Source organism: Xyrauchen texanus, chromosome 22 (genome assembly GCF_025860055.1).
Source record: "Xyrauchen texanus isolate HMW12.3.18 chromosome 22, RBS_HiC_50CHRs, whole genome shotgun sequence".
NCBI lineage: Eukaryota > Metazoa > Chordata > Actinopteri > Cypriniformes > Catostomidae > Xyrauchen > Xyrauchen texanus.
In genome coordinates, this window is record NC_068297.1 from 3,369,426 (window position 1) to 3,441,514 (window position 72,089).

General features: G+C 38.4%; 4 protein-coding genes across 4 annotated transcripts; 1 reads left to right on the forward strand and 3 right to left on the reverse strand.

Moving 5' to 3' along the window:
• The first annotated feature begins 2,167 nt into the window (after positions 1-2,167).
• On the forward strand, positions 2,168-15,146 carry LOC127662477 (adhesion G protein-coupled receptor F5-like). The gene is made up of 18 exons (XM_052153665.1): positions 2,168-2,304; positions 2,535-2,602; positions 3,000-3,012; positions 3,127-3,255; positions 3,485-3,640; positions 4,090-4,202; positions 4,971-5,029; positions 5,127-5,239; positions 5,690-5,911; positions 7,268-7,501; positions 7,609-7,755; positions 9,299-9,480; positions 9,578-9,763; positions 11,620-12,936; positions 13,055-13,096; positions 14,376-14,411; positions 14,517-14,608; positions 14,704-15,146. The coding sequence occupies exons 2-17, from the start codon at positions 2,552-2,554 to the stop codon at positions 14,580-14,582; spliced, it is 3,066 nt and encodes a 1,021-aa protein (XP_052009625.1). The 5' UTR covers positions 2,168-2,304; positions 2,535-2,551; the 3' UTR covers positions 14,583-14,608; positions 14,704-15,146.
• Positions 15,147-15,189: 43 nt separating this feature from the next.
• LOC127662489 (ankyrin repeat domain-containing protein 66) lies at positions 15,190-21,148 on the reverse strand. Its single transcript, XM_052153679.1, has 3 exons — positions 20,851-21,148; positions 15,516-15,744; positions 15,190-15,337 (listed from the first exon to the last, which is right to left on the reverse strand). The coding sequence occupies exons 1-3, from the start codon at positions 20,987-20,989 to the stop codon at positions 15,214-15,216; spliced, it is 492 nt and encodes a 163-aa protein (XP_052009639.1). The 5' UTR covers positions 20,990-21,148; the 3' UTR covers positions 15,190-15,213.
• A 1,387-nt stretch (positions 21,149-22,535) lies between these two features.
• Positions 22,536-28,247, reverse strand: LOC127662470 (tudor domain-containing 6-like). Its single transcript, XM_052153647.1, has 3 exons — positions 22,859-28,247; positions 22,692-22,758; positions 22,536-22,584 (listed from the first exon to the last, which is right to left on the reverse strand). Exons 1-3 carry the CDS (start codon positions 28,245-28,247, stop codon positions 22,536-22,538), a joined length of 5,505 nt encoding a protein of 1,834 aa, XP_052009607.1.
• An 11,547-nt stretch (positions 28,248-39,794) lies between these two features.
• On the reverse strand, positions 39,795-51,833 carry LOC127662488 (visinin-like protein 1). The gene is made up of 4 exons (XM_052153677.1): positions 51,583-51,833; positions 47,821-47,987; positions 44,396-44,611; positions 39,795-41,500 (listed from the first exon to the last, which is right to left on the reverse strand). Exons 2-4 carry the CDS (start codon positions 47,980-47,982, stop codon positions 41,303-41,305), a joined length of 576 nt encoding a protein of 191 aa, XP_052009637.1. The 5' UTR covers positions 47,983-47,987; positions 51,583-51,833; the 3' UTR covers positions 39,795-41,302.
• Positions 51,834-72,089: the final 20,256 nt, after the last annotated feature.

Below are 72,089 nucleotides of genomic sequence, written 5' to 3' on the forward strand. Positions count from 1 at the left end.
CTCGGCATGGAGTTGGACTCAGTCTCAATGTTAGCATGCCTCACAAGCGAGTGTGCAGTCGGTGATGACTTGCCTGAACTTATCCAGGTGGAGAACAGGTGTCCCACTGAAATACTTTCAGAGGCTCCTGGGGCATATGGCATACTCAGCGGTGGCCACGCCACTTGAGTTGATACATATGAGACCGCTACAGCACTGGCTTCAGACTCGAGTCCCGAGGTTTGTATGGCACAGTGGCACAAGTCACCCTCGTGGCGCCGCATTGGCACACCCAGACTTGGTTCTCGTACCTCACGCTCCTCGCGACAGCACCTCCCTGGTATGTTCCCCTGAGGAAGGATCTTCTTTCTCAGGGACGGGGCACCATCTGGCACCCACGCCAAGACCTCTGGAATCTCCATGTCTGGTCCCTGGATGGGATGCGGAAGACTTAAGTGGTCTACCCCTCGCAGTGGTAAACATGATCGATCGGGCCAGGGCTCCTTCTACAATGCAGCTGTATATTGTATAAGGTGTTTGTTGCTGCTTTATAGGTGCACCACGATGCAGTAGACGGTAAGTTTTTAGGGAAACACGACTTGATCATCAAGTTCCTGAGAGGCACGAGGAGGTTGAATCCTCCTAGGCCATACCTCTTCCCTCATGGGACCTCTCCTTGGTCCTCTCGGCCTTTGGAGAGCCCCGTTCATATATATATATATATATATATATTTACAGGTGCATGTAAAAAAAAGTTAGATCGTGGAAAAGTAAATTTAATTCAAAAAGTGGAACTTTTCTAGATTCATTACACATAAAAGTGAAATAATTCAAGCCTTTTTCTGCTGTAATCTTGATGATTATAGCTTCCAGCTCCAGTATCTCAAAATATTAGAATAAAGAATTTATAATACAGAAATGTCGACCTTCTGAAAAGTATGTTCATTTATTCACTAAATACTTGGTCAGGGCTCCTTTTGCACTAATTACTGCATCAATGCGGTGTGGCATGGAGCCTATCAGCCTGTGGCAATGCTGAGGTGTTATGGAAGCCCGGGTTGCTTTGATAGCGGCCTTCAGGTCGTCTGTATTGTTGGGTTGGGTGTCTCTCATTTTCCTCTTGACAATACTCCATAGATTCTCTATTGGGTTCAGGTGAGGCGAGTTGGCTGGGCAATCAAGCACAGTAATACCATGGTCAGCAAACCAGTTACTAGTAGTTTTGGCACTGTGGGCAGGTGCCAAGTCCTACTGGAAAAGGATATCAGAATCTCCATAAAGCTTGTCAGCAGATGGAAGCATGAAGTGCTCTAAAATCTCCTGGTAGACGGCTGCATTGACTCTCGACTTGAGAAAACACAGTGGACCAACAGCAGCAGATGACATGGCACCCCAAATCATCACTGACTGGAAACTTCACACTTGGATTCTGTGCCTCTCCACTCTTCCTCCAGACTCTGGGACCTTGACTTCCAAATTAAATGCAAAATGTACTTTCATCTGAAAAGAGGACTTTGGACCACTAAGCAATAATTATTTGCAGTAGTTTGTGCAAAAAAAGTGCCCCAACCAAGTATTTAGTGCATAAATTAACATACTTTTCAGAAGGTCGAAATTTCTGTATTATACATTTATTTCTTTATTCTAATATTTTGAGATACTGGATTTTTGATTTCCATGAGCTGTATGCCGTAATCATCAAGATTACAACAAAAAAAAGGCTTGAAATATTTCACTTTATGTGTAATGAATCTAGAATATATAAGTTCCAATTTTTGACTTAAATGACAGAAACAACTTTTTCGCGATATTCTACGTTTTTGAGATGCACCTGTATGTATATATATATATATATATATAGGTCCCTGAATTAGCTAAGGGTCTAAAAATGTTGAAAAACTTTTGCTCCACATGTGATAAGTCATCTTTCCTTTGTTTTATTATTTTGGATGAATTAACTAAAGAAATATTGTTAAATGTAAACCTTTTGGGAAAAAACGTCTTTACTGATGTATACTGTGTATTTCTCTAAATATGGGATCCATTTTGCTACAGTGAAAGCTTTTGTTTCTAACACAATTTGAATTATGTCAGTATGAGACTTTGGAGTTGATTAACATGTGACCTGTATAATGCAAATCAGGAAAGTTATTGTGGAAATTCTTTGACTAGGATATCATTCTGGACCTATCGACTGACTGTGCAGCCTCTCCATATTTTCTTTACATTACATTCATAACTTTAATTCAGTGATCACTCAATTCAAATATCAAACACATTGCATACATGGGACAATAATACTATAAGGAATTGTAAAGCGTAGAGGTAAGTTTACTTCTAAACTTCTGATGAGTTCTAAAGTTCTTGCAAATCTGTGTTGTATGTATATGGAAAGTTTAACAGATCAACAAACATTAATGTGTTAGCCCGGTTAGGAATGACGAACTGTGAATGTAAATAAATATTGTTGTGGTCAATGTGTTATTGTCCAGTGTATGTAACTGCAAAGAGGGCATATTGTTTCACATGAATAACTGCACTATCTCCATGCACAGAAATTAACGGAAACAAAATGAAATGGTCTAAAGGCATTATTCTTCTTTTTCTGGGATTGCTTATTAAGGTTGGTTGATATTTCACTAAATATTTAAATAGTTGTTCCATTGTAAAGAGTGGCAACAAAAAGTATTTGGGCACTTTTGGAAATTCTCAGAACTAACTATTTGTCTTAATTTTGATCAGTTTAGGTTCTAAATGTTTTTATTATTTGAAAAAAATTTTTTTTTTTGTTAAATACTTTGCTTGAAAATTGTGTTTGTGCTATATATAATTTAAATAAATGGCATTAGTTCGATATTTTGTTATATAATACAATGGCATTCATACTGTACATTTTTATTTGTGTCCAGATACTTTGTGGGGTCACAAAGTAATTAGGCTAATATGCACAAGATTTATATAAAGTAAACTATAGAACATCTAACAGTGACTGGATGACTTTGTGTGCCATTGTTTGATAGGTTTCTGTGGCAGGTAGTATATATTTCTTCTTCAACATCTACAATAATCGTTTGCATGAATAACAAAATGCCATTTGTTGTTTATACTTTAAATCAGATTGAATAATCTCACAATTTTTTATACCAGAAAAATCAACACAGGTTTACTTGTTTGAGCTTGAAGCAGACTCATCAATATATGAGAACATAAAAAAACATCTTGAAGGCTTCAATAGTTCTGGAAACGCGAGTTTATCAACTGTCACCATTACAACAAGTAAAAAAAAAATGTGTTTTGTAAAAAATATTTTTTTTTATCATGCAAATTAAATAAATGTGTCTAAGGAAAACATCTCATACACCATCTAAATTAAAATATAATATAAAAAATTATAAATGATGTTTAAATCTATACATCTTGACAAGCACTGCATTCATTTACATTGTTAAAGCATAATAGCTTGTTTTGTGAGAACAGATAAAATCTCTAATGTACTTATTTATAGATTGTATTGAAAGTAGTGATGGAAAGAAAAAGAATTGCGCTTGCCAGGATGGATACACATGGTCTTCGGACATTTGCAAAAACTACAAGTGCTGCAACAACGATAATTGCATTCTTAATAATGTAGATGCCGCTGTGTGTCTGTCTGACAAAAGAGGTAGAGTATTGTTTGCAGTGTTGGGTGCAATACCATTTGTAAATCAAGTAGTTACATTAGTCTAATTACTGTACTTTTTTAGGTAAAAAGTAATGTACCAGATTTCTTTATTTTTGTAGTCAGATTACACTTACTGACATTCAGTTATGTAAAAAATATATCACTTGAGTTACACATATTAGCCTACTAAAATAATATTATTTTCTGTACATGGAATGCATTTAAACGCAAATCTATTTGATTTCCTGTGACAAAGTGTCAATGTGAGTGCAAGAAAAGTGTCAGTAGGGGGTTTAAAAAGTAAAGTAATAAGTAATGTGAGAACTACCCCATGAAGTAACAATAATGTAATGTAATGCCAATTTTAGAGAAGTAATTAGTAGTGGATTACTTTTGTTTAGTTTAGTGCACATGATTGCCCCCTAAACCCACACCTTTGTTTTCTCCAGTAAGCATCAATGGATCAACCATTATGACAAGATATTCCTACCAAGAATTTTTTGAAATTAACAACGACAAAACTGAATTGTACCAAAATAAAATCAAGAGCATATCTGATGAGGTATGTATTAATGAAAATCAACCAAATCACTTCATTTGCAAATGCACTCTTCTCCTGGGTATGATTACTCAAGCACATGACTTCAGAAATATTGTCTATGTTTGGAATAACATACTAAAATACTATTCTTACCTGCAGTAAACACTATTGTAGCAACCCATCCCTACACACACACACACACACACACACTTCATTACACCATGCAAACATCACTCGCAATAACATATTACTGTTTTGATGGGGAGAGGGGTGCCTTAGAGATGAGAAAGTAAGAGCGGGGCGTAGGACATTGAGAGTGGGGTAGAGATGCCGTACCTGTTTTTTTGTGTTCCGGGCCGGCACTCCTTCCAACCCATGTTATTGTTTGATGCTTGCATTCAGAATAAACTTTCATAAAAGCAAGTTAATCCTATCGTCTGCCTCTTGCCTGAACGCACACATCAGTAATATATAGTAGATGCTACAGTATGTGTAGTAGGCTGCACTTTGGAGATGTTGAATGCAGAATTACTGGCTCAGTTTCCATTCACATTCATTGGATATTTGTTCTATACCATGAAATGGGATGGTTTCTAAGGCAGGCTGTTATTCTGTCCAACGTGTTCTTTTTTTGTTCCATGGACGAAATTAAGCCAGGTTGGTTTAGAACCACATGAGAGTGAGTCCTGTACATTGTAACTAGTATTCCTTTCAGAACACAGCCATTTGCACTGTTTGTTTGTTTGTTTGTTTGTACATGCCTCACAAGTGTTTTCCAATGTCTTCTAGCTCATAACTAGTTTCAGCAGGTTGCCATGTTTTTACTCGCTGGTTATCACGGGTGTCAGGTAATAACGACCATAAAAACTACAAACTGGCAACTAATATTTCTGGGGTTTGCATACATACTGAGATGTTTTTTTTCTTCTTCTTTTTTATTGACAGGAAGGGCAGTGTGATTGTAGACTATGTGGTGCAATTGCTTGGTCCACTTGATAATATCACTCAGCTTCAGATTATAGCCGACACCCTCAATGGATCTACCATTGTAACACAAGGTAACTTTTACTCTATGGCATGCTCATCCATAAAAATGTGGTTTACATGATATAACATGCAAATAACAGCAAGGAAAATCCCCCTATGAAGATAGTTCAAAGACATTATGCATCCTGCATATTTGTACGAGTAACGTATTGATTAGACATTACATAAAGTGGCTTTGGAAGTCAATATATCATTTTGTTTTATTTACGTACTTGTCATTAAACATCACTAGCTTACAGACCTCAGCAATCCATATAGCAATCATGTTCTGGTGGAGGTACAGTTGACTTAAGGGCCAGTGTGATCGTTTCAAATAAAGGCAAAAAATGGAAAATACAGAAAATATTGTACTAAATGAATGTGTTAAACGGCCCTATTTTATTCACAGCTGCATTTCATGTAAAGTGTAGTAGAAGTTGTATAGAATCGCACACTTACAGCCTTTTTCTTGTTATTCACAGGACTCGTAACTCTCCGTGTAATTCAGGATCAACCCATTGCTTTTAACTCAATTGCAACTATAAATTGTGAGACTCAACAGGACCTGGGATCTGTAAAGTGGCTCTTGACAGATGCACAGAATAAAACAAAAGAAATTACAAATGGAACAGAGGCTTCCTTGACTAAGGCAAATTATTTGACTGACAGTCTAAATCTAATAAACATTTCAGGAATTTGGAAAGGTACTGAAGAGTATTTTCCACCTATCCTTAAAATGATATAGAAAATGAAATTTCTTTCATTATTTACTCACCCTCATGCCATCCCAGAGGTGTATGAATTTCTTTCTTCAGCAGAAAACAAATTAAGAATTTTTAAATGTATCTCAGCTCTGTAGGTCCTTACAATGCAAGTGAATAGGTGCCAAAATGTATATGCTCCATAAAGTACATAAAGGCAGCATAAACGTCATCCATATGGCTCCAGTATTTTAATCCATACCCAAAAGTGATATGACAGGTGTGTGTGAGAAACAGATGAATATTTAAGTCATTTTTGCTAGAAATTCTTCTCCCTTCCCATTAGTTGGCGATATTCATGATGAATGTGAACCACCATAAACACTAGAAGAAGAATGTGAAATAGCAGATTAGTAGTAAAAAAGGACTTAAATATTGATCTGTTTCTTACCCACACCTATCATATCTCTTTTGAATATATCAGTTTAACCACTGGAATCTGATGGATTGTGTTTATGCTGACTTAAGTGATTTTTGGAACTTCAAAATGTTGGCACCCATTCACTTGCATTGTATGAAACAAAAGAGTTGAGATATTCTTCTAAAAATCTTTAGTTGTGTTCTGCAGAAGAAAGAAAGTCATACACAACTGGGATGACATCAGGATGAGTAAATGATGAGAGAATTTTCATTTTTGGGAGTACTGTCCCTTTAAATATTTAATTAAATAAAAAAAATCTGGGGTTCAGTACAAGTTAAGCTCAGTTGCTAACATTTCTGGCATCATTTTGATTACCACTAAAATTAATTTCGACTCGTCCCTCCATTTCTTTAAAAAAAACAAAAATCGAGATTACAGTTTGACATTTACAATGGTTGTGAATGTTGCCATTTTATTTGGAGGGTTTAAAAGCAGAATGTAAAGCTTATAATTTTATAAAAGCACTTCCATTAATTCTTCAAAATCTGGACACTAAAACTCATGTGTTATTTGAGCTGTAAAGTTGTTTAAATCGTAATTTTTTACAGACGTTTTAGGATTTGTTGACGTTACGTCGTCATGGCAACGGAGCTGTAAAATTACACAGAAAATGTCCGTAAGTGATTTTATCACATTAAAATCATGTTATCATGCATATTGTTTATATCTTGTGGCTAAACTTTTGAAACGGTGAGTATTTTAACAAACAAAAAAAAACAACTAATTTATTTAAAGAAAGGGCGAGTCGTAATTAATTTTTGTGGTAATCAATATTATGCTTCAAAATGGTGTCGATTGATCTTAACCTGTATTGAACCTGTAATATTCATTTAATTCAATATAATATATTATTAATTCTATCTGTCTGCTGATTGCAGGAACATTTCAATGTCAATATACAACAAACTCCATCCTACACACAGCAATTGGCCAGTTGGACATAGCACTATTGCCAGAAATACGTGGCATAAGTTATCCCCAATTTCCTGATTGTAGAAATACGAATGAAAAGACTAAGGTTATAATTGAGTGTGCAATCCCTATCAGCACAGAAAATTACAACGTTACATGGGAAATAGATGAACTCATAGCTGCATCGATGCAACCAGAAGGTAAGCATATCTCATACCATTATTTTGTACACAACATAATTTAATCTGTGTAACTGATGGACAAATGGATATATGGCAAACAATTGTCACGTTTTTGCTGTCTCAAGAGATCAAAGGCAGCTTTATCTCTCACACACTGGAAGCAATGGTAGATTGTCGAAAAGAAAAAGTGACGGTCTCATGTACATTCACGAACAACAGAGTCCAGACCAACCTATCCAGAGAAAAGACTGTGGAAGTCTTCATCATTACAAGTAAGTTTTGAATTAATATTTGATTTTATTTCATTTAACATCTGCAATCTCTAATTTATATTATGGATTTTATATCTCTCTGAAAGTAAAAGTATGTCACTGCCTTAAAAATGTCACTGACTCACCAGCAAAATCAACTAAGAGCCCCAAAAAATGTGTAGTTGTCATTATTTTCTCATTCTTATGTCATTCCAAACCTGTAAGACTTTTTATCTTCCGTGGAACACAAAAGGTGTATTCATGAAGAATCCTCCTTGGCACCCTTGAGAGAAGTTGCAATGCCTGATTTGTGAATGAATCATTCTTTTGTGTTGAATCTTTTCAGTGAATCATTTGATCCAGTTCACAAAACCTGTCTGAATGATTGGTTCATCCCAATGAACTCAGTGAACCAGTCACAGTGGTTACTTGCTTAGTGGATGTAAATAATGACTTAAATTTCTATATGAATATTATATAGTGCACAAGTCGTATGAGCCTCTACTTTAACCGCTTCGCAAGTGAGTTCTTACAAACAGCAAAATGCCGATCACACTGATTTGATTGAACATGCAAAGAGGTTAATAATGTTTTTTTACTGTCAGTTTTGAGCTTGCCGTTCTCAGTTCTCATTCACATTTATTAAAGGAATATTCTGATGTCAATACAAGTTAAGCTCAATGTAAGGGGGTTACGATGGGCAAGGAGGACGAGAACCGGCTTGTCAATATAAATAATAATTTAATGAAAACTTAAACCAAAACACACAAACATAAACACACAATTACATGCCCGTAATTGTCTCTCTCTCGAACCGTCGTCACCGGCCGCCTTTATCCCTCGCGCGCCCCATCAGGCCGATTGGGGACCGGGCGTGCGACATTCTAGCCCAGACATTATTTTTTTTGTGGTAATCAACATTATGCCACAAATGCTGTCGATTGAGCTTAACTTGTTTACCATGCAAGAAAGTAAGTCATACAGGTGTGGAAATACATGAGAATCATTTTCATTTTTGGTTACCTGTTGCTACATCTAAAAGCGTACCACATGACAACAATATCAACACATGCATAGTCTGCACTTATATAGCACCTTTTTAAGCTTAGTGGTATTCATAGCACTTTACACTGTGACTCATTCACACATTCACACACCAATGACGGCAGAGCTGCCATGCAAGGCGCTAGCCTGCCATTGGGAGCAACTTGGGGTTCAGTGTCTTGCCCAAGGACACTTCGGCACGTGGACTGGGACTCAAAATGCCAACTTTACAATTAGTGGACAACCCGCTCTACCAACTGAGCCACAGCCACCCCATACTATTAGAATGGAGTCCAATCAGACAAAGCATGAAAGTGAACTGGACAGATTTATAAAGTTAAAATGAGAAGGTTTTTTTGCTTTAATCATGTAAACTCATTTTAACTTTGAGGGGAAATATCATTGATAGTGGCAAGTAGCTGCAATGCATTACTATTATTTCAGTTCTCCAAACGGATACATGTTTAAATGTAAAATGTGCATTTGTATTTTGGTAAATTTATTTCACTCTTTCATACAGAAACCTCAAAAGTCTGTGAAGCTGACAATGACTGGCCAGTCGCAAAACAAAATTACACAGCCATTAAGTATTGTGAAGGCTTTAGTGTTGGTGAAAGACAGAGAGAATGCAAAGAGACGTGGAAAGATGAAATTTCTAAATGTGTGAATCAGGACTTGCATTCTATTCAGACTAATGTAAAGGTATTATTCTTTTGCATTAATTTACCTATTTCTCACTGCTGGCCAGATGAACTTACAGTAGTACTAACCTCCTGCTCTCTCACTTAAATAATAACAGGAATTAGAAAAAGGAATTGGGATACTTGAGAATGAAGCACACAAAATTTTCAACAATTTACACAAAACAACCACCACTAACGATTTCACCTCCTTTGCCAATATTAATGCATCTGTTAATATTTTTGACGTCATGAATAAGGTATCTCAACAACAGCAACATCAATGGAACGACTCTGTCATGTCTGTAAGTATGTTTGTCTCTCTAGTACTGTATCTCTAAAACTTTAAAGGGATAGCGCACACAAAAATGAACATTTTAATTTACTCACCCTCATGTCATCCCAGATGTGTTTGAGTTTCTTTATTCAGCAGAACACAAAGGAAGATTTTTAGAAGAATATTTCAGCTCTGTTGGTCCATACAATGCAAGTGATTGGACACTAAATCTTTGAAGCTCCAAAAAGCCTATAAAGGTAGTATAAAAGCAATCTATACGATTCCAGTGGTTTATTCCATGTGCTCTGAAGCAATCCAATCGATTTTGGGTGAGAATAGACCAAAATATATTTCCTTTTTCACTATAATTCTTGACAGCAGTCTCCTTGGCGATCATGACTTCAAAATCGTTTAGGAAGTGTAATCAAGCTTAAAATCATGAACGTGCCAAGAAACTGGAATGGCAAGATGTAGTCAAGTCAAGTCATTTTTATTGGTATAGCGATTTTTCACAACACACATTGCATGAAACAGCTTTACAGAAAATGAAGCTGTAACTCATCATAGTGCGGTTTGATAAAAAAATGACAACTTATAAACGCTGTTATACTGTATCTGTTTAAAGCTTTTTTTTATTATCGTATTGCACTTTACACAATAGATGTCGTTTCAAAGCAGTTGTACAGGAAATGATGCTATAACAGAAAATAAAGGCAATAATGTCATCATTGTGCTATTTGATAAAAAGCATGATGGTTGATTGTGCCTTTACTAAATAATATTTGTATTTAGACCCTCAGTGAGCCAGCCAAAGGTGACTTTTGGCAAGGAGCAAAAACCTTGTAAGATATTAATATGATGATTTGTTTTTCAGCACAGAGCGTCAAAAGTATGCCAAAAGTGTTATTTATACATTATATGCTTGATTTAGTTGCTCTCTGCAATGCAGGCAACATGTCAAATACATTGTATGTACTTAAATTTAACAGGTTCACATACTTTGAATTTGTTTAATGATACAATCATTTATTAAATACTTTTGAATTCACAAATTGCAATGCTCACAATGCTTTAGTTTATTTATTAAATGTATGATTAACGTTTTGGCTTTGTACTCGCAAACACACCAAAGCAGAACTATAAATGCAAACCAACATTTTGGTCACTTCACGGAGCCTACGGTGTAGGTTTGATGCAGAAGCATAAATCAGCCTTTACACGTTGATCTGTTTTCACACAAACATGACTGAATTGCTTCATAAGACATTGATTTGATAACTTGAGTCGTATGGATTACTTTTACGCTGCCTTTTATGTGGTTTTTGGAGCTTCAACATTTTTATCACCATTCACTTGTATTGTATGGACCTACAGAGCTGAGATATTCTTCTAAAATTCTTCATTTGTGTTCTGCTGAAGACAGAAAGTCATACACATCTGGGATGGCATGAGGGTGAGTAAATGATGAGGGAATTTCCATTGTTGGGTGAACTATCCCTATAGTCTAGTGTAGGCTACTTTGCTGAACAGATTATTCGTCAAAATTTAAGTGTCTAATCTTTGTCAAGTATAACAAAAGTACAAAAATCAAACATGAAAATGTATTAAAATGCAAAATGACTAACAAGGCATACAGTAGACTGAATAGTAACAACAACATTTTATGAATTACATGGAATGAACACTGGACCAGATTTTGTAATAGTATTAAGAGTTTGATTGGATGCACAGCCTTTGACATCAATAACAAAAGATATGGAAAAGCATTTTGAAAAAGTTGATTAGCCTAATTATTTTGCAAGATTACATTTTTAGATTTTAGTTGCATTTTACTGTATGTGACCCAGTGTTTTTAATCATTTGATCATTGTTTTTACATTTCAGGATATTGTCAAGTCTGCAAGCAATCTTTTGAATGAAACAAAACCCTGGCAAGATCCTAACTATGATACAAACTTATCCATAAATTATCTACTGTCTTTTGAGAACACGATGCTTAACTCAAACCTGTCTGAATCTTTCTGTGCAAAACACATACAATTAACGTACTATAATACTAGCAACCCCGATTGCAAAATCTCCAACGCCAACGCCAACGTCACATCAAATCATACCATTATAGCAGCCGAATTCAGTAACCTGGCTCAAATCTTACCAATACCCTTTGAGAATAAAAGCAATTCATCAGATGCGCCCATCTTGTCAGTTACCATTGTAAATAACTCCAATAATATAGATGGGTTTGAGGCTAATCTCATGTTCAGTTATGCAGATCGAAGACTTCCAAACCATAAAATGTTTTGTGTTTTCTGGGATGCAACTCAGAACAATTGGTCTGAATCTGGGTGTTCATGGGGTGGTACAAGAAATCCAAATCTCTGCACATGTAATCATAACACTTCATTTACCATGCTGATGTCCAAATCTCCAGAGTCCCTTCCATATATGGACGAACTGACATATGTTGGCTTGGGAATTTCAATCGTTTCACTTGTTCTGTGTTTACTGATCGAGGTTTTGGTATGGAATACGGTTGTAAAATCGAACGTCTCCAATTTTCGGCATATAGCATTAGTCAACATTTCCATATGCTTGCTGCTCGCATATATTGGATTTTTGGCATCTGTCAAACCAACGGCAATCCTCTCAAATTGGTGTGTGATCCTCACATTTGTCAAACATTTTTGTTTCCTGTCCGTCTTTTTCTGGATGCTGTGCTTGAGTTTTGTGCTGCTTCACCAAATAATCTTTGTCTTTGAACAGCTACGGAAAAAGGTCTATTTGGTATTGTCTATCACTGTTGGTTATGTATGCCCATTGCTGTGTGCAGCAGCAACCTATATAAGCTTTGGGAATGGTAAGGAAGGTGAATACTATTTAAAGGAGACATGCTGGCTAACATACAAGGGTCCGTTCAAGGGATCCATGTTTGCCTTTGTGATTCCGGTTGGAACAATTGTGTTCATAAACATGTTCACTCTTTTTGTGGTGATCACCAAGTTAGTAACACCAACTGTATCAGATGCAAAGGCTATGGATGAAAAGGACGTTGCGAAAAGCATTATCAAGACAATAGTCTTCCTCTGCCCTGTCCTTGGGATCACATGGATATTTGGACTGTTTGTGCTCATGGTTGACCTAACAGATTATCCCTTAGCCTACATTGTGAATTATGCATTTACAGTGCTCAATTCACTACAGGTGAGTCAAGTGTCAATCCTACTGGTTTAATACAATATATACTGTATCTGTGTATTTACTTATTTTCAGTACATTCATGTATGTGCATTAAAAAGTCTCTTATCTTATTTCTTTGCAGGGCTTTTTCATATTGCTTACAAACTGTATTGGAGAGAAAAAGGTAATAATGTCCACTAAAATATATTTGGTCATATACCTAGTTATATTGACAATACTTAACAATAAGGTTGTATTCGTTAGCATTAGTTACCTACATTAGTTAACATGAACTAACAAGAAACAATACTCATACAGCATTTATTAATGTCAGTGAATAGAACCTTATAGTAAAGTATTACCATTATTGACTACAAGTACTGGGAATGTAGTCTGAAAATATGAATATGCTGCTTTCATTTGCATTGTTGTTGATGGGGTATTGAGAGTATTATTCAACTAGGGCTGGACGATATGGCCAAAATATATATCACAATATATTTCTTAATTTCGGTCGATAGAATATAATTACGATAATGATATGAACAATAATAAAAGCCTCAGAAAAACTGCCAAGAATGCCCACAATGGATGTCTGTACCTACAAACTTCTGAAAAATGTATTTGTCTGTAAGTCTATGAAACCTCCTCCAATAAAACTATATAATATTTAAGAAATAAATACTGTACAATTAATTATTGTTCACCTTTTATTTGCACTTAGCCTTCATACAAACAAGAAATGTCAAATAAACATAAAACTCTCACCTTTGTCAATATTAATATTTTTAACTTGAAACTATAACATAGGCTGATTATCTTTATAGATCGAAACAAAGGTTCTTCAGCTAGGATAACAATATTAAACCTACCCCATCTGCCCCCCTAAAAATATTATTAAAAACCACGCTGTGTATTGTAAACAATATAATGTTATATGCTTAATATAACTGTAAGTAGTAAAACAATACAAACGGGCCAAAAAAATTGTTTTTAGTTCAGAAATATTTTGAGTCCCCCCTCCCTCGAACCACAGTGGTTTGGTCCACTTCCCGCTTTCCACCTTTACGTCACCTACACGCGCAAGTCCGGTGGCGTTCGTATTGCTTCGTTGAACGCCAGCAAGTAGGCAGTGGCAAGGCTATTTTATTCACTTTAAGCATCGGATGGAGTGATTATTTTCACTTAAATACTCATGATGCTGAGTCATTAATAATTTAGTCATGACAAAAAATTATGATAACTAGTGCATTTTTTTCACGAGTCCGCTACGTTAGCGATTATAACTGATATTAGCCTAATATTGTAGATCTACCGTTTTATTGATTTTTTTTTATCGAGATACATATTGATATTGAATTATTGTCCAGCCCTATATTCACCCAATTTCTTATATCAAGATTGCAGTTTAAAAATATTAAGCTACTTGTCTGAGTTTAACACACAATTTTCATTTTTGACAGATTCGTGATGCACTTCTAAAGCGTTTCAAAGGCCAGGTTAGTATATAGAATCTCTACATTACAATTTATTACAATTTATTTTTAATTCAAAAAGTAGATATAATAAAATAGTGCTAATTTACTCATTAATTTGCTTTTTAGAAATCTGTGCATTCCAAAAGTGAAAGTTCAACAAAAGCAGGGTCCTCAGTATTGAAGGAATATTGATTGGACATTGGATTTTTAATTTTAAAGTAAGTAGCACTTTTGCGCTCCTGGGAATATTTTTATTAAGCACCTACTTATTTTGTTCTGATTATGTTATTTATTTATTTTTATCCCAAATCAGCATATGAAAGATTTAGCTGATGAATGCTGATGTACTGTGCCAAAGAAGAAGAGATGGAGCATGAGGAAAATTTGATTTTGCAAGTGTCTATGCCATATATGTGTAGTAGGCAGATTATTCTAGCTATTAACGAATGACATTTTGAATTTTTAACATTGAAAATCTATTTGTGATATTTTTGTTGAAACAGCAACACTTTTAATATATTACTTAATGTATCTACACATTTTTTTTTTTAATTAGTTTTGCTTTCTGAAAATGGAATTTAATGCTTGCATGTAAATTATATATGAATATAAATTGCCTACTTGGTATTACTAAAAACTGCTCTTAATTTGTAAGAGACAGCCTTAATTAAGTTTAAATATGTTGTTTTATGTAAACTAAAAATGTTTGGACTGTACATTACTGTATGATTTCTCTTCCAAAAAAATAGTGTCCATTATGTTATAATTTTGCTTTCATGCAATTGTTTTTTTGTTGTTGTTGTGGTATAATAAAATCTTCTCTTTAATTGCATTTTCCCTGCATTTTGTCCTCTTTTATTTCCTGTTCCCATTCTTCATCAGTATCATCAAAGGGTAGCCCATTTAATTTTACCATTTGACGGTAGTTTCTGCTCTCTTCCTCTGCCCTGAAAGTACAAAGAACACCACATTATTGAACATAATATAACCAGAGTTATTACTAAATACTATCATAACATAAAATACAACTATATTAGATTAAAACATACGTTTTCATTTTCAGTCCAGTACATTGATTATACAGAATACTTCACAAAACATCACAAAATACAAAAATAAACTTACTTTTCAAGAAAATGAACACACTCTTCATGTCCATAGATCTCAGCAATTCTCACAGGTTTATCACCGGAAGAGTCCTCCTTATCTATAGGGGCATGGAGAGAATGTAGCAGTCGCAGTACTGCTAGTCGTCCAGACTCCGCTGCAAAGTGTGCCGGCGTCCATCCATTATCCGTCCTCAAACATGCCCTCGCTCCGTTTTCAATCAGCATCCTAACCACCTCTGTTTGGCCTTAGACAAGATCAAACCGTCAGGCTTAGCGTTACACATGCAACATCCACGTCACATTTCACCCCAAAGTAAGGAAATACAAATTTCAAGTCGGAAATATTGAACATTTTTAAATTAAGCCTATTTTACAGTAGAGCAAAGACAAAGGTTTTGCATTATGATAATATAGGTGAAGATTATTATTTTTTTATATAATTTTCTGGTTAATTTCTCATTACCGCAAAGCATCCAGATTCAAAATTAGAAATATTAAATATAATACAAGCATTATATATATATATATATATATATATATATATATACACCCCTCACATTTGTGTAAATATTTGATTGTATCTTTTCATGTGACAACACTGAAGAAATGACACTTTGCTACAATGTAAAGTAGTGAGTGTACAGCTTGTATAACAGTGTAAATTTGCTGTCCCCTCAAAATAACTCAACACACAGCCATTAATGTCTAAACCGCTGGCAACAAAAGTGAGTACACCCCTAAGTGAAAATGTCCAAATTGGGCCCAAAGTGTCAATATTTGTAGTTCACCAGAGCTTCACAGGTTGCCACTGGAGTCCTCTTCCACTCCTCCATGACGACATCACAGAGCTGGTGGATGTTAGAGACCTTGTAGCTCCTCCACCTTCCGTTTGAGATCTTCCGTTTGAGGATACCCCACAGATGCTCAATAGGGTTTAGGTCTGGAGACATGCTTGGCAAGTCCATCACCTTCACCCTCAGCTTCTTTAGTAAGGTAGTGGTCATCTTGGAGGTGTGTTTGGGGTCGTTATCATGCTGGAATACTGCCCTGCGGCCCAGTCTCCGAAGGGAGGGGATCATGCTCTGCTTCAGACCATACGCCACAGTCAAGAATGGTGGTGGGAGGGTCATGGTCTGGGGCTGCATGAGTGCTGCCGGCACTGGGGAGCTACAGTTCATTGAGTGAACCATGAATGCCAACATGTACTGTCCACAGACACACTTGTCTTTGTACTCCTCACCTGGTTTCCGCCACACACGCTTGACATCATCTGAACCAAAAAAGTTTATCGTGGTCTCATCAGACCAGTTCCAGTAATCCATGTCCTTAGTCTGCTTGTCTTCAGCAAACTCTTTGTGGGATTTCTTTTGCATCATCTTTAGAAGAGGCTTCCTTCTGGGACGACAGCCATGTAGACCAATTTGATGCTGTGTGGTGTATGGTCTGAGCACTGACAGGCTGACCCCCGCAACCTCTGCAGCAATGCTGGCAGCACTCATACGTCTAATTCCCAAAGAAACCTCTGGATATGACGCTGAGCACGTGCACTCAACTTCTTTGGTCGACCATGGCGAGGCCTGTTCTGAGTGGAACCTGTCCTGTTAAACCGCTGTATGGTCTTGGCCACCGTGCTGCAGCTCAGTGTCAGGGTCTTGGCAATCTTCTTATAGCCTAGGCCATCTTTATGTAGAGCAACAATTATTTTTTCAGATCCTCAGAGAGTTCTTTGCCATGAGGTGCCATGTTGAACTTCCAGTGACCAGTATGAGGGAGTCTGAGAGTGATGACACCAAATTTAATTTGGACATTTTCACTTAAGAGTGTACTCACTTTTGTTGCCAGCGGTTTAGACATTAATGGCTGTGTGTTGAGTTATTTTGAGGGGACAGAAAATTTACACTGTTATACAAGCTGTACACTCACTACTTTACATTGTAGCAAAGTGTCATTTCTTCAGTGTTGTCACATGAAAAGATATAATCAAATATTTACAAAAATGTGAGGGGTGTACTCACTTTTGTGAGATATATATATATATATATATATATATACACACACATACACCGATCAGCCACAACATTAAAACCACCTTCCTAATATTGTGTAGGTCCCTCTTGTGCTGCCAAAACAGCCTCAATCCGCATCTCAGAATAGCATTCTGATGATATTCTTCTTACTACAATTGTACAGAGCGGTTATCCGAGTTACTGTAGACTTTGTCAGTTCGAACCAGTCTGGCCATTCTCTGTTGACGTCTCTCGTCAACAATGGGTTTACGTCCGCAGAACTGCAGCAGTTACAGAAATACTCAAACCAGCCCATCTGACACCAACAATCATGCCATAGTCATCACTAAAATCACTGAGATCAAATTTTTTCTCCATTCTGATGGTTGATGTAAACATTAACTGAAGCTCCTGACCCATATCTGCATGATTTGATGCTCTGCTGCCACAAGATTGGCTGATTAGATAATCACATGGATGATTGTTGGTGCCAGATGGGCTGGTTTGAGTATTTATGTAACCACTGATCTCCTGGGATTTTCACAATTAACACAATAGTCTCTAGAATTTACTGAATGGTGCCAAAAAAAAAAAAAACATCCAGTGAGTGGCAGTTCTGTGGATGGAAATGTCTTGAAATGTTGATGAAAGAGGTCAACAGAGAATGGCCAGACTGGTTCGAACTGCCAAAGTCTACAGTAACTCAGATAACCGCTCTGTATAATTTGTGGTGAGGAATTAGCATCTCTGCTATTCTGAGATGCAGGTTGCCACTGCTGTGCGGCACGAGGAGGACCTACACAATATTAGGGAGGTGGTTTTAATGTTGTGGCTGATTGGTGTTTGTGTGTATATATATATATATATATATATATATATATACAGTGAGGAAAATAAGTATTTGAACACCCTGCTATTTTGCAAGTTCTCCCACTTAGAAATCATGGAGGGGTCTGAAATTGTCATCGTAGGTGCATGTCCACTGTGAGAGACATAATCCAGAAATCACAATGTATGATTTTTTAAACTATTTATTTGTATGATACAGCTGCAAATAAGTATTTGAACACCTGTCTATCAGCTAGAATTCTGACCCTCAAAGACCTGTTAGTCTGCCTTTAAAATGTCCACCTCCACTCCATTTATTATCCTAAATTAGATGCACCTGTTTGAGGTCGTTAGCTGCATAAAGACACCTGTCCACCCCATACAATCAGTAAGAATCCAACTACTAACATGGCCAAGACCAAAGAGCTGTCCAAAGACACTAGAGACAAAATTGTACACCTCCACAAGGCTGGAAAGGGCTACAGGGAAATTGCCAAGCAGCTTGGTGAAAAAAGGTCCACTGTTGGAGCAATCATTAGAAAATGGAAGAAGCTAAACATGACTGTCAATCTCCCTCGGACTGGGGCTCCATGCAAGATCTCACCTCGTGGGGTCTCAATGATCCTAAGAAAGGTGAGAAATCAGCCCAGAACTACACGGGAGGAGCTGGTCAATGACCTGAAAAGAGCTGGACCACCGTTTCCAAGGTTACTGTTGGTAATACACTAAGACGTCATGGTTTGAAATCATGCATGGCACGGAAGGTTCCCCTGCTTAAACCAGCACATGTCAAGGCCCGTCTTAAGTTTGCCAATGACCATTTGGATGATCCAGAGGAGTCATGGGAGAAAGTCATGTGGTCAGATGAGACCAAAATAGAACTTTTTGGTCATAATTCCACTAACCGTGTTTGGAGGAAGAAGAATGATGAGTACCATCCCAAGAACACCATCCCTACTGTGAAGCATGGGGGTGGTAGCATCATGCTTTGGGGGTGTTTTTCTGCACATGGGACAGGGCTGACTGCACTGTATTAAGGAGAGGATGACCGGGGCCATGTATTGCAAGATTTTGGGGAACAACCTCCTTCCCTCAGTTAGAGCATTGAAGATGGGTCGAGGCTGGGTCTTCCAACATGACAATGACCCGAAGCACACAGCCAGGATAACCAAGGAGTGGCTCTGTAAGAAGCATATCAAGGTTCTGGCGTGGCCTAGCCAGTCTCCAGACCTAAACCCAATAGAGAATCTTTGGAGGGAGCTCAAACTCCGTGTTTCTCAGTGACAGCCCAGAAACCTGACTGATCTAGAGAAGATTTGTGTGGAGGAGTGGGCCAAAATCCCTCCTGCAGTGTGTGCAAACCTGGTGAAAAACTACAGGAAACGTTTGACCTCTGTAATTGCAAACAAAGGCTACTGTACCAAATATTAACATTGATTTTCTCAGGTGTTCAAATACTTATTTGCAGCTGTATCATACAAATAAATAGTTAAAAAATCATACATTGTGATTTCTGGATTTTTTTTTGATTATGTCTCTCACAGTGGACATGCACCTACGATGACAATTTCAGACCCCTCCATGATTTCTAAATGGGAGAACTTGCAAAATAGCAGGGTGTTCAAATACTTATTTTCCTCACTGTATATATATATATATTAAAAGGAGGACGCGAGAACCGGCTTGACAATATAAATAATATTTTAATTATAAACTTAACCAAAAAGACTAACACACACACACACACACACACACACACACACACACAGATGTTGGACAGCTGTCCATAAATCTCTCTTTCAGTCACACCACCATCTTCAGTCGGCCTTTATATCTCTCGAGGGCTAACAAGCCACCATGCAACAATAATGTATGCTCCAACATTTCCCAATATTTATTCAGCATTTTTATTATTCTTATTGTACTCATATATATATATATATATATAATGTTTTATTTATTTTATTATTTTTTTTAATTATTTATTTATTTAAACCGGCTTAAATTCAACTACTAACATGATGTACTGTATCAATATTATTTTAATTAATATATTACTAATGCATATCACAAAATGTAAATTAGAGTTTTTGCATTATGGAAATGTAAAGAGTGTATGTGGGAGGTGTTCTGATCATCTTAAAAATAATCACATTGCACACACAGAAAATAGTAATAATCATATTGGTCTTAATAATAGGCTTCGTGTTATTTAAGCAAAATACAATTAACTTTTTTCTTTTTGAATTTGGGTTGATAAAAGTGGCGAACATGATTAGTAAAATTATTTTTAGACTATAATGGCACATTTTTTATTATGTATAGGCCTGAACCCGAAGAGCTAGGTTAATCCAAAAATGGAAATCATGCCATCATTTATTCACCTTTATGTTGTTTCAAACACAAATTAGGTGCTCCGTGGTATGTTAGTCTCAGTCACTATTCAAAAGTAATATCAGAATTAAAATTTTTGGCTGAACTGTCCCTTTAAGAGTTCATAAACTTATAATAACCTACCTTTGGACGCTGCCCAGTGGAGAGGTGTCTTCTTATTCCAATCTACGTCTTTCTGATTGGGGTCACACAACTTTTTTCTCACAATTTCCTCCACTAGATCATAATCTTCAGCAGCTGCTGCCTGATGCAACTCCGTCATTTCATTAGCATTACAATTGTATGTTTGAAACTGTCGAACTATGAACAAAGTTTACCATTCCTGTGCAGCTCTCTCCTGCTGCTGTTGGTGAAAATACGTCATCAAATGTCTGCAGCTTGTTACCACAGCAACGGGACATGTGCTCTCAATAGAAATGGATTAAGCTGGTAAATAATAATAATTGCATTTTCATTCCTCGCTGTATATTTTCAATCCGGTGTCTTTTAAAGTGTTTAATTGTTATTATTTAGTTGCAAATTATTACGGAAGTAGCACGCAGAAGGCGTTGTCACATGGTAACTGTTCCTTTTCTCAGCGCTGCACTGGATGCACCAATCACAATTGTTGTGCTCACAAAACAATATTATAGTGATTAATATGTAAGATTTAAAACTGTTTATAAGTTACTTATTGGCGGAATTAATATATTAAAAGGTTAGTAGTATTATTTTGACAAAAAGTTCCCTCCAATAGGACAACATTCATCTTGTTGCCAAGCGTCCTCTGGCGGACTGATGTTTTTGTCTCAGGAGTGGGACGATTTCTAGCATACAGCATGAACCTCATGATGCTAATCATGTTAATCTTTTAAGTAAATTTACATTCACTTGGTTTAAAATAAATGAATTCTCATTCATGTTTCATATTTGACTTGAAAAGGCTAAGTAAACTAAATTTAATTAAAAATACATAATTTTCAAGTATCATAGATTACATAACGATTTGCCTAATTTGTCACTTTTAGCTTTTTGGACCCTGTTAGAGCATGCTAGGCTTTGAAACTCAAACAATTATTGAATCTATTAAGAGAAACATAGATAGTATGTAGATGGAAAAGACCTTGATTCAAATTTTCCATAGACATAACACTAAATTCTCAACTGTTTAAAGAATATCAAAAAGTGTGAATACACATTATTTTGCATATTATGTTGTGCACATTTAAAGAACAGAAAATAAGAGCAAAGCCAACTCTGTTAATGTTTTATTCCAAAGAATATCCATGCAAACACATTAAGATATTAAAAAAAAAAAAAACACAACAACATACAAAAGTTACTATAAAGGAAAAACAAAAATACCCCCTCTAAACAGCTGAAGCAGTTGGGTGAAATGGAGGTGAGGGACATAGTCCAAAACTCTTGTACTTTCTATACTATATATCAATAAACAATGGCTTAAGTAAAAACTGAATTACAGTAAAAATTCATCTATACATCACAAATGCACAATTAGTTTGAAAAAAATCCAAATTACCAGAGCAAGAGCCAAATACTGTACAAACCACAAAACAATGCTATAAGACAAGCATCAGGTTTTAAAATTACATGCAATATGACAATCAACATGAATGTTTGGAAAATAAAATATCTCCATCATCTAGGTTGTCATTCCTTTCCTTTCCCCTGGGCGAGTTTCCTGCTTGGAAACAAATAGTTGTCAGTGGCATGGTAATGGAGATGTATCCCACAAAACAAAAACAAAAAAGAAAAGAAAAATGTACAATACCTTGTCACTCCAACACTAAATAGGTTTAAAATGCTGCTCATTTGAAGATGCACTTAGTAGGGTAACATGAGTCTTCAGAACAAACCTTCAAATTGACCTAAATAATTATAAAAAAGCACAATTCCTAAATTAATCAAACTACACATGGGAAAAAGTAATTAAATGTTTCAGGGGGAACAAAATCAGAATACGAAAGGGCAGTACCGGATTTTCTAAACTAGCTGCCCAAGATGCACTTCCACTCTTCGTCATGGGGATTTCTGAGAAGAAAAGTAACATCACGTGATTAACAAGCTACCATTGCACCCAATCAAATACTTGTATATACAGTACGCTTTATATTTGTATATACACACTAACCTTTTTCACATCTAGCATCTTCCATGCCTTGTCTATTTTCCTCTATGTGAAGCAATTTCTGCTCAGCTGATTCAACAGCAACTCCATCAGTGGATTCATGAGAACTGCTGTGGTTTTCTAAAAGCAAATTCTTCTGTGTAGGATCATCAGAATTTGTTAAGGGAATCACATCTGTTCCATCAAGCCGATCACCCACTTTGTTTTCAGGAACCCCATGCAAGTCACCATTTACCAACAATCCTTCAAGTTGATCAGCTCCAAGTTGAGAAACACAATGTGGTTCACTAGTCTGATTATCTTCTGTAGAGCTCTCAAGGCTCACCCTTCTTGATTTATCCTCTGAAACAGGATGATCTTCAGAAGTTGATGCAAAAGAGTCAATCACCTCAGCAGAGATCGGATCATGATGTACAGAAGCACCCCAAAAGGTTTTCATAACCTCATTCACAAGACATTGCTGGGTTTCAACTGAAACATAATATGGAGGGCTGTTGGCATCCACTGTATTGTCAATGCACTGAATGGTAACTTTCAGAGGTTTATCTGCTAGAAGCTCATACAAGTTATCAGCAGCAGTACCGTCCCACGAACCCTCTGAGGGTCCAAATCCTTCCAACCGGCACAGAAATGCTTGAGGTGGACTTTCTAGGAGGTTACAGGGCAGTGTTTTAACGGAGCTTTCATTGATTTCAGACTCATTTCCATAATCAACAAAAAGGACAGATATCGTATCTGTGCATTTATTAATAACCCGTGCACGATACCACATCTGGTCGTCAGAGAATCGAGCCAAGCATGGGCTTCCAAGGTCCAATTGATCCATCTGTATTGGCTTGGTCTCACTAGAGTTTCCATATTCATCAGCAATAATGGTGATTTGGTCAAGTTTTTCAGAGTTTGCAAACTGACACCAAAAATAATTAGGTCCAACAATACACGAGGCAAAAGCTTCCACCGTCTGTCCCAAAGACACCTCTGGTCTCTTGAACAGCAGTTGGAATGTATCTTTCACAGGTGTGGAAACTACCACTTGAGACAGCATTTGCATTGGAGAGTGGCTGTGTAATGTCTCGAAGTCTAAATTGTCCCATTTTTCACTCAGTGAGGAGTCTGATGTGCTGCCCTTGAGAGACATGTTAACTTCCCAAGTGGTGATAGCTTCTTTAATAAACTTGCAAGAAAGTTTGTTCTCACCTGCTTCACCAAATAGTTTTTTTAAGAGAAATATCTCCTCCAATCCCTGTCCTTTGAATCGATCATCCATATTGGAGCTGCAATGAATGCTGAACCTTGGGTATGACAGTAGCCACTCATCAAGTCTGCAAATTTGAAGTGGAGAAACGGTTGCCTCATTTCCAAAATCTATAAATTCTACCTTAACCATGCCATTTCCAGGCATGTCCTTCACAACAGCACGATACCAGGACTCATCGTCAGGAAACATAGCCTTCACCAAACTGCCATGCTGAATGCTGCTTGCTTGAACTACATCTTCCTCAGATGATTGAGGGAAATTTAATCGTTCATTGAGAGAGAACAACGTATTCTCATTCTCTGCCAATTGCACAAAAAAACTTGTTAGGCTATTGATATGTGAAATATAAACTTCAGACACAGCCCCTGGTTCTATGACATGTGGAGGAAGATTTGCTGCTTGAGGTAAATCCTGCGCTGATAGTTTAGGATCCATTGGTGTGTGCTTGGGGGTTACTATATCGGTCTTGACAGTTTCAGGGTGCATTACTAGCTTTTTGTCTCCAAAAGTGTTCTTTCCTGCAGTGGGTTTTGTTGTAGTGTCAGCTGTTGCTTGGCTACAGTCCTGAGGCTTGGAGTAAGACCAATAATCTTTAAGGAACTCATTAACAACAAGCCCTTGACATTCAACAAGTGTGATGTACTGAGGAATGTGAGGAATATTGGAGGACTTTGCTTTATTCTGAATGGTCACTTTTAAAAGGTCATCCACCAATAGCTCAAAAAATGTATCAGCTGCATCGTCGCTCCAAGTACCTTCTGTGGTTTTGAATCCCCCTAACTGACAAAGAAATGCTTGAGGTAGGCTATCCAGTAGTTTAGGGGACAGGCTCTTAACAGAGTTTGGGTCAATTTCAGACTCGTTTCCATAATCTATGAAAACAACAGAGACCGTATTAGCACATTTTTTAATAACCTGTGCCCGGTACCACAGCTTGTCAGAGAAGCGTGCCAGACATAGGTCACCTGGACATAACTGATCTGGTTGAATTGGTTTTGTCATAGTAGAGTTACCAATTTCTTGGGCAATCAGAGAAATATTGTCAAGTTCTGCTGAGTTTTTGAACTGGCACCAGAAATGGTTTGGCCCAAAAATAGATGAAGCATACACTTCTACAATTTGTCCTTGGGTTACAGCTGGTTCCTTGAATGATATCGGATGGGTATCTTCAGTACAGCAAATTGGTGATTCAGTCTGAGCTCTCGGTTTGAGAGCATTGCTCACATTAAACAATGGTCCTTTCAAAACAACACCCTGGCATTCTAAACTGACCAGCCAAGCTGATGTATTCTCTCGGATTAACTTGCAAAGAATTTTCTTCTCACCATTTTCACCAGCTGCCTTTTTGAAAGCCATTATCTCTTCCTTGGTCCAATCTCTGCTTCCTCCAGTCTTATCGTCCTCAAGTGAGCAATGAATACTGAGCCTGGGAGTGTTGAGAAACTGCTTGCCAAGTTGCCTTATTTTAAGAGGTCCAAGTGTTGCCTCGTTCCCAAAGTCAATAAACTGCACTTGAACCATGCCATCTCTTTTGCTTTGAACAACAGCACGATACCAGGCTCCATCAGCAGAATATTCTGCTTTCACCACATCACCTGGCTGCAATGAGTTTAGGTCAACTTGAGCCTCATTTAACTGAGAACTATTAAGTTTTTCAAGAAGGGAAAATACTGCATCTTCATCACTTGTCAATTGTACAAAGAAACTTGATGGACTGTTACAGTGTGAAAGATATATGTCCGAAACATATCCTGCATCGAAGGCTCTTGAAGGAAGATCTATCAGCTTTGGATAACAGCAAATCCCTTGTTGCCGCTCATCCACTTGTTGCCTAGGCCTAGCTTTATTGTGTCCATTTGAATGATCTTTGATGGTATGGTAGCTGCCATTTTGCTTCAATGTGCATTGAACAACTGGTTTCGAAACGGTCCTACTGATCTTCTCTTGTGCTTGTAATGTAGCCCTTAAACCATATCTCACCCCTCTAGTCTCCATGCCTTCTGAAGTCGCCTTCGGAGTCTCGTCTGTTCCCTTGATATTGCACCCTTTTCTGTTAGTCTTGTTTAATCTCTCTCTCAGTTTTGAATTGAGGTTTATGGTTTCATCATACATCTCCACTGACAGTTTGCCTGAAGGATTTTGTTTCATCACAATGACACTGAACATGCAGTCAGTTACATAGTTTTTAAACCACTCATTAAGTTCACATGACTTTGGTAACAATACATTGAAAAGTTTGAACTGAACAGCCTGAATAGGAATGGACATTATTGGATCGAATTTGTGAGTAATCGGTACAATTTCAGATTTATCCAAAGTCACCAGATCACCATAATCTACAAAGTGGACAAGGATTTTTGGATGGGTCAATTCAATTTGTCCTCTGTGCCACTGGCCATCAGTATATCTGGCAAGACACATCATCTTGGGGGAAACTGAAAAGTTTGCTTGCAGTCTCCTACAGCACAGTTGTTGGATTTCTTTGGTTATTTTCTTAACCATTTCAGTATTTTGTACAAAATGTCCATAGAATTTATTTACACTTTGAACACAAGTTATCTGTACCTTCTCCTTGGTGCCTACTTCAATTTTAGGAGGTGAAACAATATATGAATCACTCTGAATAGGGGAACGTGCAGCAGCACTTTTCAGTGAATGTAATCGCTCTGTGGTTCCTTGGTTAGCTTCAGTTCTAGAGGGTACAATGACATCCTCAAGAGAATCAGAACAACCTGTTAAAGCAATTGTGTTCAGAGAACCAACTGGCACATTATTTCTGTCACTTATATGATGGTATGTGACTTTGTTTAGGGTCTCAAGAGTTTTGTCAGCAGAAGTCCCCTCTGTCACAGACAAACATTTCTGTTTGTGGCCAAAAGTGTTGTTCACATTCATATTGTCATTTCCAAAAAGCATAACATCATAGACATCCTTGCACAGACTGTGATGCTCAAATTTTCCAATGAAGATTTGATCCCGCACTATAGATTTCAGATAATCAATCTGTTCGGTCCGCCATCCAATGCCTTTGTCCATGATACCATGCAGAGAACATGCATAGGTTACGACTGGCAACTGGAAGAACCTTGCAGACAAAGTTCTGATATTGCAGAGTTTAACAAAATCTCCAATTCCATAATCAACATGAAAGACCTTGACAACATCAGAGAAAGTGTTCTGCTGAAGTACAGATCGATACCACTTGCCATCACTTCCTTTGGTTGCACATGGTGACCCATCAGACAGTTTTGTTGGCATCAGAGTAGGAAAGGCACCTTCATAGTATTTGTGGAGCTGTTCACTTAATTTCTTGAGCTCTTGGGAAAAGACATGCAATTTGCAAAACATTTTCAATGGATGAATTACCTGTGTTACGGTTACAATTTCAACTGTTCCAGGCAACAACTCTGGGTACAAGTATTGATGCAACTTGTCAGGGTCATTGGCATGCTCATTTTGAACATTTGTCATGGCAAAATCTGTTTGTGCACATTCAGAAGCATTTCCTTTTGGTGAAAGTAGTGAACTGGTTACAAGGTTTTTAAAGTCCTTATTAGGCATCTTTCTGGCAAATCCAAGTTCATACATTTGTTTAGATACAATTGGAATGTCAAGGAGGATGATCCTGTTAGGTGTCAGCACATCCTGAACATGCCCAGAAATGCTTTTCCCACACAAGGATCTGATAAACTTTGAAGCAGCCTGAGACCATGTGCCCTCAAGACACAGAGGTGATACACCGGTCAATATACAAAGCTCAACATTAGGAGGTACACTGCAAAGGTTGTGTGGACAATTTGCCAAATTTTTGCTAGATGCCCAAAGTGATTTTCCATCATCAATTAAGAATACATAGTAATCATGTTCATACCTGGACAATATCCTTGCTCTATGCCAAGTTTTGTCTTCATATGCAAGACATACATCACCAGGATCACCTTCAAAATTATGTTGTTTCATGCTAGGAACTCCAATCTCTTTCAGTTTATTGACTTGAGTCACATCTCTGGTCTCTTGTCCATTATTTAAATTTCCTCCAAATTCCACAAAGACACTGTGAGGGTTTATGTTTACTCTTGTGAGATGAACAGTAATATCTGATCCAGCCTTTGGCAAACCAGGAATTGAACACATCTTAGTAGAAATATTGCCTTTCGAAGGGTTATGAGACTTAACTGGGGAAAATCTAAGGGAGATAAAATAAGAAAATAAGACCACCTATGCATCAATGCAGACCTGATTAAAGCAGTTCACACTAAATTCTGTCAATTTATTTCACTCTCATGTGTAGTTAAAAACTTCACACAGCTTTTTTTTCTCCATACTATGACAGTTCATAGTGAATACGTTATTCAAGCACCAAAAAGCACAAAATTAAGCAGGAACATCATGGATTATTCATGCACCAAACATTAGCAAGCAGTTTAGGTTAGAGTGTTTGTGTCATGTGAGATGCAGGTTTCTAACTAAACATGCAATATTTGACCATTGTTTTATTATTTAAATGTTGTACCGAACAACATTTCCAATGGTGCCAACTATTCACTATTTAGCTAAATTCTTACAGTACATGATTTGTATACGCTCTTAACTGTGAATGTGAAAACATTAACAGAGTACTTTTCAGCATTTCAGGCTTAAGATAAAGTGCAAATGTGTGTACATTGTAAAGGAATTTAATGAATGTGGTAATCTGGCAGGCTTTTGAAGTATCTTTTTAGAAAGTTATCTCGTCATTGTCTAAAAAAAAAAAAAAAAAAAGTAGCGTGTTATCAGATCAGAACTAGAACATGGTTAAGATTGTGACTTATATTGTGCTTTTAGGTTTTGGCAAGGACAGTGTCATACATTCTTAATGCAAATATTATTAAGTAATGATTCAAAACCAATTCAAAATTGTCTAAATAATTGCTTTATGTCTTTAATACTGAATTTTGTACAGAATCTCCTAGGAGTCTACTTTTAAAAGAGACCATTTTATTGAGAGTATGTCTTATCAGGTTTGTGCTCAAATTAGCCACCAGTTAAATTAGTTCACCTAAAAATTGAAAATTTACTTTTACTCACAATTTACTTACTCTTATGTTGTTCAAAACCCAAATGCTGGGTTTTTTCTTGGAACATAAAAATATAGATTTTAAGCAGCTCTATTCCATAGAATAACAGTTTACAGTGAGCAGCTGTCGAGCTTCATAAATGAAAAATACTATAAAAGCACTATTAAAAGTTCAGTATAAAGACATCATGACAGTCATCCATATGACAAGTGAATAATATTCCAAGGTTTCTGGGGCCATAGAAAAGCTCAATGTTGTATGGACTACTTTAATGGTATTTTTATCATCTTTTTTTCCTCTTTGGACATTGACAGCTGTGGTCAACATGAACTGTTTGTATGGAAAAAGAGCAGCATTCGGTTTCTTGAAGAAAATATTGTGTTAAGATTCTACTGGGGGTGAAAACTTGATGGTAGTAAATAATATTGTGTATTTTATTTTGCTAGCCAGCTGACAGTAATGTCATTTTACAGATACATCAGGGATGAAAAGAAATTCTATATATATCTTTTCTTTGAGACAGCACAAAAAAGAAAGTAAAGATGACTGAAACAGGCAAATAGCAATGCAGAAACATTGTTTGTCTTGTACTGGGTAAACTTTAACATTTTTATTTTTTAAAACCAAAAATTAAACAATTTGGGCCTTCATCGCATTTCAAGCCTTTATTCAGAAAATTATTGCATTCAGCTGCTTTACTATATTAAAAGGACCAAAGAGGACCAATTATATTTACCCCAGTAGCATCCTGACTATACTTTGTGATCAGCTGAATGTCACTTTGGTGAAATGAAGTACCAATTTCTTTCAGAAACAGCGAAATCTGAACATTATTCCAAACTTTTGGCTACAAGTACTTACTCATGAACTCATGAATCACACCTTAGGCCTGTTAAATTCTAAAGACCAAACTTTAACCATTGTTTGCTCATTCAACCCTGTATTTAATTACATAACGTCAATAAACCTAAAGTATTAAATTTAAATAAACAATGAAAACTTACCCCAGACGTGAATTTCTCCTCATGATGCTACATACACAGGCAATATGAATGATTGATATAGATCATAAAGTCAAATGAGAACAATTTCCCAAGAGATCGATTCAAAAGACGCCGCCGCCAATGTTTCTAACGAATCGCTCAAGTTGACGTCAATTAAATGCGCCACTCACCTGCCGAATCACAAAAACGAGGGATGTGTTCCATTCAGAACAGATCATCCCTATGCGTTGCTCACTTCGAAGTTCGAACGCTTGACAATCCACTGTGAGAGCGGAGTTTTGAAACGTGTGGGTCAAAAAGAACGCTCATTCTGTACTCACTTTGAAGGATTGGAGGGTCCCTGCATCGTGAGCGTGGTGGTTCTGCCATTTGGAACGCTGACATGATTCGCGCGCCAAAATAACTGCGCGATGACATCTCATGATTAACTTGTTTACGTATTTGTCCTTTCAATTTAATCTTTTATTAAAGTTTCATATATTTAAAAAAAAATTTTTAAGCTATTTTAAGTATTAGCATGCTCTTATTTATAAACTACTTTACTGGTCTCAAAATTAACTGAAAATATTGACTATACACCAATCAGCCACAACATTAAAAGTGTTTCTGCTAATTAATTAATTTCTGTTCTTTGACTGAGGTTTTACAATAGGTTTGTAGCATTCAAGCTTTAAATATTGCATTGCATGAAACTGCAGCATTACTGCCCCATTATACTCTAATTTTACATTTACATTTATGCATTTGGCAGACACTTTTATCCAAAGCGACTTACAGTGCACTTATTACAGGAACAATCCCCCCGGAGCATCTTGGAGTTAAGTGCCTTACTCAAGGACACAATGGTGGTGGCTGTGGGGATCAAACCAGCATCCTTCTGATTAACAGTTATGTGATTAGACCACTACGCCACCACCACTCTAATTTTGATAGCAGATTAGATTAATTTATAAGTTGTCTGTTGAAAGGTGCATCCCTCAGGAAAGAGTTAGAGAAATGGTTTCCATATGCATACTTTATTTTCCCTCCCTGATCTTCTAGGTCAGAGGTGGCGAACCTGCGGCTCTTTGCCTTCTCCTCTGCGGCTCTTCCCTCCATCCAACAAGTATTTAAACTAGTTTTAAAATCAATCAAAATGCATTTAAATATGCGCTGAATAATGGGAAACCCTTCTGCTTGATATGCCGACTTCACGGTCGCATTTTACGGCTCCATATCTCGAGCGCCATTTTACCGCACTCCATGCTAAAGTGGACCAGGAATTTCCCAAAGTCACTGAACTTCATAAGCACAAGGTAAATGCATTGAAACGTCAGTCAGATGTTTAATTACAAAAAAAATAACTAAGCATTCTGAGACTGTCACATTGGCATCATATGCAGCTGGCATGGAACATTGCTCCTGCTAACAGGCCATATAGTGAAGGGGAATTTGTCAAGAAATGCCTAAGTGAAGTTGTTGCTATCTTATCTCCCGAAAATGACAACTTCGGTGTCAAACCTTCGACTATCACGGCACACTGTTGAACAGAAAATATTGGACATTGACAACACAATTGAAATACAATTATACACGGATCTTGATAAGTGCCGGTATTTCAGCATTGCTTTAAATGAGTCTTGCGATGTTCAAGAGCCACAGCTGGCAATATTTGTAGGTCTGTGTCAGATGACTGCACTATTAAAGTAGAGCTGCTTGACATTGTACCGCTGTAAGAGAGGATCCGTGGCATCGATCTGAAAGACACACTGATGACTGATGTTGGGAAAGCTAAACTGCAGTTATCAAAACTAATAGCAATAGCTATAGATGGAGCTCCTCCAGGCATGCTAGGATCTGCAAATGGCCTTACTGGCCTGTGTAAATCTGATGTCCGTTTTCCTGATTTGTGGACGTTTCACTGTATTGTCCATCAAGAGCACTTGGTGGCTAAAAAGCTGAACTTGAACCACATCATGAAACCTGCCTACCTGGTGCAGAGTGTTTTCACATTTGTCAACAAACTCAAGCTCTTCAAGACTCATCTACAAAAGGGAGAGCTCACACATTTTCCATCCTTGAAATCAAATGAACTAGCAGCAGAGGTTGTAAAAGGGAGCACAGTGTTTTGAGGACAGATTCTGCAACCTACAGCAAAAAAGGCCACAGATTACATTCCTCCTCAACACTTTGACTGCTGAATCAGACTGTTTGAAACCCCCTTTAGTGGCAGAGAAAGCAGCATCTCAGTTGGAGATGATTGAACTTTCTGAGGATGACAGACTTAAATGTGTTCTGAGGGAAGGGACCGTGGAATTTTGGAAGATTGTGCCGATGGGGAAATATCCCAATGTCAAACAGGCTGCACTCAAACTGTCGTGTTTTATTTGCACTGAAACAAGCCAAATCAAAGCATCGCTCAGTTCTGACTGACACACATGTGAAAGAGTTGTTTCGAGTAGCCAAAGTGTCTTCCATTTTCGAGTGGTCTTCCATTTGTTTTGATGACTTTACATTCTAAAATGTATAAAATTGTAACAATAAAGAATCAATAGGTGTGTCAAAACTTTTGACTGGTAATGCATAAATGATTTGGTAGCGCTTTACAATGAAGTTCCATCTGTTAATATTTGTTCATGCATTAGGTATCATGAACAAACATTGAACCATATATTTTTATAGCATGTACAGTATTTGTCTTTCTTTGTGTTAGTTCATAAAAATATAATTGTTCATGTTAGTTCATAGTGCTTTAGCTAACATTAACAAATACAACTTTTGATTTAAAACATGTATTAATATAAGTGGAACTTAAAGGGTTAGTTCACCTAAAAATGTACTCACCCTCATGCTATCCCAGATGTGTATAACTCTCTTTTATCTACTGAACAGAAATTAAGATTTTTAGAAAACTATCTTGGCTCTTTTGGTCCATACAATGCAAATAAAATTTGTAACCTCCAAAAATCCACATAAGGGCAATATAAAATTGCTCCAGACAACGCTGATGGTTAAATCCATGTCTTCTGAAGCGATATGTTAGGTGTGGGTGAGAAAATGATCAATATTTAAGTAATGTTTTACTATAAATTCTCCTCCCCACTCAGTCAATTTCCACTTTAACAGTCACTTTCTCATTCTTCTTCTTCTGTTTTTGGTGATTCTCATAAAATAATTTATGATAAAAAATGACTTACCCACACCTATCATATCGCTTCAGAAGACATGGATTTAACCACTGTTAAACCACTAAATCTTATGGATTACTTTTATGCTCCCTTTATGTGGATTTTGGGACTTTAAAATGTTGGCACCTATTCACTTGCATTGTATGGACCTACAGAACTGAGATACTCTTAAAAATATTTTTTAGGGCAGTACATGTTAAGTCTCAAAAACGGCAATTGCACGTGGGGTGGCCAGGCTTCAGCCCATGGTGGCCACAGCCCCAATGGCTAGCTCCGCCACTGGTTGGCATGCATTATTTTTAAGTCTTGCGACTTATGGAACCGTTTGTATTGTAACATTTATTTTTTTATTTCTTGTAGTTCTGTTGAAAGTGCATTAATCTAACAGAATTGTTTGAAGCATTATATTTAAAGACAAAACCTATTGTACATAATCCTTGCTTCTTTCTGTATTTTTATGTTACAGCATTAGAAACCTCTTGGACCAATATGTGACAAGACCTCCAAATCCTGGAAGAAATTTTCAAGTTATTTGATAAATCATTTGTTCTCAACTGGTGGGTTGTGACCTGAAAATGGGTTGCAGGTCTGTTCTGAAAGGGTCACGGACAGCATGGAAAAAACAATGATTCATGTAAATAATAAGATGCAACTAATCATATAATTATAGTTAATAAATAGGCTTATACATTTTTAAAACCGAGAAGAACACTTCCCAAATCTTGTGTTGTTGACGTTAAAAGACTGCGTCCAATCAAACTCAATAAACATCTTTATATTGTTAAGCCTATGGAGTTCATGGTAGTTTTAATACATTTCACTGTTGATTTTAAAGACATGTTTGTTCACTTTTGAGTAGTGGCAAATTCTCAGGACCAGCAAAGCCTTTTCTGCTGGTCTAACATGCCAAATAAATACATATTTTTCCACCTTTCATTCTCAATCACCTTTTTGTCTATGTATTTTTAATCGCTTTCCACTCTTAATTAATCTACAAACAAATAGAGAAAATGTTTATCCAGTCAGAATTTATTCCTTGATGCTTACAAGCAAAGTGTGACAACTGTTTCACAAATCACATGCCTGAAGCAGCACGTGAGTTTAAGCTCCACCCCTCAATCAACAAATGTCAGATTGTCAGATTCATCAGCCAATTGATTTATTTGTTCTTGGTGGGTGTTATCTTTAGGATATGTCCTTGTTGAGGCCTTCTAGCTGACCTTGAGTGACGCAATCACGCTTTAGGTGACGTAATTTGAAAGCGAAGAGCACGAGAATGTCATCACTAACACCATTGAGAAAGAGATCCTTATGGATTTAAAAACACGAGATGTTCAGCATGATCGTGTGATTGCTTAATTAAACAATGGATTTGTTAACAATGGAAAATGGCTGATTTTCACCTCAAGCAAACTGGTAAGTGTTTTTTGCATTGTTAAAGCAACATCAGGAGTATTCTAAGTGTAAATTAGTCTGATTGAGAATTCAGTGTTGGATCAATTTTGAAAAGTAGTGCTGCGTTTCATTCAACTCGGAAAGTCAGATTTTACAACTTCCTACAAGGAAAAGTCCAATGGATGCATCTTGAAGTCAGAATTACAACTTGTTGGCTCCTGCAGAAATTCTCAACTCCGATTTCGCCTAGATGCAGGTGCATGATGTCACACAAACATGTCGACACTCAGGGAGATATACAAAGTAAGTGATAAACATTCACTTTATCAAGTTATATCGATAAATGAGTTCGTTTCCACATTCCACATGATATTAAAGCTTGTTTAACAAACGCCTGCAGAAACAGGTGTATAGAACATTATCATCTCTTTCGATAATCGTACACCTGAAGCACAAATGACATAGCGCTGCAGCATTGTTTATCAGTTGGGTTGCTAGGAGACATAGCGCTGCAGCATTGTTTATCAGTTGGGTTGCTAGGAGACATAGCACTGCAGCATTGTTTATCAGTTGGGTTGCTAGGAGACATCTCTAATGAGAGTCTAACCCCTGCTAAGCTAACGGGAGCGTTGCAGTTCCGAATATCGGAGAATGGAATACATTTATGGTCAGAGATATCAAGTAGGAATATCCCACATCCAACTTGCATAGAACGCAGCGTAACCGTGTTCCCTGACAAAACTAAATTTATCGCAAGCAACATTTAAATAGCAAATATTATTAGATAGATTTTTACAGGTATTATAGACCTCCTTGGTTCTTATGAAAAATTATGATTTTTTTAATGTCTGTTCAGGAGACGATCCATTTCACAAACAGTCATGCTGCAGTTAAAATTAGACTAGCTTGAGCATTAAGTGTCGCTTCAAGTTCTGGCTGTGTTTTCTTAATGGCATGAATCACACTGAAGGCCTAGACTAAATGCACGGCCCGCCACTTCTTTTGAGTAGTTTCTCTCACCACTTAATTTCATTGTATAATCCGGGTCATGCAGCAGAACCATTTGCAAACCATGCAAAAATAAATATTGTGTTCAAATACTCCCTCCATTGGTTGAACAAACAGTTAGCCCCGCCCCCAATATTAAGCCATTGACTAACTCAATGTGCAATGTTGCCAAATTCAGCTTTACACCTGGAAATAAAAGGTTTTAGGATTTTTTTACTTTAAAATTGAGAAAATGCAAATTAAAAATGTAACCACTTTAACTAGGATATTTTGACGCCTCTTTATATAAAGTAATCAGACATTTCTGTCATCAAAACACAAATAGAAACCTGGAAATCATGTGATGACCAACATCTTACAATATATTTGAGCTTTTCCTTATATAACCATTTAAAAATATAAATGTAATACATTTAAACTAACGTTTTTGTGAAGAGGTTCATGAATCAATTCTAAAATCAATGTGAAAAAATCTTTTTGAACATCAAAGAATGAAATTATTCATTTCAAATCATCGAGTCTCCGATTGTAGCTTATGGTGGTAGCCTATGGTTCGAATTTACAACCTTTCGGTCCAGATCTGTAAGGTAGGGCCTAATAGATGTTCAGAGGGGAATTATGTTTGAATAATCAGGCTCAGCTCTCTCCCTTCCAGCTTCATTTGAGCTCTATGAAGGAATACATTCAGTTCATGGAGGAGAAAATGCAAAGTGTCATCATGGCCAGGGTAAAATCAGGTATTACATTGATCTGCAATGATCTTCACTCAATGTAATCTGATGTCATGTTCAGTGCTGGGTGTATTACTTGTGAATTGCAATCAGGTAATTGTATCCAATTGCAAGTACATGATTTTTTGTAATCTGATAATGTAATATAGATTACATGTAATCCATTACTACCCAAAATTGGTCATGTTGTATGTATACAGTGTGTATGTGCAGAATATTTTGTGGTCTTTAGTCATGTCTTTTCATTTGTTTGCCCAGGTGAAGCCTTCAGGTCGGGAAAATGACAACGTCGGTGATATGCGCTCTCTGTCTTTCTCCACCGTCTGTTTCATTCTGTCGCTCTGGGAAATTACTGAGTCGCCTTTTAGGTGCCTGGTTGATTTTGATGCCTACATGGTATGTACTGTTGCATGCACAATGGCATATGTCATGTGTTGAGTAATATTGCTTAAACCAGTATTAATTCAACTGATTTTGCTTAAAGATGCAGATTTTATATTGGACATAAAGTGACGACCCAACACAGCCAACAGAATCTGTTCGTTGTATGTTTGTTCATGTTGATATTCCATCCATCCATCTTCAACCGCTTATCCGAAGTCGGATCACGGGGGGAGCAGCTCCAGCAGGGGGCCCCAAACTTCCATATCCCGAGCCACATTAACCAGCTCTGACTGGGGGACCCTGAGGCGTTCCCAGGCCAGTGTGGAGATGTAATCTCTCCACCTAATCCTGGGTCTTCCCCGAGGTCTCCTCTCAGCTGGACATGCCTGAAACACCTCCCTAGGGAGGCGGCCAGGGGTCATCCTTACCAGATGCCCAAACCACCTCAACTGACTCCTTTCGACGCAAAGGAGCAGCGGCTCTACTCCGAGCTCCTCACGGATGACTGAGCTCCTCACCCTATCTCTAAGGGAGAAGGCCGCCACCCTTCTGAGGAAGCCCATTTCGGCTGCTTGTACTCACGACCTAGTTCTTTCGGTCATGACCCAGCCTTCATGACCATAGGTGAGGATAGGAACAAAAATTGACCGGTAGATCGAGAGCTTTGCCTTCCGGCTCAGCTCTCTTTTCGTGACAATGGTGTGATAGAGCGAGTGCAATACCGCCCCCGCTGCCCCGATTCTCCGGCCAACCTCCCGCTATTGTCCCCTCACTCGTGAACAAGACCCCGAGGTACTTGAACTCCTTCACTTGGGGCAATACCTCCTTCCCTAACTGGAGTACGCACTCCATCGGTTTCCTGCTGAGAACCATGGCCTCAAGATATCATGTTGATATTGATGTAATGTTAATATGCAAAAAAGTACCCTGGAGTTAGATTGGATGTATAGCACATCAACAACAAAATATATAAAAGGCATTTTATCTCCCTTTAAAAAGTTGATAAGCCTATTTATTTGGCTATCCTATTTATGCCCAATTATATGGTTAGTTGCATTTTCTTTATTATTATTTACATAGTGTAACCTGCTGCCCATGACCAGTGAATAACCACTGATTAAACATATAAAAGAACATTTCATAAATCAAATTTTTGTGTACAAGGACATGCACAATCCCGCATTTCAGTGGATCTGCTTCTGGAGCTCTCTGAACGTCATCATCTCAGAGAGTTCATCTTCATCACTCCTCAGAGCACCAGATAGAGAAACAGCTCCCAAAATATCCCACTCAGTCATATGAGCCATCAATCAGCTCACCGGCTTTTTACAGAAATGCATGAATTCAGGCAGGAAATGCAAAACATTATATTCCTGTCTAAAATGTCTGTTTTCGACCAGGATGTCATTTTGATTTCCACAAAAACATTTTTAGACTCAACATAAAAAAATAGAAGAAGCAAAAATCATGATTACCTACAATGAAAGTGAATTGGGCCAGTCTGTATTAAACCCTTAACTACAGGTTATCTTAAAAGTATAGCCACGATACGTAAACAATATGTGTGTCAACATGATTTTGGTGTGATGAAGTGGCTAACTAACTGTATTTATGTAAAGCTATGTCCAATACCAAGATTAAAGGGTTTTGTTGTCATGACAACGAAGATGTATCATTGTATATGGCTTTACACAGATATGGTTAGTAAGCAATTCTTTGAAAAACTCTCCAATAATGTTAACACGTATTATGTTTACATCTTGTGATGGCTATACTTGGTGTATTTGAGCCTTTATGGATTGTCCCCATTTTTTTTAAATATATATATATTTTTTTGGGAATCAACAATATGCCACAAATGCTTAATTGAGCTTGTACTGAACCTGGAATATATTCCTTTAAGATGGTCAGAATAGAAATCCAAAACACTATACTGTACTGTATGTTGCTCTCTTTATTCAACACTGAATATGTTAATTATAATGTTTCTGTATATACAATTTAATGTTTCTGACATAACTTTCAGCAATCTGCCTAAAAGTGCCCATATTAAAATCCACCAACTTCAGGATCCCTAGCAAGAACCAGAGGACGATGTGCATTATGTGCAATAGGTACGGACATTGCTTAAATTGACTTGTGGCAGGGCGGAGGACGGGGCCGGGTCGTGATCCTACACACCCGGTCCCGTATTAGGCTAATCAAGCCTCCCGAGAGGGATAAAGGTCGACTGCAGAGGATCGTGCGGGAGAGAGAGATAGTTTACGGACATGTCCGTCATGTGTGTTTGTGTCCTTGTTTTAAGTTTCTCCTTAAATATTATTTATAATCGTCAAGCCGGTTCTCGCCTCATCCTTCCCATTGATCCCTTTACACTGGTGCCGAAACCCAGGAAGGAGGAGGGATGACCGTCGCGGAGTCCTCTCGGGAAGCTTGATTAGCCTAATACGGGACGGGGTGTGTAGGATCACGACCCGGCCCCGCCCTCCGCCCTGCCACATAACTAAAGTGAAAATTGTGTTTAAACTTGTTCTGTTTACAGTATGTGATTTATTATATTTATTTATGTTTTAAAGAAGTTTTCTGTTTACCTTTAATTGTTCATTTGCTCTTCAGAGGACATTTTAATGCATAGCATGAATGTGAAATTCATCATAATTTCTTTTTGCAGTTCGTCAATCTGTGTGAATGTACATTAAAGTGGTTTGTTACACCTTCCTGCTTCCTTCACATAACTTCCTGCTGGTCTATTCTCTTGAAAACAAAGAAAGCAGTTCAGTTTATAACCGTTAACACCTGTTCATGACTGTTATCTTGAGTGTGTTCATTTTGAATATTTGTCTTTGTGAACCACATTGCTGAGCCAAAGTAACTGATGCACTTTTATGTCTTCTTAAACATTTGATTTGTGGTCACACACGACTAAGCACCTGTGTTCTGAAAACAACCCATAGATAGTTTATTGATTTTAATCACAATGTAGTGCAACTGTTACATACCGAGTTGAAGACATGCCACAAATAAAACACAAACCTCATATTACACAAATAAATTATTTGGCTTTACCATATTAAGTACAAATATTTACAGGGCAAAGATATACACTATATATTGGGCCTTTGCATTTGACAAAGATGCGCCTCTTCCATGCCAGAGGGATTTGGTTTGTTGCCATGTGGCAAGCATGAGAGATATTTTTAAATATTTGATAAACAGAAAATCCTGGATGTTTCGTTTTCGAGAGGAAGTTCAAACCTATTCAGAAGGTATTTTTGGAGGGATGCAGTGGCATTAAATCTAATTTGAAATGTCTGGAACTTGAGTAGAAATATCATTTTACAAAAAACACATCAATAAAAATGCAGCACATCAAGAATAAATGTGTACCAAACACGTTTCGCGGCTTTGTTGTAATACATGGGGAAGCTAATCAATTATCAAATGCCCTCCAGGGAAAATATCTTAACATTTTTATATTGCCCTTTCTGTATTATCACTGCAAACAAATTCACAGGCAACCATTCATGCATGTAATGACGACAATCTGTAAATTTTAAAAACCAAAAAGGTGTATGATAATAGTTTTTTTCATTTTTTTTTTTTCATTTTAGCTGTGGTGCTAGAGCAGCAATATGTCATTTAATGTGAGAAAAAAGCATTAGTTTGACTCTATGTTAGGTGCTTGTGTCACGATAATAGCCAAATAATGTGAAATTTCTTACGAAGACAAGAGTTGGGGTTGTAACATGTGCCTTGCAGAAAGCATTTACAACATACAATGTTTTTAAGCCTTTTAAGAAGAAACATGCACCCAAGGGTGGACATCTAGTGGATAATTGAGTAACAAATGTAAATCTCACACATTAGTATTGTTATTGATACTATCGTTTATATACGGCCTCCCTTGTATTATTTGTCAAGGTTGCCAAAATGAAGAGAAAGAGAAAGTAGATTTTTACACTTACAGTAGGACATGCATGCAAATAACTTACATTTATATTCTCAAGTACAAGCACATTTGGAAGGAGGGTCGCATAAACCTGTCTAGCCTCCTTAATTTTGAGTATTGATGTTCAACAGACTGATTTCATCGTAACATTAAGAGTGACATTTTGATTTTGGTACCCAAACTACTGCGTGAAATACTGCAGTAAACATGGTGCGCGTGATCTGGCGATATTGCAACTAGAAATGAAATATGGCGGATCACTTCACTGACAATGAATGCGTGAAAACAACTGGACTCGTTTGATTTATACGTCTCACATTGTTGCATGTTGGAAAGTAAACGTATATACTCTAAACTCTTAGTATTTCACATTCTCATGCATACTAGCTGTTGTTTTGATCACAAGAAGAAAGTTCATTTAAAAGTAGTCCAAACATGTTAATCTCGTGGACATGAGTGGAAACGGATATTAACGGATTCAGTCCGGAGCATCCTCACTTCTGCATGTCGCATTGCAACAGCAAAACGATGGACGGGTCGCTCTTTGCCGCTTCTTTGAACTCGTCTAGTGAGATTTGGTCGTCGTTGTTTTTATCCATCTTGCTGAAGATTCGATCCACTCTCTGCTCTGGTGTCAGACCATCCTCATTCATCTTCATCATGATCACCGTGCCCACCATTTTATAAATTGCCTTCACACAAGAGGGAAAAAAGACGGTATCTTTGCTTCAATGGCATTAGATTCAATTTGGCATTAAGATACAGGAACTAGTATACACATTCAAACCTTGTTTTATACTGTAGTTACAATCATTGTCACTTTCCATGAATACAGTACACTTTGGTGTCCCATTATTTAGTTTGAGGTGTTTTTTTTGTAGTGAGAACTTATTAGCTTGCATAAAATGACAACAGCATGAGTAGGTAGTTTTAAAATAGGGTTGTCAATCGATTACATGTAAAACAAAATCTAATTATATAAAAATATGCATAATATTCATAAACATCATGGATGGGTGGAACATGTCCCTACCACTTTTTGCCTTATAGCACTTTTAGCTTTCGTCAGGTGTGTGTCTAATGCAGAAGAAGTACATCTCCAGTTTTTGAGCGGTTCCACTGTTTGTGCTACTATCCAGATCACAAAGGAAAATGCAAACAGATCTGTCCCCGCTCATAATATGCTCTAATGATATCTTCGTTTATCAAAATAAAAATTATATTAGGGTGAATTACAACCCAGAACCCCTTGTACTAGAGGTGAATATGTTACCATGAGACCAAATCAGGGCTGGTCTGGTAATCTGGAATACCGGGCATTTTCCCGGTGGGCCGACGCACTTTGGGGTCGAACAGGGGAGGACTGGCCATCGGGAAAACTGAGCAGGCCAATGGGTCAGCTGTGAAACGGGCCGAATGGGCCACGATAAGATCAAATGCGCCGCCGCGTTATGCAGAATAGACCACAAAACGGCGCCGCAATATGCACACTCCCCCCAATAATAATATACATATATTTTGAAATTTCATATAACTACCTCCATCTGATGGAATATAATTATGGCATGATTAATTGCACCGGCATCCATGCACAACTCACTACGTGCCCGACTGAGAGCGAACCACATTATAGTGACCACGAGGAGGTTACCCCATGTGACTCTACTCTCCCTAGCAACCGGGCCAATTTGGTTGCTTAGGAGACCTAGCTGGATTCACTCAGCACACTCTGGATTTGAACTCATGACTCCAGGGGTGGTAGTCAGTGTCTTTACTCGCTGAGCTACACAGGCCCCCCAAAATATTTTAATCTTAAAACAATGTCAACAATAAACTGTTATCTCTTGATAGTTGTGAATGAGTCCCTGAACTTTCCAGAGTGACAAAGTTGGATCTAAACCATCACATGGTATATACACACAGGGTTGGGAGTAACGTAATACATGTAACGGGATTACATATTTAAAATACAAAATATAAGTAACTGCATTCCACTACAATTACAATTTAAATAATTGGTAATTAGAATACAGTTACATTCAAAAGGTATTTTGATTACTGAAGAGATTACTTTGCATTTTATTGTCATTTGTTTCATTTAATATTTAGTCCTTTCAGAAGGAAAACATTTATACATATAAATGATGTGATTCAATGTGCATCTGAACAGCGGTGAAACACTTTCTTATGATGCGTTACATTCATACGAGCAGACAGAGAAGTACGTTTGGAGCAGAAGAAATAGAAATAAACTTGTGTAATTTGTCAGCCTTACGCTAAGCTAAAATGCTATTTCTAGCCATTTTACATGCACGTGTTACCAGACACGATCATATTTTTATATCAAGCAAATTCACATGAGATCATAATTTATATATTCTAGTAAGATCTTTGATATTAGGGCAAAAGTCGTACTCTTGATAAAAATTTTTGTATTGTTTTCCTGTAAAAAATATCTAAAAATCCGTAAAACAAGATCAGTTTGATTGATCTTGTTTTAGAAACAACACTGCAGAAGATATTTGGGTTTTTCAGAGAATGTATTTTTAACATGTGTATTTTGTCTTACTGTACTGACAGAGTCTTTAGAGTCAAAACAAGTTAAAAATCTACCAGTGCTGAAGAAGTAATCCAAAGTATTTAGAATACGTTACTGACCTTGAGTAATCTAATGGAATACGTTACAAATTACATTTCACAGCATGTATTCTGTAACTGTAGTGGAATACATTTCAAAAGTAACCATCCAAACCTGTATATATACCAATTTTAAAATCACTTTTTTAGTTTCAGGCCCTGTTTGTACCCTATTCATGGAAAGTGGCCATTATTTAAACACGGTTAAACCAGCCTGATCTCATGAAAATTCTGTGACTGTGGTGACATTTTTGCAATATGATGTTATGTGGTTCATTATCCATAAATGTGAAATGTCCACTGTGTGGTGCTAAAAGCGAGTTAAATGTTCTCCCACACTGCGGTTTTAAAGGTTAATGCTCTATCGAGATTTAAATCAACAAAACCTACCTCCCTACCCTAAACCTTAAACTTATACCTAACTGATAGGATTATAAAAATCAAATGTGAGATGAAAAGCGTAATTGCTGCATGTAATTGTTTTGTGGTGCTTCTATGACAATTTCGGCTCATGTGACGACTCGCGTGCTCTTCAGAAGTCTTACCCTGGTCTATAAGCTGAGCTACCGCGCAATTTGATCCCACTCGAAAAAGCTTGTAAATGTAGTTGTTATGTAATGCAAATGTTATACAATATAGTAAAAGTGTTTTGATGCCATAAGATAGCACTGTTTTGAGGAACTGGGAGAAAAGTTACTGTTTATGCATTAGCCGTTTTACTCGTGATAAGTGTTAAAGTGAATAAAAGTTATTGTTGTTGTAGCACATCTTGAGTATATTTCACCAGGAAACTGCCGCAATACGTACTACGAGCCATGTAAAAAACATTTGCAAAAATGTTGGAATAGTAACATGATTTTCTGAGACCAGGATGAGTTAAACACAGTTCATCCAGTGACATTCATTTCATGCAAAACATTACATTTTTAGTCTTTCAGTCATCAACGTACCTCTATAATCTCCAGCATCTCTACCCGAGTGATCTTGCCGTCTCCATCCAGGTCGTACATGTTGAAGGCCCAGTTGAGCTTTTGCTCGAAGCTTCCTCGTGATGTGATGGACAGGGCACAGATGAACTCTCTGAAGTCAATAGTACCGTCGCTATTCTTATCAAAGGTCCTGAATGCATGCTGTGCAAATTTTGATGCATCACCATAAGGGAAGAACTGCAGGAAGAAGGAGAAAACATGATTTAAACCAATTGATTGGTTTGACCATCTTTTTCCAGGTATTTACTAGAGGTAAAAATATTAAACTTTCAGGTAATACAACTTTTGAGTTTAAAGGTGAAGATTGCCATTTTTAAACCACTAGTGGTACCAAATGGTATTGCAGAAATTATGACTGTTTTCAGACACGTTTGCTGAACATTCCCCCTTTCTACCATTGGTTAGACAAATGTCTAACTCATGCCATTGGTTGAGCCAATGTTGCCGTGCCGATCTGATCGGGATGCTCAATAAACAAACATTAAAAATGGAGTTGTGGTGGCGTAGTGGGCTAAAGCACATAACTTGTAATCAGAAGGTTGCTGGTTTGATCCCCACAGCCACCACCATTGTGTCCTTGAGCAAGGCACTTAACTCCAGGTTACTCCGGGGGGAATTGTCCCTGTAATAAGTGCACTGTAAGTCACTTTGGATAAAAGCATCTGTCAAATGCATAAATGTACAAAAAATATACATTTTTTAAAAAGTATTACATTATTGTGGCAGACGAGTAAAGCATTGATAAGACAAAAAGTGGCTTTAAAAAGCAAAATATATTGTTTATTTCCATATTACTGAACATAAGCCTTTCACTGGCCAACAGTTCACAACAATCCATTTTGCAAATTAATTTGTCAATCGGTCTAAAATTGATTTATTATATAGTTTGACTACTAACTAAGAAACACTACATTTGTAATTGCACACCATCCAGCTGTTTTGAATGCAAGAACTCGTCATCTTGTGCTGTCGCTGGAGTCAAGCAAGCCTGAGTGTGGTTTGTTGTCTGTACAGCTGCGTATTGCCTATACAGCTGGAGTTGCGCTTACTGCACCCTGCTGGATACAGGTGGTACTTCAAGCTTGAATTGCTCTGATGGTTGGAATATTACTTATTATGATCCAGGGTTAAGATACATTTTGTAATATTTTTAATCTCTTATTTTTTTTATATAATTTATCACAATAAATTAACAAGTTTAATCAATAGCCCTTCTTGAGGGCAGCTAAGAGCTACAATGTTACACTTTTTGGGGAAATCAACCTATGGCTCAGTAGTTGTCTCTGCATATTAAGCTGGGGAAGGAGATTGTATTTTTACATAGAAACAATTACACACTTCCACCTTTAAAACTCTAGTCAGCTATCCTACAAACAAAAAGAGGGATTTGTTCATGTATTTACAGTATTTTTAACCATTATTGATCGTCATTTCGATTGCAACCTCACCACGTTCTTCTCTTTGTATCAGAGTCATTCCATGCACTTGGGTGTAACCAGAACTAAAAGTACATCAAAAAGTGTGTTTTCACTGAGGTCCTTATTCACACACATATCTCACAATATCACAGCAATTCTATGAATAACATTTCACAGACTGCAGTTTTGAGGGGCGGTTGTACTTCACTTCAGTAAAACGTTTCCTTGAAGTGTGTAACCCTACAATATTGACTCTGAAATAAGACTTATTTTGCTTTGCTCTTATTTTTCAGACTTTCTATCAAACCAGAGTACTGTATATCATTGTTGCAAAACTTGAGGCTGCTTCCAATAATCAACATAGTGGAATTTATTAGGGCTGTTGATTTAATGCATTAATTCAGTAAGATTCATTTGATAAAAAACAACACGTTAAAAAATACCACAATAAGGATGAATCCTGAGAAAGGCAAGCTTGTAGTTCCACCTGTTTATTCCAGAGGGCAGTAAGTGAAATATCAGCTGTATGAGCAACACACAGTTTAAACAGTGAAGAAAACAACCCTTCAGCAGAACAACACAAACATGCGTTACGAAAGCGACTTACAGAGTCCTTATTACAGGGACAATCCCCCCGGAGAAACCTGGAGTTAAGTGCCTTACTCAAGGACACAATGGTGGTGGCTGTGGGGATCAAACCAGCGTCCTTCTGATTACCAGATTACCAGTTATGGTGCTTAGACTACTACACCACCACCACTCCATATTATCAATGATTAACAAAATCTGATCTGAATATTTTTTATTTTATATATATATATAATTTTTATATATTTAAAGATAACTATGTATCATTATTTCATCATTATATATTGAATTATTGTTATATGAGGGGCTTTCTCAGCAAATATTTGTATATAGGATTAAATGCATTAATCGCAATTAATCGGGACACCATTTAATTAATTCGATTAAAATATTTAATCGGTTGACAGCCCTAGAATTTATCGTTATTATTTTTTAATAGAACTGTCTTTGTTAAAAGTATGCATAATTTCTATTCTATCTATTTTATATGTTAAATAAGTCATTAAATGCAAGTCTCATAATACATCTTGTTTTTGTGTTGTATGTACAGAACACTATTAGTTTATTTTAATTACTTAATTAATAAAAACATTGAGGATTAAATGGCAATAATTCATAAACAATCTTCATAGTACAGCTTTTAGAATAATAGCATAAACATACATTTTATGGAGTAAAAGTGAAGTTTACTGTATTTAAAAGCATTTTATAAGAATAATTCACCCAAAAATTATAATTAATTTAACTCATCATTTACTCACCCTCATGCCATCTCATACTCTTCTGCGGAGCACAAACGGAGATATTTTGAAGGATGCAAGATACTTTTTTGTCCATACAATGCAAGTCAATGGGGTCCAAAATGTTTAAGCTCCAAAAAGAACATAAAATACATCAATACGACTCAATTGGCTTTATCTATATCTTCAGAAGCGCTTCGATCGGTTTTGGTGAGAAAACCAAAATGTATGTCTTTATTCCCCAAAAATATGCTGCATTTATTTCCTTTTTGGAGCTTGAACGTTTTTTTTAACCCTATTGACAAAAACACATCATATATCCTTCAAAATGTCTTCGTATGTGTTCTGCAGAAGAAAGATAGTCATACTGGTTTGAGACGGCAAGAGCTACATCATTTCTGGGTGAAGTATTGCTTTTTAAACTACAGTGCACAGACCATTCTGCTGTACATTAAGATCAGTTCAAACAAGAAATAACTCGGACAAACTATAAAGATATTTCAAATTCAAAAACATAAGAAAAACTCAAATAAAAGAACAAAACTGCATTTGTTCAGCACACAACAATCAAAAGTATTAATATTTAAGGTTAGGGTTTTGATGATGTTGATTGGCTTCCTGAAAGCTGATTGTTACTCACCTTCACATAGAGCTGCTGGAACTCATCCAGGTTCAGTCGACCACTTGGACAGTCTTTCAGGAAGCCCTTGTACCACTGCTTGAGCTCGTGTTCGTTAAATTCGGTGTTCTTCACGAGGTCCTCCATCACCTCGGGGGTCAGTTTGCTGTTCTGTTTTCCCATGATTACTGCATCACAAAAACAAAAAGAAATATGCTGATGGGAAGTTCTTTAAGGTAGCTGCATTTTAATCAGGGATGCAAGTGTAGATTAAAATGATTTATAGAAATGTCATCTTGATTGTTATTTTGACCTCCAACAATTGCTCTGCTTTGATTAAACATTATAGCAAAAAAATTAAAAATAAATAAAATGTACACACACAGTATATATACAGGAATATAACAATATATTTAAGAAATTGGTACTTTTATTCACCAAAGTGGCATTCAACTGATCACAATGTATACTCAGTCAGTCAAAATTACTATAACAATTTGAAGAAAAAAAAATCAGATCTTCTTAAACTACTTCAAAGAGTTCTCATAAAAAAATCCTCCATGTGCAGCAATGACAGCTTTGCAGATCTTTGTTATTCTAGCGGTCAGTTTGTCCAGATACTCAGGTGACCTTTCACCCCACACTTCCTGTAGCACTTGACCTTTCACCTCACACTTCCTGTAGCACTTGACCTTTCACCCCACACTTCCTGTAGCACTTGACCTTTCACCTCACACTTCCTGTAGCACTTGCCATAGATGTGACTGTCTTGTCGGGCACTTCTCACACACCTTACAATCTAGCTGATCCCACAAAAGCTCAATGGGTTTCAGATCCGTAACACTCTTTTCCAATTATCTGTTGTCCAATGTCTGTGTTTCTTTGCCCACTCGAATCTTTTCTTTTAGTTTTTCTGTTTCAAAAGTGGCTTTTTGTTTGCAATTTTTCCCATAAGGCCTCCTGAGTCTTCTCTTTACGGTTGTACATGAAACTGGTGTTGAGCGGGTAGAATTCAATGAAGCTGTCAGCGGAGGACATGTGAGGCGTCTATTTCTCAAACTAGAGACTCTGATGTACTTATCCTCTTGTTTAGTTGTACATCTGGTCTTCCACATCTCTTTCTGTCCTTGTTAGAGCCAGTTGTGCTTTGTCTTTGAAGACTGTAGTTACACCTTTGTGTGAAATCTTCAGATTTATGGCAATTTCAAGCATTGTATAGCCTTCATTCCTCAACATAATGATTGACTGACGAGTTTCTAGAGAAAGCTGTTTCTTTCTTTGACCTAATATTGACCTTAAGACATGCCAGTCTATTGCATACTGTGGCAACTCAAAAATAAACACTAAGACAACGTTAAGCTTCATTTAATGAATCAAATAGCTTTTAGCTGTGTTTGATATAATGGCAAGTGATTTTCTAGTCCCAAATGATCATTTTAGCATGATTCCTCAAGTATAAGGTGTTGGAGTGATGCTGCTGTCTAGATTTGATCAAAAATGTCTTTTTTCAAATAGTGATGGTGCTGTTTTTTACATCAGTAATGTCCTGACTATACTTTGTGATCAGTTGAATGCCACTTTGGTGAATTAAAGTACCAATTTCCTTCCAAAACACCAAAATCTGAACATTATTCCAAACTTTTGGCTCCCAGTGTATACAGTATATATACAATATATTTATATTATATGTGTACAATGACTTAAAATGCTGTGTGGTGTAACCGTGAAGTAAATCTGCCTTTCATAAAAAAAAAAAAAATATCTGTAAATATATATTTTTTAACTTAACTTTTGTTAACGTTTTCAAATATGAATAACATTTAAAAAAAAATAAAAAAAATAAAAAAAATAAAAAAAAAAATTTCACAGCTTATTTTTTCAATAAATAATAATTAAAGATTGAGAGGAAAATAATGAGTGTCACACCATTGACCCACAAAACAAACTCCACTATTCATTGATCCCAAAATGCAACCACAATACAGGTTGTCACAAAGGACTATTTTAATTAGTGGTTGACTGGTAAAGGTTTTCTTTGGCCAATACAGATATTGATATCTAGAGAGCAGAGTTAGCAATAACAATCATATTTTTATCAAAAAATGTATAGTATATCCATAGACAGTGTTGGTGATTTTGGAATGGACTCATCCAAAACCTTGACGATGACTACTTGATTTCACAATGTATTATTTATAGAAAGTATTTCAGCATTATATTGGTATTTCACATTGGCCTTTAAAAAAACACAGAGATGTTTGGAAACACTTTAAATGAACTGTAAATGGGTAGTTGACATGCAATAATTTAGGAAAGTTAACATGTCCTGTGATGTGGCATGCTATACTTCATGTAAAACTATTTCAAACAGTATTTTGCACATTTATTGTTACAATTATTATGCATGTAAATATATGACCTTATATTAATTGAGAGACCACAAGAAACATTAGTACTAAAAATCTATTTAGGTGATTCTCATGCAACCTGTCAAGAACATGTACTGACCCTATTTGATGGGCCATTAAGTTTTTTTTTTTTTTTTTTACATTGTTATTATTTTCATAACAGTTGCACGACCCCCCCCCCCAGCAATGCAATGCAATGCAATGGTGCATCTTACAGTAATTAGAAATTTTATTGTAAAATATGCTTCAATTTCTTTATGGAAAATGTACTTAATTTCTCTGTTTTTTATTACACTCTCACGTGAGGACAGTGATGTTAAGTGTGATCAGATTGTTCAAACAAATCTGGCTGTATAGTGTTTCCCTAAATAGAACAAATTCAATAGAGATTATGTGTAAATAGTCATCAGGTAAAATAGGCTACAAATGGGGTGGAGTTGAAGAGCAGCTATTTCCATGTGGAGCATCTGTCTGCTGCACCAAATGTGAGCATGCAAACCAGAACAGCCTCAAACACGTTTTATAAGAATGCTGCTTAATTAAAGAGTATCAGCAATTGTCTTGACTGCTAACCCAATTGCCTCTCTAATGTAACAGCTCAGTGCTGGGGCTTTTTCAAGCACCAATGGCTCCACAAATGACCTTGAGAAAGGAAACCAAAAATGGAAAGCAATCCAGTATGATCATATATAGCCTTTATATTAAATGTAGGATTAAAGAAGACTTAATATAACCTAGAGAACCCCGTAGTGTCGCCATTGGTGTGTTGGATTAGGGCTAATTTATACTGTGCCCTATTCCATGTAAGCCTTTATATGGGTAAAACATAATTTGGGTTTACATCTAACCAATCCTACATGCGTAACAATCATTTTCTCTTCATTTTAATGTTGAAATGTGTGAATTAAAGCCATTCTCGCATAGCCCGCAGAGAAAAGACGCAGTCGCATTTGCGTTGCGCTAAAATCAAATAAAAAATCAGGAGAAGCACCAATGCGTCTCTTGTTCATTACACAACACGACTGCTATTGTCACTTAACAAATGGAGAGTAACAAGTAACCCGTGCGATCATGTTGCAGTTGTGACAGTGCAATGTGTGTTTCAAATGCATGGACTCAAATATTGTCACATACTCAATGATTCAATTAAAGCCAAATATACTCTTAACGTGCGCAGAATGCTGTAATCAGGCCATGTATAACGCAGTCACGCAAGTGTATGTAACGCAATTAATTCGTTCATTCATGCATTAATTCCCGTCGTTTTCCGAGGCGATGTAAACCTGATCATTTCATTGCAATAAAAAGCAAACAAAACCAAAAAGATCAATATCACGCATTGGCACATGCATGCATGCATCCGACGCTTTCTTACCTTCAAGTAATTTGGAAGAGGCTAATAGAAATGTATGATGGTGCTCAGAACCCGAACCCAAATTCCTCGGATTCGCCGCTTTTACTGATTGCCAAATAATTTATAAAGGTAATTCCGTCTGCCACGAACTCTCTGCCGTCTGAATGTGTGTTATGCGACGCAAGACATGCGGCATACACGGAGCATCAGCACATCATCACCACCGCGCGACTGCTGGGGAGCCTCGGCGTGCGTTTGCGCAAATTGTATGCTTGCAACCCTGCTCTTAGCGTGCTCGTGTCAGTAAACAATCTATTAAGCATCACGCCATCATACAGTATGCATGCTTTACATGTTGCTGTGCATGGGTGTATGTTAGTGAATGGCGTTGTTGCATGCTGTGCATGACACCATGCATTAATAGTCTATATTACCATTGCAAAATCTTAAAATAGGAGTTTTAGATTATGCAAGATTTTGCATTGCTAGTCATGCTGCATGCTGCATACTTTTTCAATAGAATGTTTTTAATTATTTTGTTTTAACTATAAGTTTTATATTTATTTATAGTTAAAAAAAGTATTTAAATATTGATCTTTTTTCCCACCAAAAGCGATCATGTCGCTTTAGAAGACATTCATTTAACCGCTGGAGTCGTATGGACGACTGTCTGTGATTTTTGGAGCTTCAAAAGAGAAAATCGCCATTCACTTGCATTTTAAGAACCTACTACAGTTAAACAGACCTGGGATATCATGAGGGTGAGAAAATAATAATTTTTATGGTTGTTTGGCAACATAATGGCAATGAAGTTGTAAAATTGGATATAACTTTACACAGATAAGGTTAGTAAGCACTTTTCTCACACTAAAATCATGTTAACATGCATATTGTTTACATGTTGTGGCTATACTTTTGAAACAGTGAGTATTTTAACATTTACGGATTGGTCCCATTCACTTCCAATCTAAGGGCTTCACTGTAACCCAGAGTCAAAATAATGCCATCGACTGAGCTTAACTTGTATTGAGCCCAGAACATTCCTTCAATCTCCAAAACAATTGGTTCAAGTTGTTATCATGCTTGGATACAGTACATTGTTCAAAAGTTGTGTCAAAAGAGAATACATTTATCTAGGCATATTTCAGAGTCAAAAAATCGACTGTGCTTTCGTCAAACTTTTTAAAAAACGTTGTCCCTCATCAAAATCATATTGTGTAAAATATTTTGACAGTAAGAAAGGAATCATTCAGAAACAATATATAGAAGGCATGGACTCAGAAATGATCAGTAGGAAAGTGCAAAACAATGGAGAAACAATACATATTTATTTGTTTTCATCAGAACAGCAAGACAAGTCTTAGTTTCTGTCCCATGTATTGCATGATCAAATCACTCCTTAAAAGGAGCAATGCATTGCCATCAATCTCATGTGAGAAAAAAAATAATGATGTGCAGAGAAAACACTTCAAATGATATTTAAAAATACTGCATTGAACACTAAGATGCCAACTTGAATGAACTATGTTGAATGAACACCATTTGAGTGCACCACAAGTTCATAAATCACATAATATGACAATTGAATATACAGTATCATAAACACTTCCAGTTTTCCCATTCTCTTGCCATAACAGTTAAATATGAGAAATGCTTCAAGCTATTTATTTTAGCCTTAAGTGGTAGACATGACATACTGTATTGTTTCTGTTTGGAATAAGGACCAGATTAATTCCAGCAATGCATAGTTGCAGATTGAATGAATGACTATTTAGATGATCAAATATCAAATACATGATCTGCTTACATGTTTCCTAAATACATTTGCATGTGACCCAATGTGTTGATATCAGCATCCTCGATGAACCAGATGACCAAGTGGAGGGAAGCCCTTGGAATCTGGAGATAAACTGTTTGTCAGTGTTTAAAGATTAAATGAAATCAGAGTTTTGAGGCTTTCAGTCCATGTCTATTAACTTTGAGGTCATCTATATGATAGTGTTCCCCTAAAAGTTGATGTGGCAGGGCGGAGGGCGGGGCGGGGCCGGGTCGTGATCCTACGCACCCGGTCCCGTATTAGGCTAATCAAGCCTCCGAGGTATAAGGGTCGACTGCAGGGTGTTGTGCGGGAGAGAGAAATCGTTTACGGACATGTCCGTCATGTGTTTATGTTGTCTTTTAAGTTTACCATTAAACTATTATTTATATCGTCAAGCCGGTTCTCGCCTCCTCCTTTTCATTGAATACCTTTACACTGGTGCCGAAACCCGGGAAGGAGGCGAGAACCGGCTTGACGATATAAATAATAGTTTAATGGTAAAGGATTCGTAGGATCATGACCCGGCCCGGCCCCGCCCTCCGCCCTGCCACAGTTGACAAAAGTATATTTTAGCATCTATACACACTTAAAACCTAAAGTCTTTCACTTCCTGGAAAACAGGTGAAAAATATTGATCTTGCTTTAACGGCGTATCCCATTTTTGTCCAATCAAATTCCCTCTAGAGAGGGACCCAATACCATCTTCATCTGCGTGTCAATAGCGCATTGCAAACGTGGTTCATGTATGTTACTTAAAGTAAAGACCACTGGCATCTTAAAGCATATTTCCAACCCCAACTTCCTGTTTCAACAGGAAATGTGTCAACATAAAAAGAAAACGGTGCTCTTTAACCCATTAAATGGGGTCTTGTAAGCACAATATCATTTACAGAATGCAATACAGAGCTGTTTCCCAAGGTTGTGTTAATAAATTACTTGTTTTTCTTTCCTTTTATGGTTCTGTTCTGAATTTCCTGCTAGCAGGGATTTCCTTCTTGCCTGCTATGACGTCTCCTGGGAAATTATTAGAGTTGAAGGGCTGCCTGCATGAAGGACGGGTAACACCGTTGCTTGAGGTCTGTCTGCTTAAGTGAAACCCAAAGACATTTTTGTGATGATGGGACGAGGTTGAAATGCTGTACGTTGAATCACTGGGGTTCACAGAAAAGCACTTTCAACCTCAGGCTCTGGTGAGTCAGGTCGGTTCAGTGAAGTCAAGAGTAATAACAGTGTTTTCAGATTAACAGAAGGTTGTTTACATGGGAGAGACTATATAGGATCATATATGCCAACACTTTTTAAATGAATACTTCACCCAATGCCGTTGCAAAGCCGTATGCTGTATTTTTGTGTTTTGTGCCCCTCATTGAATATTGAAAACCTGGTCTCATAATCACATTACCATCATTAAGTAATACAAAATGATTTTAAGTGGTTTGTTGCACGTGTAGAGGAAGTTTACTCATGAAATGAACACTAGAGGTGCTACAACAACAACGACTTGTGTTTCACATAAATCACGAGTAAAACGGTAGACTGTCAGTTCATAAACCCTTGCTTTTCGCCTTGTTCCTCACACGATGAGTACTAAATTATGACATCAAAACACATTTACTGTAGTGCATCACTTGTAAGGCCATACATTTGAATGTTTGCATTACATAACCAACTACGTTTACAAGCTAGTTTGAATGTGATCAAACTGCGTGATGAAGCATTGCACTTGCAATGCAAGGGAACGGGGTACAAGTCCTGAAGAGCACACATGCGTCAACACATGGTGCAATCGTGTTTTCATCTCACATTTGCTTTTATGACACTATCGGTTAGGTTTAGGTTTAAGGTTTAAGGTAGATAGGTCGGTTTGCTTATTTAAAACTCGATAGAGCATTAAGCGTAAAACCTTCATCTTCGTTTTTAGCAACACACAGTGGAAATATCACCTTTGAACCTCCGTGATACCAGTAGCGGTTTTAACCACAACACAAAACACCATCCGTGGGGCCCCGGACATCGGTAGGAAAGCTCAGCAAAAACCGCTCGAGGTCACATGTTGTTCTGGGTACTGTACAGAATACGCTGTTGTCACCGCTCGCAGAGATATTCCCGTTAAAGGTCCACCAGGTTTTAAAGGATTTTGTGTTCGGGTTTTGTTAGTTATGAAAAAACATTGGCTCACACGCTCTCACTCGCTGATGAGTTAGGGGCCGTTCACACCGAATGTGTTTTTGCGTGTGTCTGCTCCGTTTTTCCATTGTTTTCTTTGGTAAACATGTGTCCATACCTGCTGCTCCACGTCCTGCAGTTTCTTCAGTGTCTCACACAAGACTGGAACATTTTTAGACACTGTGTCAAGTTAAAAGAATGTCAGGTCTCAAAAATGCATGTCAAGACACCTGCAAATCAAGCAAATTTCAGTGCTTGATAAACGTCAATGTTTTTTTTCCCCTTCTGCTCTAGTGTGCTGATGGGCTTACCATGCCTTGCATGTATACTGTTACAATACTGAATGTTGCCTACGATGCTTACAGCCTTTTGTAAACATGTTGAACAATACACTGCAGACTCCAGGTGAAAAAGTAAATAAGACAGAAATATACTATGGTATACAACAAATCCTCATAGTTACAAAAAAATAATACTGTATCATATTATAATGACAAACTGGACAACAATAAATCATTATTAAGGATCATTAACTAGACTTTTTGAAACATTTTGATTTTAATTGGCTACAATGGAAGATAAGTTCAATTTTATGCAATTTAAGCAAACATTTTAGAATGTTTGATATATGCAAGGAACCACGTTCCTTGGTCTTTTGGAAAAATGTCACCACAGTCATATCATTTCCCCAAATGATACTTCTTGAATTACGTTTACATTCATGCATTTGGCAGACGCTTTTATCTAAAGTGTCTTGTGCACTTATTACAGGGACAATCTCCCCGGAGTAACCTGGAGTTAAGTGCCTTACTCTAGGACACAATGTGGGGATCGAACCAGCAACCTTCTGATTACCAGTTATGTGCTTTAGCCAACTATGCCACCATCACTCCATTTTTAGATATATTTGGTAACTAGCACTATGTATTATATTAATATAATTTATAATCTTCTAATATTAATATTATGGTACCTGTAAACTCCTGGAAGCATCCTGATAAATATACTGAGCTGACATCACAACCAAGAGTAATGCATCACCATTCTTGGCTTCAGCTGGGAGCAGGAGAACCAACAAGCATTTTAGTGTTCGTCTTTAATGTGTAATTGTAATATAAGAGCACGGGCTTACTCACTTTGGCCGACTGACTAATCAATAACAGACACAATGAAATAACACAGTAACAGAGTATAAAACTAGATGATAAATCTCATAAGATCATTTTTACTGCAGAATGTAGTTATGAAGTCACAGTTTTCGAAAGACACCGTTTTCTGTGGACGAAAACACCATTCCAGTGTGGATTAAAGGTATAAATGTAACAATCAATGCGTTTTCCAACTAAATTTGTTTAGGAGCAGTCACACTAGGCCACATCCACACTAATCCATTTTCATTTGAAAACTCCAGTTTAAGTTTCCTAACAAGTTTCCTAAGTTTCCATTTTCGGTGGAGGAAGACACCATCCCAGTGTCAAAGAGGGTCGTATATGTAGTGAAATCAATGCTTTATTAGTGTGGATTTGGCCTTTGTAAACACAACTAATCATGATTAGATTATAATGACCTGGTCATACTTGCCATAGGCTGACCTTAAATCCTGGTTTTTCTCCCCTTTTTTCTTGGAAACTAAATTGGAAAGACTCAAGAAAGTGATTTGGAAAATCCATTATGGTGTCGGTGTGCAGGGGGGGTCCGCCTGGCTTGCGTGTGGTACCTGTCCTGTCTGTCTGCTGACGAATGAGTCGGTCAATGAAGCTGATTGCATTTCACTCCTGCTGTTTGCCCTTTGTGCTGAATTCACACGATTACACATTACACCTATAGACAACAAACAGAGAATATTGACATGAAAGGCTTCTGGTCTTAAGGGTTTTTCTGTCAAAATTTGATAACTTACTGCATTTCGATTTCCACTGGGAAAGTCACAGTAAAAAAAGAAAATAGAAAAAATTAAATTAACTTAGTCATGGAAAAGTTATTGAAAAATTTCTATAGGTAGATATATATACTCTGAAATATTTAACAGGCAATAAATAAATAAATAAAAAATGACAAATAAACTCATTCACATTATTGTACTGCCAAATAATAATAATAATAATAATAATAATAATAATAATAATAATATTAATAAAATAATAACAAGAACAAAATACAAATCAAATGTTAATTTAAATTGTTAGGTAAACTTTCTGGTCTTTATGGAGGGCCAAATGACTCAAAAACCATAAATAAATATTTAAATATATAATTTAATACATAATAAAAAATTTCAAAACTAAAAAAAAAAAAAAAAGATTTTATTGTTACATAATTATATAATAATTAAATTCATATATTTAATATTTGTTGCACTGTCTTTAATTTAAATTGATTTAAAATGTAAAATTCACTATAATTGACATTTTTACTGTATTACATTAATGAGGATTAATTTTGAAAACAACTGAAATTACAAAAAAAAAAAAATCAACTAAAAAGTAAAACGTCTCAATGCATTACATGAATGAAAATCACATGAATAAATGATAATCATATTTCAGTGTGAAATGCGACCTGATTTGGTTTTCATAAAATTAACCAGGTTGTTAATATAAAATAAACTAATTTGGCTTTAGTGATCAAATGTAGCAGATAAAACTGATAAATACAGAATATGCAGTATGTTCATCTTTATAAGCACTTATATGAAATCATGTATCACAATCATGTCTTTTAAACAGGACAACAATAGTTATTGCCCTTGCTTTCCTTACACATTTAGTTGTCAGGCTTTCATTAACACTCATTAACCAGGCAGCTGATTATAGCAGTGCTGTCTGACATGTATTGTTCTTTAATATATCCTCCCCCAAAATGCATGTCTAACACTGAGTCCAAACCACTCTAATAGACTAAAGCATTTAGCTGAGGGGAGTAGGCAAGTGCTTTTACCACTGATACACACACAGATAAACGTTTATACTGACAAAGGCTTTCAGCATGCTCCTGCATTAAGCAGCGACGGACACTGGCTCTATTGAGAATGAAAGCACTATACACATCATTAGATACAAGGAGGATGGCTAACACAACCTTCTCACCTTCCCTTCCACTCAAGACATACAGAAAAAAATGCCATAGAAGAACTATTAAAGATGCAAAAGATGGACAGGAAACCTTCAGACTTGTTCCTGAGTACTCTGATCGCCACAGTAAGCAAGGCTGTTCATGTGTCTACAGAATGCATGATGATGCGGTGAAGTCACCGAACCAGTGTTGTCATGGCAACAGACATCCAGTGCCTGGGCTGCTTCCCATTACATTTTCAAAGCCTACAACATTCTTCTATATTATATAATGTCCTAAGAAAAGGGGGAGACAGGCATATGTAAAAATGTCATTCAATGGGAGCATTTGGCTTGTTATGAAATCGCATATTTAAAGACCTACCAACGTATGAAGAAACCTCTCCTACTCATGGACACACACATCAAGCTAACATGGATATGTCTATTATGTGCACATGAATGCGTGCGTAATTGATGCCTTACGTAATGCTTTGGCAACATAAACCCTAGTTTATTGTGTCAATGAATATTTGATTTTTAGATCTTGATATCTGTTACGTTAAACTATACCCACCTTATGATTATTCTGGATGCATTTTTATTGAGAATTCCTAATGCAAAAATAACTATAATAATAAATGAGCATCACGAAGATGCCATTTAATATTCATCAAAGCAAAAATATTTTTAGAAAAATATATAGACTCTCTCTGGGAATGTGTGAAATTGTGTTTTCAATCAACCCCTTTTATGAATCACACTATGGGAAAGACCACTAAGCTCGTGAATATGAAAAAAAGAACCCAATTTACGTACTTTTCCTGTGTAAAGCCAATGCCACTCCCAACTTCTGACTGTCCAACATCAACATGGCAGACGGTGTTGTGTCGAACTCTGTTTCCCTGTTGGAAACCGTTCCCCCAGCTGATCTGTATGGGAGGAACAGTATCTAACGGTAGCATTCTCCGCTGTCAGAATGCATTCCCCCATGCACAAGCCTAAGCCTAACCTTTCCCTCCCCTAACCCTAACCATAACCCCATACCCTATCAGGGCTAGGTATACAACGTAAGGCGTCCTTGGTGGCGCTTGGACTTCAGTGCCATGTAAAAACTCAACTTCCTTTACTTTTACCAGCTGTAGTAGATGAGGTGAGTTATTACTTGCCATATTGTGAAAAGTGTTGAATGACAGTTACATTGTGAGATAAATGGCTTTTATCTTTACACTGACATCCTGCCAGACTTTGACAGGTTGACTATGAAAATAGAAGAGAAATAAGAGAATACATGTAAAGATAATAAATAAGCTAAGGGGAGCCCCCGGCATGACGTACACCCCCCCCCCCCTCTCTTTCCCTGGGGGAGGGCGTGCCCTAAGCCCCGTCTGCCGGCAGGTCATCCCCGTCTACCTGGATGAGGGAAACAGAAATATTAAAAATGGGGGGGGGGTACTTCCTGTAACAGTGTAGTACCCCCCCCAAAAAACACTGTAAAATTTAAACGAGAGGGAAAAGGCCAACGCGGATCGGCAGTGAGAGAGAGAGGAGAGCGAGATGGAAAAAAAAATCTTACTCGCCAGTTTTCCGATACGCCGTAGCTTGTTCCTCGGCCACTCCTCCACCCTCTAACGGAAGACAGCCGCGCTTCTCCAGGCGGATCAGAGGCAGTCCTCCATCCCCCTGTGGCTGCTCCGTTGGGGTGGATGGTAGTGGCGAGAACTCTACTACGGCGTATCCCACCTCCTTCCCGGATTTCGGCACCAGTTTAAAGCAGTTCAATGGAAAGCAGGAGGCGAGAACCGGCCTGGCGATATAAACAATATTTTAATGGTTAACTTAAACAAAAGACAAACACACACACATGACGGACATGTCCGTAAACGATCTCTCTCTCTCTAGATCTCTCTCTAAATTTGACAAAAATGCCCCAGATGTTTGAAAAATGGGGGGAAACTTGTTTTCTGATATTTAATACTGTTCTTTACACTAATGTTTATGATAAGAACAATGTTTGATTGAAACTTGGACCTCACTGAATGTGAAAGCTATATACTGTTATAGAGATCAGCCAATTATTTATAATGGATTCTATTATTGGGTTATAATATCTAATGCATTACAGCTACTTATGTATATGTTCATTTGATTTTATAGTCAATGGCCATAATTGTTAAAATTGAAAAACACTATTCTATCATACAGAGTTTGCAGCCAGTGTGTTGTTTGAGTTTATTGAAGAGCCCAGTGCCGTGACCCTTCCAAACAATAGTTTTAAAGGACCTTTGGGACATTATACCAGTCTCATTCGAGATGGAGCGATACGAGAAGATCTGCAGCAAAAGGCTGTTTTGCAAAAACTGGATCAGATGCAAAAGGATCTCAGAGGATACAACGAACGTTCAAGGTAACATTTTAAAAATTAGCATGGACTAAGCAGCCAAAAATACCCTGCAGACATTGAAATGCTCTTCTAGTTATTCAAGCTTCCTATATTTTTGCTTCATTTCCATCTGCAACAGTTCTTCTCCAAGCAAAAGCCACAAAAAGATTACTACATCTATGGAGATGTTGGAAAGTTCTGCATCGTCATGTTGTGATGTCAGTCAAACTTTATGTTGCTGTTAAAGAAATTAATTAGTGTTGTATCAATACGCATATTTTGGATTTCAGTTTGGGAAAAAGAATGGTCATGGATATGTTTTATAACCTTGTAGAGATGGAGAAGAAAAAAAAGGGTCAATTTTCATGGATTCATGCTGGACGTGCATTAATGTGAGTGGGTAAAATTGGATAAAATGTCAAAGGTCCTATTGCACCGGTCGGTGAAGAAATCAGTGAACACGCCTCTCTTCTATGTTTTGATGAATTTCAGGTGACTGTTGCACTGTGTAACTGTAGTATTCTAATCTAATCAAGCTTTATGATCACTTCAGCATGCTAAAATCTGTTTACGTTATATATTCAATCTATGCAATGTCAATTATAATCAATAGAGAGAATAAACCAGTATATTTTATGTACTCTGTTCAATAGGTCACCGATATTGCAGATACAATGATTCTGAAGCAGCTCTTTGAAAACCTCTTTCTAAATGGGGTTGTATTTGTTACCACTTCCAATTGGTCTCCATATGGTAAGAGATTAAAATGTTCTCAGGTATGAAACTTCTGGATAACCCATTGTTTAGCTTTGCCGCTCTTGATGACTGTTGCTCCATCAATCGATCTTTACTGAACTTTCAACAGGAATGAAATGGAGATTTCAATGAACAGTGTAATATTCAATGGCTAAAATTGAATGCATATTCTTCTTGAGTGGGCTGGAATGAAGTGTGACATTGTAAAAACATCAATATCATTATGCCATTTGTAAAGTTTAGCCACAACATGATTTAAACTACAGAGACCTGGAATGAATATCAAGACACATGCTTATCACAGTCAACTTAAAGGAGAGAAACCTCATTTGATAGTGATTTCTGCAACATGTGCACTATTGCACTGTGATATCTTTGTCTCAACGATGACTTGAATCAATACTTGATTTAATTAACCAAGGGTGGGTAAAAATATTGTTCTTCCGATTAATTGGGATCTTCATGAATCTCGATATCGATTCATAAATCCCAAGATCGATCTTTCACTCAGTGCGCAACCCTCTACAACAATGAGAGGAAGTGACTGCAATTTCGTGCAATGCGACTAAAATGTATATATTTGGCACCTGACTGGTTCATGTTTACATTTCACTCAGTGTTTAGTATTGAGGTCCTTTCACACTGTGTTGAGTGTAAAAGTTGTTCTGTGTAATGTCTGCAGGGCCGTAGCTAGTGGGGTGAAAAGTGGTAATGATTTTAGGGGCCCAAAGGTCCAAGGGGGCCCACAACAAATTTGAAACTGTATTATTTTAATTGGTAAGGGGCCCAGAGCAATATATATTCATGAGGCCTAGAATTCCTTGCTACATCCCTGAATTTGTGTCCAAAGACGAGATCTGGATGGTTGTTCATAATGACCCCATTTAAACCTGGTATTAAGATGCATTTCGTGTGATCCAATCACATGTGGTCAGCACTAAATACAGGTCTAAATGGGGTGTAAAACATTTTGTGTTCAAATCACAAACACCACATACGAATGTGGTCAAAAACGAGCTGTAAACGATAATTCGTCCTGAATGCGGTAGCAGTGAAGCGCCTTCCCTCACCTGTCAATAAACCCCTGCACCGAAAACAAGAGTTTAAACTTTATCGGTTAAGAGCAGCTTTAAAAGGAAATAACCATCCGATAGAAAAATGAATAAAGCAGATACATATAATTTCACAGATCTTTTTCAATGTGTCTTATATCAACATGCACGGACACTTATGAGACGGTATGATACAGGTAATCCACTAAAATAACAGACAATTCTCCTCGAAATGTTGTTTTTGTGCTTAGATTAAATTTCAGCTGCATCTGTGTAATGAAGACTCAAGTGGGTTGAGATCCATAAGCGGTTTTATTGGACAGAGGAATAATCAAACGTACAGGCAGGGTCAAACCACAAGCAGACAGGAATATAGTAGGCAGGCAAATACGATATCAGAGCAGGCAGAAGATCGGGGCAGGCAGCAGACAATGGAGATCGATAAACAGGCAAGGTACTCACAGGGCAGTGGCAATCAAACAGGGTCGGAGAACAAAGCAAGGTTGGTACACGGTAAATCTCAGAGTAAACAGGATAACGCTTGGTAATGTAGCCGGAGCAAACAAGACTTCGCAGTGAAGTGGAAAACAGACATGACTTAAATAGGGAAGAGACAACAAGGCACAGCTGGAGCATAATCAGACCTAGATATGTGGGTTAGTGGGGGAATGTGGTTTTACTGGTTAATACACCGGTGAACCCGATCTCCGATGACTGAAGGGGGAGGTGCCCTCACTAGTGTTCGTTACAGAGCCCCCCTCCTGTGAGCGGCTCCTTACGCGAGGACGCGACCTGCGCCGGGGTCTCCCCCGAGGTCGAGGGGCCGGTTTCTCCGGGTTGATCCGATGGAACTCAGTGATGAGGTTGGGGTCGAGGATGTCGTTAGTACTGACCCAGGATCTTTCCTCCGGACCGTACCCCTCCCAGTCCACCAGGTATTGGATCTGACCTCGGTGTCGTTGGGAGTCGAGCAGGGTTCACACCAGGAAAGCTTCCTCGCCACCCACAGTCAGGGGGGGGGTCCAGGGGTCACCTCCTCCTCAGCCCTCGGAGCATCGGCCGGTTTCAGCAGGGAGACATGAAAAGTGGGGGAAATGTGGTAATTAGCAGGGAGTTGAAGGCGGAATTAGACAGGGTTAATCTTTCTTAGAATTTTAAAGGGACCCACATACCTAGGACTGAGCTTTTTGCATGGTAAGCGAAGACGAAGGTCTCGGGTGGAGAGCCAAACCCATTGGCCCGGGAAGTAATCTGGACCGGGACGGCGATGACGATCTGCTTGTTCCCGGGAACGGTTTATCGCCCGCTGTAGGTGGACGTGAGCTTGGTCCCACACCGCCTCACTGCGCTGGATCCAATCGTTCACTGCGGGGACTTCCGAAGGTTCGCCGGACCAAGGAAAGAGAGGGGGCTGGTACCCCAGGACACACTGGAAGGGGGTCAGGTTGGTAGCTGGTTTGAGGAGGGAATTCTGTGCGTATTTGGCCCAAGGAAGGAAGCGGCTCCAGTCCGACTGGTTGCGATGGCAGTACGCTCGGAGGAACTTGGTGATCTCCTGGTTCAGGCGCTCCGTCTGACCATTAGACTGCAGGTGATACCCTGAAGTGAGGCTGACGTTAATGTTCAAGAGCTGGAGGAAGGCCTTCCAGACTCTGGAAGTGAACTGAGGGCCCCGGTCCAAGACGATATCCTCGGGAAGTCCGTAGTAGCGGAAGACGGCAGGCCTTGGAGAACCGGTCAATGACGGTGAGGATCGTGGTATGGCCTCGGGAGTTAGGTAAGTCTGTGATGAAGTCCACGGCAATGTGCGACCAGGGGCGCTGAGGTATGGGTAGTGGCTGGAGCAGACCTGCAGGTGGTTGTCTTGGGGTCTTGGCAATGTTGCAGGTCTGACACCTACTCACGAAGTCGGCCGTGTCGGTGGCCAGCGTCACATACCAGAAGCGGTTCCTTAAGAGGCGAACGGTGGAGGTGACGCCAGGGTGCCCAGAGTTAGGGGCGTCGTGTACCCAGCGCATTACCCTCTCCCGGATGCTGGGAGGCACAAATGTCCGGTCGGGCGGACATTCGGGTGGAGGCGGAGCCATGGCCTGGACCTGGGAGATGTCAGATAGGAGGTCCCACTGGATGGGAGCTAGGATCAACTCAGAGGGAATTATGGGTTCGGCAATGGGACTTTGAGGTTCGGCCTCGTACAGTCGTGAGAGTGAGTCCGCCTTGCCATTCTTGGATCCTGGGCGGTAGGAAATGGAGAAGTCAAAGCGAGTAAAAAACAAGGCCCATCTGGCTTGTCTGGGGCTAAGTCGTTTGGCAGAGCGGAGGTACTCCAGATTACGGTGATCCGTAAAGACCAGGAAGGGATGTCTGGCTCCCTCCAACCAGTGTCGCCATTCCTCCAGCGCGGCCTTCATGGCCAGGAGTTTGCGGTTGCCAACGTCATAATTCCGTTTGGCCGATGTGAGTTTGCGGGAGTAGAAGGCGCAGGGGAAGAGTTTAGGCAGGTTACCTTGGCGCTGGGAGAGTATGGCCCCAATGCCTGTGGCAGAGGCGTCGACTTCCACCACGAAAGGGATGTCAGGGTTGGGGTGATGCAGGATCGGTGCGGAGGTGAAGCGTTCCTTCAACTGGTCGAAGGCCTGAAGAGCATCGATGGACCAGAGAAGCTTGGTTCGACCCTGCTTTACCATGGCAGTGAGTGGTGAGGCGACGGTGCTGAAGTTCCTGATGAACCGCCGATAGAAGTTGGCGAATCCCAGGAAACGCTGGAGCTCCTTCACAGTGTTGGGCTGAGGCCAGTTTAGAACGGCTTGAACCTTATTGTCGTCCATGGCCACCCCCTCAGGGCTGATGATGTACCCTAGGAAGGCGACGGACTTCAGGTGAAACTCACATTTCTCCGCCTTGGCGTATAGCTGGTGTTCGATCAGTCGCTTCAGTACCTGTCTGACCTGGATGATGTGTTCCTCGAGAGAGTTGGAGTAAATCAAGATGTCGTCAGTGTAGACGATCAGGCACCGATTGAGCATGTCTCTGAAGACATCGTTAATGTGGGACTGGAACACCGAGGGGCTATTGGACAAGCCGAACAGCATGACCCGATATTCATAATGCCCACTGGTGGTAGAGAAGGCGGTCTTCCACTCGTCCCCCTCCCGAATGCGGATCAGATTGTAAGCACAGCGCAAGTCCAGCTTAGTGTAGATCTTCGCTGACCTCAGTTGTTCTAGTGCCGCGGGAACCAGGGGCAGGGGGTACCGGAACTTGACGGTGACGTCATTTAGGCCACGATAGTCAATGCAAGGACGAAGAGAACCATCCTTTTTGCCTACGAAGAAGAACCCGGCTGCCGCCGGAGAAGTGGATGGACGAATGAATCCCTTGGCCAGCTCCTCCTCAATGTATGATTTCATGGCGAGGGACTCGGGTTCCAACAAGGGGAAGATTCTGCCTCGGGGTGGTGTAGTACCTGGCTTGAGCTCGATGGCGCAGTCGCTGGGACGGTGAGGCGGAAGTAGTGACACCCTGGCTTTGCTGAATGCCTCACTCAAGTCGGCGTATGCTGGGGGTATCAAGGGGAAGGCGTCAGACCCCTTTAAGACTTTGGTAGCTCCCACGGTGGCAGGTAGAACGGGTTTCATGCATCTCGCCACGCAGTCCGGACCCCACCGCGTGATTTGACTGTTCCGCCAAGAAACTTGTGGTTCGTGTAATCAGAGGAAGACCAAGAATGACTGGGTTGTGGGGGGAGTGAATGACATAAAAGCGTGTGGTCTCAGTGTGTAGTACACCCACCTGCAGGAGAATATCGATGGTGGTGTGACACACTCGGCCGGATCCCAGGGGACGACCATCTAGTGCCGCCACTGTCAAAGAAGGAGTGCAAGCCGTCAAGGGAATGTGGTACTGTTTGCAAAAATTTTCGTCAATGAAGTTGCCCGCAGCCCCTGAGTCTATCATAGCATGCACACCGGTATTGGACGCTAGGTAAATGAGCTTAACGGGAACTTCGAGGCAGGTTTTAGACAGCGTGGAGGAAATTAACAGACTCACCCCAGGCCGTTGTGGTTGTGGTGGACGTGTCGGGCAGCTGGCACGTTGATGTCCAGCTTGGCCACAGTATAAACAAAGGTGGTTGGAGAAACGGCATTCTCTTTCCTCGGGAGAGATGTGGGTTCGGTCGACCTGCATAGGCTCCGATGTATCATGGTGTTGGTGTCCCGTTGGGAAAGGTGTGGCCCGCCAGGCTGGGGGCCACTGAACTGGACGTCTGGAGCGGATGAGGCTGTCAATGCGGATGGCCAGGTAGACGAATTGCTCTAGTGAAGTTCCCTCATCGCGACAGGCCAGCTCGGATTGGAGTTCCGCATTCAACCCCTGCCGGAAGAGGAGCTTATGAGTGGACTCCACCCAACCGGTTTGTGCGGCGAGGGTGCGGAAGGAGAGTGCGTAATCTGCCGCCGTGCGGTTTCCCTGGCGGAGAGCCAGGAGCTGTTCGCCGGCGTTCTTACCGCCCTCGGGGTGATCAAAGACGTCAATCAGTCCCTGCCTGAACGAGTCAAAGGAAAACTGGGTGAACCCCTGGTTGGTCCAGACCGCGGTGGCCCAGTCGAGGGCTCTCCCCGTGAGTACGGAGCTCATAAAGAGAATTTTACTCTCATCAGTGGGATACAGTGCAGGTTGTTGTGAGAGGAAAACCGAGCACTGCATGATGAACCCCTTACACCTAGAGGGCGTACCGTCAAATTTGTCGGGTAGCGCGAATCGTGGGCTGGCGGATGTGAGAAGATGAGGATTGACAACGGCTTCCGCGCTGGCTTGAGGCTCTGCCGGCGCCGGTGCAGGTGCGGGCTGGTGGAAGGCTTGCATGGAGCGCATCAACTCCTCTACCGCTGACGTGAGCCGACCGAGTTGGTGTTGTTGTGTAGCCAGCAGATTAGCTTGCACAGAAAGTTCTTCGGCCATGCGTGATATCACCGCTGGATCGGTGTTTGGCGAAGTCTTCTGTAATGAAGACTCAAGTGGGTTGAGATCCATAAGCGGTTTTATTGGACAGAGGAATAATCAAACGTACAGGCAGGGTCAAACCACAAGCAGACAGGAATATAGTAGGCAGGCAGATACGATATCAGAGCAGGCAGAAGATCGGGGCAGGCAGCAGACAATGGAGATCGATAAACAGGCAAGGTACTCACAGGGCAGTGGCAATCAAACAGGGTCGGAGAACAAAGCAAGGTTGGTACACGATAAATCTCAGAGTAAACAGGATAACGCTTGGTAATGTAGCCGGAGCAAACAAGACTTCGCTGTGAAGTGGAAAACAGACATGACTTAAATAGGGAAGATACAACAAGGCACAGCTGGAGCATAATCAGACCTAGATATGTGGGTTAATGGGGAATGTGGTTTTACTGGTCAATACACCGGTGAACCCGATCTCCGATGACTGAAGGGGGAGGTGCCCTCACCAGTGTTCGTTACAATCTGGTAGAAATATTGCTCCATTTTTTCACGCATTCTGACGTTGTTGCACTTTAATGCCATGCAGTAACACACTGACATAGTGATTGATGTGGTCATGAAACAGAGTCCCATCTTCTCCCAATCCAATCACAAGTGGTCACAGAAGACACATTTAAGCGAGCAGGTGTAAACAGCGATGTGTCTCACCTGACTACATGTGACCGGATCACCCAAGATGCGTCTTAATACCAAGTGTAAACGGAGCCAATCATGCTACTATATGGCTACGTACTAAATTAATACATAAATGGATGTGAACTATTGATTTGAGTTGAAATTATTTTATTATGTGAGGAGAGAGCGTAGAGTGACACACTTTGTACAGCTATGTAGGTTGCCTGGGACAACGGTCAATTATACATATAAGTGCAGAATTCTTTGAATGACCAATTAGAATTAAGTATTCTAGAGAGCAGTTCAATAAAACGTAGATGTACATGGGAAGATCTGGGTTATTTTCTATTGAATATAATAGTGTTGGATGCACTGTAAAACTGTCTCTTTTAACAGGAATATTCTAGATTCTAGATCAAGAATAGAAAATTATCGAATTTCATCATACACAATGAAACATTAGTGCAAAGGATTATTGATAGAGCATTGTTAACTAATTTCGTTAGATTGTCAGTGGAGTTATGCTAAAGTTGTGCTTCCTTTATCACTTAATTATGCCAATTTCTGTGGTACTTAGATATGAATACTAGTGCTTTGGCAAATTGTCTCATATCTTTAAATCTGGCGAACCCAATGATGATGCGAGGCTCGATAAACTGTTTGATGAGCTGGCATTCAAACAGAATGACAGTAAGCTGCCTTTCGACATGTCACCACAACACATACAACTTTTTTGACGTATAATACAACAAAAAACACAAGTATCTTGTTTAATTGGTTGATTAAACAATTCTTAAGACAGACCAAAATGTCATATTCCTACCGATTTGAACGAGGGGTCATAAAAAGCCTGGTCTTTGCTAGGAATTTGCCATCGCAGATTAATGATTGATGTCTACAAATCTGATATAGATTAATTTTGCTCCTCCTAGTTAACCTGCCCAGATCTCTAAAGGTACGCGGCAGGATATTGACACTAAACAAAGCTTGTGGGACCACAACAGATGGCAACTTTGAGGAGCTGTGTGACTGGGTAAACTTGTGTCTTTACAGTCAAGTGGGTTCACTTTATGGCCATATTGGAAATGTTTACATTTCTATAACATGGCATGTCAAATCTGCAATGAAATCAGTGATTATGGCTGATACATTGTGCTTCTTTAGTACAAATTAAGGCCGTAACCATGTCTTGAACATTGGGGGGAAATCTAGATGCACATTTTGTTATTGCTCATTTTGTCAAGGAATATTAATTTATTATTATTAATATTATTTTATTAGTAATACAATTTTAAATAGCCGATTTATCTTTTATTAAATTCAAAAGAGTTTCAGACACATTAGCCACTTTTCCACATTTAGGCTTCTGAACAGTTCTTGTCCCAAAACCGTGCCGATCCAGGCCAGTTGGCATGGTTACAGTTTCTTTTTTTGATTTGGGAGGTAAACATTGGAGCGTGTGCACTATGGAGGATGATCACCTATTTTAGTTTTTAAGACTGCTTTTTTTCCTTGGTTTTACCCTTGTACTACACAGGAAAGACACGGCCCATGTCGCAAAAAGGAAAGCAAAGAGAAAAAGGAGAGAGTTTTATCATCATTTGCTGAGGGCTTGTGTTTGCCACGAACATGAACACACAGAAAGTGAAAGGAGAAATATAAGTATGATATAAAAATAGAATATGAGAATATATTGATACGTTTTGAGTTTTAATGAGCTAGTAAACTTCTCACCATTATTTTGGTGAGTAAATAATGATAAAATGTAACTGTCCCTTTAAGCATAAAGCGTGTTGTTAACTGTGCATATTATTGGGCCTGTGCTGTCCATGATAATATTTATTACTTTCATGTTTGATTTTAAGACCTTTTTTGTTACTTTTGTTCAATAAACATTTCTGGTACGTCTGGAAAATCTGGATTCTGAAGAAAAACCATTCGAGAATCACTGCGCTAGTGTATGTTTTTCAGGTTTGGGATCCTTGCTGTTATGTATTCAATTGTTGGTTAATTTACTGTATCATCTTTTATGCATCACATTCTATAACTCAGAATATGAGAATATGAATAATTTATATTTGGTTCCAATGAAGGGTCAATTGCTCTGAGGGCCTGAAGCATGTGCATTTATTGCTAACGTAAGCTCACTGTAACTTTAGCTCATAACTAGGGTTAGGGATTTGAACACGTATTCAACTTTGTCATGCATTTTGCTCAGTTTGTGCCACCCACATCAATGATACCTCAAATCACGTGACTTGTTGAGGAGAGAGGGGTGCAGTTACTTTTCTACTTTTGACGTGGACCAGTAAGAAACCACCAAACAGCCGCATATAATGCTAATGTTTGTAGTGTCTTCTTTTACTATTCCAATTATTATCAGTGATTCTCGACAGAAAATACTGTTGTGCAATGACTCAAATTAAAATCTGCATAAATTTAAGGCAGTACAGTGTACTAAATATGTCAGTCCTCTTTGTATCTGATTTTCAGTTTAAGTTTGTTTATTTAATTTAATATTAGTCTATTTTGTAGCAAAGCAGTGCTTATCTAGCTTTAGAGGACCTTAACACTCAGACACTTCCACTCTCAAAATGTGGCCCCCTCAAATTACAAATGCCCCCACATATTTCATCCTGGCGCCAACTCAGCAAATACCATCATGATGTATTAATGCTTGACAATTTCAGTTATTAACCTACGGTACTGAGATTATGAGAATGAGAATATTTTTGCAGTATAGTAATGAGTAATTTGTCATTGAAATATTTACAAAATGCAAAGAAAAAAAGAAAAAACCTTAATGCAAAATACAGGTTTTATGTAGATTTTAGGTAATACAAAAAATGTAGAACTTTAAATTGTATTGCATTAAAAAAAATCTTTCTAAATGCGTGTGTGTGTGTGTGTGTGTGTGTGTGTGTGTGTGTCTCATAGATCTCATCTTCATAGGTGCTCGCTAACAGCACTTGCCCCTACAGTCTGTTAAGGCTAAATGGGGGATCTTTGTCTTTGTGTGTGTATCTGTGTGGTCAAGAGATTGGATAAAAAGAGAGAGAGAGAGAGAGGGGTAATGGTAAGTTCTTGCACCACCGAAAGCTCTTCCCTAAACACACGGTTGGCAAATTCTGGTGCCCCACAACAAACAGCGCACTCCAAATCCTCTGTCAGTCCACTCCGCACAAACCACAGAACATTATCATCCACACAGGAACCAACGACCTCTATACCCAGAGGGAAAGAGTTGCAGATAGTGTCATAAGAGTGGCTAAGAAGGCACTCATCACCATCTCAACCCTGCTACACAGGAAGGACTACCCTGCCAACCTGATCAATAGCATCAACCAGAGGATAACAACTGCATGTTCCAGCCTTACGGCCATCAACGTTGCCCACCACCCAAGTCTAACGACTGAGGATTTATACGACCATGTGCACCTAAGCCAGGAGAGTGTAAGAGTCTTTGCTAAAAACCTAAAAGATTCATTACTCTGCAGAAATTCACAATCTGCACCCTCACAACGTCGGTGTACAAGTTCCAACAGTCATCACGGCGACCAACTTTCAACTACACAAAGGAGCCCAAAAACCAGACACACTCCAATAAGAAGAGAGCAACCAACCAGACCACAACAAACTGAAGCCCAACCAAACTATCAGCCCAAAGA

Bases quoted from the DNA above. Each gene is read 5' to 3' on its own strand.
- LOC127662488 (XM_052153677.1), bottom strand. From the start codon at position 47,982: ATGGGAAAACAGAACAGCAAACTGACCCCCGAGGTGATGGAGGACCTC. The intron at 44,612-47,820 runs GTGAGTAACAAT...TTCTTCCTGCAG, and splicing joins TCCAGCAGCTCTATGTGAAG to TTCTTCCCTTATGGTGATGC. The intron at 41,501-44,395 runs GTACGTTGATGA...TCTTGTGTGAAG, and splicing joins AGATGCTGGAGATTATAGAG to GCAATTTATAAAATGGTGGG.
- LOC127662470 (XM_052153647.1), bottom strand. From the start codon at position 28,247: ATGTGTTCAATTCCTGGTTTGCCAAAGGCTGGATCAGATATTACTGTT. The intron at 22,759-22,858 runs GTTAGTGTGTAT...TTTTCTTCTCAG, and splicing joins AGATGCTAGATGTGAAAAAG to AAATCCCCATGACGAAGAGT. The intron at 22,585-22,691 runs TCGTATTCTGAT...GGTCAATTTGAA, and splicing joins GAAAATCCGGTACTGCCCTT to GGTTTGTTCTGAAGACTCAT.
- LOC127662477 (XM_052153665.1), top strand. From the start codon at position 2,552: ATGAAATGGTCTAAAGGCATTATTCTTCTTTTTCTGGGATTGCTTATT. The intron at 7,756-9,298 runs GTAAGTTTTGAA...TCTTTCATACAG, and splicing joins GGAAGTCTTCATCATTACAA to AAACCTCAAAAGTCTGTGAA. The intron at 14,412-14,516 runs GTTAGTATATAG...TTTGCTTTTTAG, and splicing joins TAAAGCGTTTCAAAGGCCAG to AAATCTGTGCATTCCAAAAG.
- LOC127662489 (XM_052153679.1), bottom strand. From the start codon at position 20,989: ATGACGGAGTTGCATCAGGCAGCAGCTGCTGAAGATTATGATCTAGTG. The intron at 15,745-20,850 runs GTAGGTTATTAT...ATCTTGTCTAAG, and splicing joins CCACTGGGCAGCGTCCAAAG to GCCAAACAGAGGTGGTTAGG. The intron at 15,338-15,515 runs GTAAGTTTATTT...TTGTACTTTCAG, and splicing joins TGTGTTCATTTTCTTGAAAA to GGCAGAGGAAGAGAGCAGAA.